The following is a 55,346-nucleotide window of genomic DNA, read 5'->3' as shown; positions in this document are numbered from 1 at the left end:
TGGAACCCAGCGAAGTAGGGATCTGGGGCCATTATCTGGACCATTCAGGTCAAGGAAACCCTCTGGCCTTAGCCAGTGAGCCTGCTGGCTACGCCTGCTGGCCACTGCTCAGAGGCTAGCTGTGCGGGAGGGGGAGCATCGGGCACCAGGGACCATACTGGCATCAGCAAAGTCGGGCAGTAGCTGTTCCAGCTTGAAGGACTGCCCTTCAAGGTCCAACCCAAACCCCGCCTATTCCGGGAAGCCTTCCCTGATCTCTGCAATCGCAAATAAGATCCACCCCCCCCACCCGCTTCATGCACTTTGAAGATGACACCCTATGCTGGGCAGTATTCACGGGCAGTCTCGGGCCCTAGGCTGGCCTGGACCTTCCGCACCCATGACTTCAGAGTCCACAGGTCACTAATGCTGGAAGGGTCTGGGGTTCTAGAGAGTCCCCAGTACTACCCAGCTGAATCCAGTGGCAAAGACCTCTTAAGCCCTACTGCACATGACCTCCCAGAGAAGATTTAGCAAATCCCTAGGTAAGGAAAGCACACAACTGCTCTTTGGTAGCTCCGTAACACACTCTCCCCTCCCCTCACCCTACACACACACACACACACACACACAATTGCGGAAGTGACCCATAAGAACAGATGTCAGAAACTAGCCCCTCCCGTGGTGAAGGTGAAGATTCTCTGAAGAATGCTCTGGGAACAGGAGGACCCAGTCCATAAGTTTCGGTTCCCCATCACCCACCCAGCAACCATGCGGTTTGACCTTTGACCAGAGCAGGCATCCAGGAGACGAGGCTTCTAGAAGCAGCTGCTAATATCTGCGCCCAAGGACTGGGCATATACAGTTTGAGAGACTGGAGTCATTTGCCATTCAGTCTGCTGTCAAAGCCTCTCCTCGCCACTCTTGCCTCTGGAGCCACTGTTCATTTGCAGTTCCCCTGGTCCCTTCCAGGTCCAGCCTGCTCTGTGCTGTTCAGCAGCTTGCTTCCCACCATATATACCCCCCCGAAATTGGCAGGAAAGGTCTCTCCTGTAGCTAGAGTCTTCTGAGTGTGAACTCACACAGATTTCTGTCTTTGAGGTCCTATGGGATTTTGTTATTTTACCCCACCCAACAGCTGGCATTCCAGAAGACAGCCTGATCTATAGTCAAAATACATGGCAAATATATTAAGTGTACAGCAAACCCCAGGTTACCCAGAAGGCTCGGGCGTGGGAGACTCTGGAGAACGGAATATTTTGTTACCTGAGGTCACATTGCTCCGAATCTCCTTTGTCTTTCTGCTTTTGGGTTTTTCCCCCCAGCTTTATGGAGATGTCTTGACATATAACATTGTGTAAGTGTGGGTGTACGAGGTGATTTGACTCACTTGTATGTTGCAAAATGATGATCACCATAGCGTTAGCTAATAAAACCTTCACCACGTCACTTAAGTGCTGTTTCTTTTTTAGGGGGAGGACACTAAAAATCGACTCTCTTAGCAACTTTCAAGTAATAATACAGTCTTACCAACTATACTCAGCACGCTGTACACTAGATCCCCAGAACTTACTCACCTTAGAACTGGAAGTTTGCACCCTTTGACCACCATCTTCCCAGTCTCATCCCCCCAGACCCGCTGACCACCACCATTCTACTCTATACCTCCAGTATTTGCCTTCTGCTGTCTGACTTACTTCACTTGGCACAATGCCCTCAAGGTCCATCCATGTTGTCGCTAATGGCAGGATTTCCTTCTTTCTCATGGCGAAACGATATGCCTGTGTATGTGCATGTGTATCACTCTTTCCTTATCCATTCATCCACTAATGGACACTTACGTAGCTTCCGTACCTTGCCTATTATGAATAATGCTGCCCCCCACCCACTCTTGATTTTTGAAATCTTGCTTACATGACTGTGCTCTTTTCTGCTTTAGGAAGACAAGACCAGTTAACCTACCCTTTGGTTTTTGAGGATTGCTAAGGGCTTCAAGATTCTTATATTTAACATTGGGAGTCACACAAAAGGCTTGATTGGAGAAAGTGTGAGAGAGCCCAGTATAGACTGAGATCAGGTTAACCCCTGGAATGTATTTTGTTTTTATTAAAGTCCACAAAGTGGAATGAGTGTCTCTTTTTTTTTTGTCAGTGGCCTCTTTCTCATCAAATAAGGGTATGGCAGGGGGAGGGACTCTGTTAAGGAAGAGTTCTAATTAGTAGTGTTCTAGTAAATGGAGTCTTTATTTTAAATTAAGCACTATGGAAGCTGTCTTCATCAGAATGGCCTAGGCTTGGGATTATGAATAAGTCAATCTATCTAAGCTATTATGCTGGCTTTCTTGGTTATGTATCTGCCCAGAATCTCATTATCTGCAACGTTCTCAGCCACCTGGGTATAATGGGTTGTGGCGGGGGGGTGGGGGGTGATTTTGAAGGAAGAATCACAAATTCCACCCAAACCTTTTAGCCACCCAGGCTCTGGTGGGGTGGACTGGACAGACCAAAAACACTATTCAGTGTTTTGGCTCTTTCTTTTGTTGGTTCCCACATTGGCTTCAGGAGTTATATATGTCTGGGAAACTGACACGGCAAAGTTCTGGCCTGTTCCCTGCCCTGATGCTAAGGGATAAATATAGATCTCAACCACTACAGAAATGTGGCCAGGATTCCAAGGGCTGTGTGCGTGAGGGGCAGCAACTGATGGGACCATTGTGACATGTGGGCTAGAAAAAGGCTTCTTTATATCCAAGACCCTTGTTGGGGAGGGGAGGAGTGAAGCAGGAATCTGGCTTCTAAAATCAGAATGCATAATCCACATTTCAAGGGGCTCATGGGTTGACACAAATAAGGAATATTGTAGGTGGCTTGGTGTGGGGGGGGCAGAGCAAAGGGAATCTTTCCTGACACCCTAGATCCTTTTGCATGAGATCAGTCTTATGAAAAAAGAAAAGTTATTCTTGGCCATGTCCCCTCACCCCTAACTCCCACCCACGCCCCACCTCCTGCACACACTGCTACTCAGCTCTCCGTTGAGAAGAACACGACTTAAGGTTTCCATTGGGCCCATAGTAGCTCGGGTGCTAGAGAAGGGCAGAGGGCGGGTAGAGAGACGTGAGGTGAGGGGGGCGGTGAGTCGCTCCTCCTCGTGACCCAGAATATCTCCCCCCTCCCTGTGATGATGAGCTTGCTTTTCCATAAGGGCTTTCCTTTGATTCAGGGAATGGGCCAACCAATGAGAGAGGGGCATGTTAGATTATTTTGGGGAAGGGCTCATGCCAAGAGGGTTCACTTTTACTAGGCGCCAAGTGTCCCCAGCAACCAGTGTCTCCTGTACCAGTGGGAACTCCAGAACTCTCACCCCCTTGCCTGCCTCTGCCTCGTCTTTGCCCACGGAACAACCATGAGAAGGCAGATCCGGTCCAGAAGGGCTCCGGCCTCTCCTTACGGTTATCGCTCCAGACTTGTGAGTCCCGGGGAGCAGAATGTTTTGCCATCCCTTTTGAGGGGGGTGGGCTGGGGGTGGCGTAGATCGTGGCTTACGGCTGCTTCTCCTCAGCATGGGCAGGAACAGCGGGGTTTAAGGAAGCCTATAATTTCAAGATGGAGCAGTGACTCCTGGCACCCCATTGTGCCCTAAACTGCTGCATTGAAGGAAGAAGTCCCTCTTCCTGGGGGAAGAAAAGACAAGGGAAGGGGGGACCTTCTAAAATTGGAGGGAGCGGGGGGGGCGTCTGGAATTTAAACAAATAGAACTTTTGGAGTTTGGGAGTAGAGGTTTTGGTCCGTTAGCAGGAAATTTTAGCCAGGAGAGAGAGGAAGGGGAAGAGGAAGCGAAACACACTGGCCACCCAGCTGCCTCAGTCCCCAGGGGTGGGAGCGTCTTAGGAACCCAGCTGCTCTTTTTCTAAAGCAGAAATTCCAAACTCTCTTGCTAAAATCAGAGAACCGTAGATAGAAGCCGGGAGTAATCTTAGACATCATCTCTCCAGAACCCCTCATTATGTAAAGGAGGCTGCTGGGGCTCCGAGCACGGGAGTGACTTGCAAGTTTCCTCACTTCTAATCTCGGGCTCTATTAGACTTGCGGTAGGCGACTCCCTAGCCCTCTGTCTCTCCCCCACCTGCCGCCAGCCCGCCTGCCACCCCACCCTGCCCAGCACACACACACACACACACACACACACACACACACACACACACGGGCACACGCACTCACACACGGGCACACACACGACTCTCTGCTGTCGCTGTTTATCTCCAGGGTGCACCACAGAGGTCTTTGAACCCACCGTATCCTTGCATTTATTTTGCTCGAAATCGTCAATATATGCCACACACAGTACTTTTTTTCCGGGGGGGAGGGTTGTGGTGAGTGTAATCTGAAATCTCCGCCAGAGAGGGCTGTGATCTGAGCCCCTGGAGGAAACAAAGCTTTAATCCACTTTTCTTTGGAAATGGCTGCTTATATAACCAAGGAGTCAACGGAGGAAAACACGAATCCTTCCAACCCGGTATCAACCTACAGAGGGCTTCCCTTCTCAGCCATACCACGTAGAATCTTTCTTTTCACATTTCCAGAGTCCCTCCCAGCTTTCGGAGCAGCCATAGCCTGTAGGGCACCTACAACTCTTCCTTCCTTGGCTTCTTCTCTATGTACTGTTGCTAAAGCGTTATGTATCCATTCGATTAGTTGTCAAGCACATCCGAGGGTCTGCTCTTTATAGGAAATGCTTGATTTTAAATGCACCGGGGGATCTTACCCTGTAGGGGGACTACTTGGTCAAATCTAAAAAGAAACTATTTAATGCAGTAGTTAATCGGATGCCGATTTCTATTTGAAATTAACCAACTATTCAAATGTTTACAGGGTGTTACTCAATGAAGGGCACAAATTTATCCTTTGGGTCACACTGTTTGTTTATATGTTTATATGTTTGTATATTTAGAGTGCTCAAAATGGAGCCACCCTTCAGACTCTCCCCTTTTAGGGCAACACCATGGCCTGGGCACACACCCACTACTATAGTCCAGCACGTTCACACATGCTGCCACAGGAGGGCACGGCCACTTCAGGCAGCGGGCAAACACAGACCCTCTCATTCCCAGAGTCCTGACAGGATTCTGTTAAATAGTTAGTTGCCCAAAAGTGCCTCCCTTGCGTAATGCGAGGTTCTCCTAACACAGGGAAGCAGAGGAGAGCAAAACGGATATTTGAGGTTCCTGAAACTCAGGCAGTGTGAGAGCCGTGGGGAAATTAGCTCGGAGAAGGTTAATTCTTCCCGGGAGGGTAAAGCTTTAATGACAAGCCATCTTTAATGGGATTATCATGAAAGCTCATATCTACAAATAAGATCAGGCCGAGGCCCAAGCCAGCTGTCTCCTCTGTGGAGCAGAAGTGGACAGCAGGCCCTCGCACAAGAGGGAGAGAAAAGGAAGCTGTCCAGAAAATATAAAGGGGACACTAAATCCCCCCGCAGTGAACCGTTCCACCTAAATTCTCTGAGATTCCCGGTTGCGGTGGATTCTTCCCAGGCCATGAGGACTACACACCAGTCCACAAGGCTGCTGGGGTTAGGGCGATGAACTCTGGGAGAGCAATTTCTCCAGAGTCTGGCTCAGGTTTTAAGCCCAGTAGTTATCATTGGCACTCGTTTAGTCCCCACTGGCTCCCGAGCCGTGGGCCCCACACGGGTGGAGGGACACCAAGGAGTCGGAAAAAATACCCACTCTGCCCCTTGGGTGCTCAGAATGTAGTTGGGGAGGTCAAATGCTTACACACATTCGCACACGAGGGAAAGAGATTTAAGAGCATTTATTAGTCCATTCAACTCTGAGTGGATGGGGGCTCTCCTCCTGAGCCTTGCACCATGAGCCCGCGTCAGAGTCAGAAATCCTTGATTATGAGCACCTACAATCCCTTGGGAACACAGACTCTGACCCCCCACTGGTGGCTTCAATCTGTTAGTAACGTCTAGGTGCTTGAGCTCAGGGTAGGAGGGGAGAAACGTCACTGCCCCAGGTAACGGGAAACACAGGTTCTGTCGACTTGATCACGAACTCTCTGTGTGGCTGCAGCTGCGTCCCGCCCCCTCTCTGGGCTTCCGATGGACAAGGGAATCTTCAGGGTCCCTGTTAGTTCTAATGTGGTGTGTGATAGAACGCTCTATAGAGGAACCGACTCGAGACGTTCAGGATTGCTTCTGATCCACAGCCGGATGGCATGGGGCAGACTGAAGGCTGAGAGCAGAGTCTTGTCATTCTGGGTCATTTTTACTGATTCTGAACAATCCAATTTTCTGAGCTCCGCCCCCCCGCCCCCCACTAATGGCAGCATTTTTAGCTGAGTGTCCTCTAAATGGCCTTTGAGGAATCAGGCAGCACGGAGCCCCTGGTCTCTATCATTTGACACATCCAACCCCAGCAGGTGCACAGGCCCCGCCACCCTTCAGATTTGGACAGCAGAGAGAAGGGAGGGTGGCCTCATTTTCTGCCTCTGCAGGGAGCCTTGGCAGACCCCCAAAGAGCAAAGATCCAACTCTCCTGCCTGTGGCCGGGAGGCATTCGAAATCCCGTTGGTGAAGTCTGGGTTTCTCTTTTTTTGGTTTAATTTTCTTAGAACCACTCAGAGAAGATTACAGTTTCGGATCTCAATGACTGCAATCAGTCAATCAACAGATATGTGCTGAGCACTCACGACGTGCCCAGATTCTCGCCTAGGGTATGGGGTTGGGGGGGAGCAGGGAGACAAGGGAAGTAGCAGTTGAGGTTCCAGACCTCAGGGAGTCTGTTCGACCAGCTGAAGGCAGGAAGAGGTGCCCGCTCACGCAGCAGTCAGAGAAGCAGCAAACAGACCCCTGGGTTTTGTTTCTGCTCCGGTGGGAGTCTAAGTTTTGAGGAGGGGTCCAGCCGCTGGCCTCGCCCTGCTGTCAGAGGCTACTTTCAGGTACAATGCGGGATGGTCAAGTTGAGCGCCCGCCAGCGTGTGGGACCGACAATAAAGCTGACCTGGCCTTAGAATTTGCCATGGTGGACTCAAGTGTCTAAAATGACTCCGTCCTTGGTGTCCAGCTCGGCTCCGCCCTGACAGGCCAAAGTGAGGCCAAGGCCCCAGGACAGAGGAGAGACAGAAGCAGAGCCCTGAGGGGAAGAGCCCAAGGGCCCGCAGCTGAGACTAGAACTTACACCTCTGTGGAAAGAATATTGGGTCAAAATGGGTCAGAGAAAGGATATTTCCTCCAAAAGAACAGAGAGAGGGAACAGGTGCTTCTCGTACCCACGGGTGTGTGTCTGGAGAGGCTTCTCCAAATACTGAATCGTCTTCCATTCCTTTTGACTGGTGGGATGCGCCCTGGGGAATTTTTTTTTTTTTTTTTTCAAAAAGGGGACTGTGTTTTGTCACCGTTCCAGGACGATCAGGATGAAGTGAACCAGAACTACTTAGCAGATGAAGAGGAAGAAGCTGAAGAAGAAGCTCGGGTGACGGTGGTACCCGATCTGGAGGAGGAGGAGGAAGAGGAGGAGGAGGAAGAAGAGGAGGAGGAGGAAGAGGAGGCGAAGGCGGAGGAAAAGGGTCCGGGTCAGCCAGCAGGCAATGCCTGGTGGCAGAGATGGCAGATCATGAACGAATACCTGTGGGATCCGGAGAAAAGGATGTCTCTGGCCCGAACAGGTCAGAGTTGGAGTAAGTCCCAGTTGTCCCAATGCCCCAGTCGGGTGTCCTTTGCTTTTGGCTTGGTGTCCAGGACCCCTTTACCATACACGTTGGATGGGCTTGTCTGCACACTTCTCTCAGATCTCATGTGAAGGGCTCGATGCCTAGGGAAATGCCTGCACTGGGGGCAGATCCCGTCGGAAGAAACCAAGTAGGTAAACACATCGGATGGTGGAGCTGAAAGCCGATGGGCTCAACTTCATTTGCGATGCAAAGGGTCCGTAAGAATGAGTGGGAAAAGCACAGATTTTGTTTGTTTGTTTAAGTCCCAGCCCCATCGCTTTCCATCTGTGTGACCTCGGGCTCATCCTTTACCCTCTCGGAGCCTTGGTTTTCCTCACCTGCCAAATGAGGGAAACAATCCCTACCTTGTCTCTCCCACAGGATCAGCCTGAGGCTCATTTTGGATGCTTCAGTTGTAAACTTGAAAGCATGGTTGCCTCTTGAACAGCACAGGTCTGAAGGGCACTGCTGCATGTGGGTGTTGCGTGTTTTCCCCACAAACACAGCGTAGTGCTCTAAATGTATTTCCTCTCGCACAAGGCCGCCTCTTCCATGGCTTACTTTACGGTAAGCGGACAGTACATCCCACATGGAATGTACCAAACACGCGTGAATTGGCACTTTCTGTCACCGGGAAGACTTCTGGTCAATGGTAGGCTGTTAGGAGTCACGTCGTGGGGAGTCTAGAGTTAGATACAGATTTCTGACCGCACGGGGGTCGGCGCCCCTCAACCCCACACTGTTCAAGGGTCAACGGTACTAGGCAGGAGACTGCTGCAGGGCTGTGGGACCGCAGTCCCTGCTAACTTGACCGCGGGTTGATAAAATCTCATCGTTGCACCCAGAAATGTCAGAAAAGGAAAGCCAGGAGGTGTGCCCTCGGACGCGCGCCCTCAGCCCCAGCTTGCGGATGTTTCAGGCTCCCGGGGCGGGGCACACAGAGGAATTCTGTTTAAAGAGGTCATTTCTGGAGATTACGGCAGAGGCCCCGTCGTGCCTGATCGATGGCAGAATGGCATCCCTTAGCCAGCGTTTCGGCTTCACGACCTCTCCAGCACCCCTCTCCCAGGGTCCTACTCACCTCTTGAACTATTCACGCTGAGCCTTCTCCTTAAGAGATTTAGCCTGTGATAAAATTCACACTTGCCACACTCTCCACACGGCTAGAAAAAGAGCAGCTGCCGGCTTGGCACTCAGTTAACCCACAGCAGAGCAAAATAGATGACTGTACGGGTGAAATCAGAGTCCCCCAGTGTCCCGGGTCTCGGTTGCTAAAGTTGACCATCATGCCTGCTAAAGGCCCTTTTGGCTGAGAATTCTCTCCCCCCCCCGCCCCACCCACCCCCAGTTTAGGTTTCTAATTCAGCTCCGTCAGGGTGAAAGGGCCAGCCCTCCTTCCTGGAATTAGGAATAGCAGGTGTGGGGCTCTGAGCAACACCCACCTCCCTTCACCCTTCCTTAGCTCCCAGCCCCACCCCTGCCGATCCCTCAAACCCTCAACTGGAACAAATGTACCATTCAAGGAACATTCCAACGTTCTGGAAGCTGCAGACAAATGCCGGACGCTCAGTGGGGCTCCAAAGCGGGCACAGCTGTTTCTCCCTTGCCTAAAGAAGACTGGGAACACAGGCCTTGTGAAATGCAAGCGCGCTTCTGGGAGAGGGAGCTGTACTTTAACCCCTAAACGGCCAGCCCCTGGAACTTTACCCGAGGAGCTGAGGCAAGTTGGTCCCATGGAGAATAATCCATGGGCCAAAAAGAGTGATGGGGGAGAAATGTTCAGGTGCCCAGGGAGGACATGGCAGTGGGGACACCCCTTGGTAGGCCAGATCTGGGCCTTTGATGGCAGGTGTGACGAGGGTCCAGCAACTCGGGCTCTGCTCTTGGGCGTTGCCTGGGCAGGCGGCGCATGGTGATGGTAATGCCTAGGCCACCAAGCACATGTTTTGCTGCCCTCTTGCTTGAAAACTAGGTGCCCACTTGAGCAGTTACTAACCCTATCTCAGCCTGCACATCAACATGACCAACATATTCGCCCAGCCTATGGTTATAGTCTGAGTCTTTCCTTTGGTAGCAGGGCAACTTCTATTTTGAGGAACTATCTGTTATTTTATTGGATACTGACAAGAACCAAATGAGGTAGTAATATTATTATCCCCATTTTACAGATGCAGAAACTGAGGCTTAGAGAGGGTAAGTAACTTATCTAAAGTCACACAGTTATGAAGCAGCAACACTGGGATTCAAGCCCAGGTCAGATGAACACTGGGGTTCACCCTCTTGCTGGAACACACCACATTGTCCTCATGAAGTATAGTAATGAGCAAGGCCCTGATGGGTACGGTCTCAGGACCTGATGGGATGTTCTGGTGGGAGGAATAAAGAATCTAGATCATGGGTCCTTACCCATGTCTATCCAAGATACCCAGGTCTAGCCAGGCTTGGGTAAGGCAATCAGAAGAGACACCTGCATTACCTAGAGGAGTAGCGCAGGGAAAACCTGGACATCCAGGAAAGAAAAAGCTGGAGGGATCAAGAGGTTCCGATGGGTATGGAGCTTGGTCTTCCTTGGTGGGGACGGGGGGTGGACATCTTTGTTAGCCCATTACAGACTTCAGGGCGTAGCTCAGGGGTGAGGCTCAGGGGACTCACCACTAGTGCCATTCCCCCCTCTGCAATTCCCAGCCACACATCCTAGACAAGGCGGAAGGCATCTCCAAGGGAGTGTACCTATCCCATTGCTTTCCTTTCATCCATGAGACTAGTCCGCCAGGATGGCTCCGGCCATTGCTCCCTTTCCGGGGCTGGGGGCGCGGGTTGAGGAAAGCGGGAGGAGGCACCAAGTACCACCGGTGCACCGGTGCTGCTGTTCCTTCTCCAGGGCTTCCAGCCGAATTGCTGTGTTCCGGCTCCAGTCCTGCCTCAGTTCACCTTAGAAAACATCAAGGTTCCATTTCCAGTGGGATGACTGCGGAGCTTTCTTCCCCCTTCCTCTGCTCCTACCCCCACCCCTTTCTGGTTCATTTTATTTGGTTCATGGTTCAATTTAAAAATTAATGTTTGGATTCAGTTTTGGGTACAGCAGAGTTAGGCGGTTTGTTCCGGTTTCTGGTTCGTGAGTCAGTTCCAATCTGTCGTTCCGACATCATGTCACTGCTGTGAGCAGAGCCAGACACTGTAGCCTGAGAGGGCCCCAAGGAGGACTTGAAAAGAACTTCTCAGCAGCCATCTCGTGCTCATTCACCTCACTCCGTGCTGCCTCATCCTGGGGCAAACCTAATCCCAAAACAGCCCGTGGACAAAGGACTCACACGGCCATGTTTCTGGTCCCACAGCAACACACACATGAATAATGACGATGGTGGGGACCAACCATGTTTGTAAAGAGCACTTGGTATCTGCCAGGCTCTGGGCTCTGCTATTCAAATGTATCGTCCCACGCCAAGAAGGAAGTCCTATCATTGACCTCCCAGGACAGAAGAGGAAATTGACGCCCAGAGAGGCGAGCAGGACGCTAGGAGAAGTGGGGTTTTAGATATTGTTAGGGCTGTAGATCAGTATACGAGGTGAGCGGCTAAACTTGTTTCCATTCTCCTTGTGAGGAATTAGGGGCACTGAGAGATTCTGGAACTTGCCCTAGCTCACAGGTAGAGCAAGCGTCGATGTGAAGCACGCTCTCTTCCCCCTTCCTTCCCCGTCGCGTGTTCTTTTGGAAAAGCAGAGCCACTTCAGCTTTTGCTGAAGATGAATAAGATTTGAAATAAGTAGGGTGAGGCCTCACTTTGCCTTGATTAGAGTAGAAGCAAGTCCGGCGGAAATTAATCAAAAGTTTGAATTATAGGCTATGTGAAAAGAAATGCTGTTTTCATCACTTGCAAATACATATAATCACTGGAGCCAAGCTGCTCGGACTCTTCAGGGCACCTGCTTTAATGAGGACTCCCAAGCAATTTGCCCTCTGCTGTACTTTCAACTCCACTCCCCCGTAATCTTGCTCATGGCCCTCATCGGCTCAACAAGCCCTTCCACCGGAGATGCTGTAAAGGTTTATGGCGATCAGACCTCCGACACAATTCTCACGAATTCCAGACTGGTGAGAGCTGAATAAGCAAGGACATACTGAATCTGGGGAAGGTGGAAAAAATAAACAGATAAATAAGAGACGTCACACCTGCTGGGGTTGGTTCTGGCTCATGTGTTCAAGCGAGGAGGCAGGAGGGCTTGTTGGCAAGCACTGACCACTCTCATCTCTGATCCTTCTGCAGGCCTGATTTTAGTCATTTACTTCTTCTTCTATGCCTCCCTGGCTGCTGTGGTCACTCTCTGCATGTACACGCTATTTCTGACCATCAGTCCTTACATGCCGACCTTCACCGAGAGGGTGAAGCCTCCTGGTGAGTGCCCAGATGCCCTGTGCTGTCAGAACTCGCTGGACAGAAATCTGCTTATATAGCATGTTCAGCCTCAATTAACTGGCTCTTCCCGGTAATGACTTGGGGATTCAATTATTAAGAGTAAAAGTAAAATGGTACTTGGCAAATTATGGTCCTTTTTATTTTGATTGCCTGGGCGGGGTGGTGGTGGTAATGGTTTCATGGGAATCAATACAAAAAAAGTATCCCAAGAACGGGTTAATATATCCAAGACCTGTTTTTGTTGCCAGGAGTTATGATTAGACCCTTCGCCCATAGCCTTAACTTCAACTTCAACGTTTCTGAACCTGACACTTGGCAGCATTATGTCATTAGCCTAAATGGCTTTCTCCAGGGTAAGTTCCTCTGAATGGGGGAAATCTCTGTGGAAAAGCGGTGGGGTGGGGTGGGGTGGGGTGGGGTGGGGGGATTCAATATTCACAATTCTCTGGAAGTCCCACTCTTACTAACCCCAGCCCATCCCGGTCTTTCCTTACCTGTCATCCCCCTCAACACCCATATGCACAATCAAGACTGTTCTGGTTTGTGATTGTATGTTGTCTTGAAAGCATAGAAGACAAGTCTCCAGCAAGATGTTAAGTTCATTGGGGGCAGAGAACTTGTTTTCTTTTCTTAAACATTCTAGGGCACCTAGTTATGTCCTGGGCACATCCAGATGGCTCAATAATGACCATTTATAAAAGATCATTTCAGGGGGTTTGGTAGGGGTGAGAAAAGAAGAGTGTTCTCCAGAACGGGAAGAGTCCTGCCTCCTATACTTTCTCAAGGTAAGAGAATTCCTTTCTTGGAGATGGGCCATCTTGAAGGAAGAGGGCAAGGGTCTTGATTTAATTAGCATCCCAGCAGGGAGCTAGAGGAAGAATCTCTGGGTGACAGTCACTCCAACATTTTGATAGCAAATGTTTGCAAGACGCCCATCTCTATAGTGTCATCAGATACACTTCCAGGGACCGACGAGTGGCTTTTTGAGAAGCCCTTCCATGGACTGAAAATGGAGGTAGCACTTTGGTTAAGGTCTGACACAGAGCATGAAGGCTCTAAAGCCCCAGTGGGTTGCACAAATTATTTGCGGAAAAAAGCCAGTTTGATTGCTTTGGTTGTCCCTGCCTGGCTGAAATGGAGGGATAGAGAGCAGTAGAATATGCACTGAATGAGAAGAACAATGTTTTATGTGACTGGAAGTGTTACATAAATGCATAAATCTTCTCATTTAACTTTAACCCTCCATAGAAGCGACTGGCGGGGCACCTGCGTGGCTCAGTCATCGGCCAAGTGTCCAACTCCTGATCTCTGGTCCGGTCTTGATCTTAGGATTGTGAGTTCAAGCCCCGTGTTGGGGCTACATAAAGAATCTACCATCTCCATTCTACAAATGGGGCAACTGAGGCTCAGAAAGGGGAAGTAATGTGATAAAAGTCTCCCAGCAGCCGAATCAGTGTTTAAACCCACATCCATGGTTGTGACACACTTGCCACTGGAAGTGTGATTCAGGACCCACAGCATCAGCATCCCCTGGGAGTTTGTTAGAAGGGCGGGCTCTCAGGTCCCACCCCAGACCTGTTGAATCAGGATCAGCGCTCGAACAAGATCCGCAGGTGATCTGTATAAACTGTAAAGCTTGAGAAATACTACTTCTCGTAATTCTTTGCTGCTGCCATATGACCTGGAGTTAGAATCTCAGCTTTGTATCACTCATGCTCAGTGTCATTTTGGGGAAGTCTGAGTTTCAGATTCCTCATCTGTAAAATGACGGAGGCTGGGTCCTTTCTGGGTCCATGTAGTTTTTTGAGCTCAAAACAAAACCCAAAATGTTTTGGGCATCAACGCCAGCACAGTATCTTCTCTTCTTTCAAACTGTTTGTGAGCTGTTGCAAGTGTGTTGTCAGACTCTGCTGAGGAAATCCCTCTGAAAAGCTAGTAGATAGAGAAATACCAATTCTGACCTGACGACAGAGATGGAGAACATTAGGGAAAGCATCGGGTTTTTAGTTCCTAAGTGTAGATAACATGCCCTATTTAAAAGGAACACATCTCTGAAATAGACATCTCAGAGTATCAATTTCATTCCCACGAGGACTGCTGCGATTTTGCAATAAGGGTCATGCCCATGTCACATTATTTTTAATGGAACTACCTCAAGAGAAACAATGAGCACGTGATTAGAGCTTCTATTTAGAAACTTAACATTTGAACATAGTTCTTGTTCTAAAAAAAAAAAAAGATTAAAAAGAAACCTTGAATCGAATGTAGCTTTGTCAAAGGAAAAATAAAGGCTTAACGGTAATTGGAATAGATTTAAAATTTCCAGTTGCTCCTTAACAATACTAAACCCAAGTCACAACCTGTCCAGATTACAACCCAGCAGTACATTTGGAGTTTTACCACCAGCAGATCATAGGTGCACAGTCTCCTCTGAAAAACTGAGCTACTGGGAACATGAGTGCATGGGGACTGGACCTAACAAGACAAACTGGACTCCATCATTTAAAGCCAAACTGGAAATAATGCAGTCATTTTCAAAGCCCAGTCCGTGGCATCTGGTAGTCCAAAGAATGAGCTCACAGACAGCCCCTTTCAGCTCTCTCTCCTTGATATGTATGCCTTGGACTCATGCTCCATTCCATCCGATGTAAAGGGACAAAAACCCTGAGTGCCTCGAGTCTTGGTAGACAAGATCTCACCCTCTCACTTTCTCGGGGGAGACCCTACAGCTTGTCACTGGTTTCTGTCTTTCAACCGAAGTTCTATTCTGTGGTGCTAACTTCTGACCGTAAGGGATGAGAAGCTGGTTTATCTCCTTTTTCTCCCTCTCTTCCTCCTCTTCCTCCCTCCTGTCCCACAACACACACTTCTCATTTTCTTGTATCTGAAAAGAAATAATGGAAAATGGAAGCTATACAGTGACCAGCACATGACCCAGAGACAGATATTCCAAAGTTCGTAGGGAAGGAGACACCATCAAAGTGGGCCGAGGGAACGAGCCTTCCAGGAGAGATGCTGGTGGGGGACCTTGGGCACCGACGCCCAAGGGTCCTTGGGTCGCAGAGCCTAGGCCAGGCTGAGTGGGCTCTCAGAGGAGCACCAGCAAGTTGCAGAAAGAATACTAGGGAGGAGGCCTCCTGAAAATGTGGCCCTCCCCCTGTAGCACCTGTCTAACATGCCCCCCGTTTGCCGTCCCCACACATGCTTTAGGTTACAATGACAGTCTTCAAGAGGAAATGAATGTAGATTGTCCCCCGGGGCAGTACTTCATCCAAGATGGCGATGAGGAGGAAGACAAGAAGGCCTGCCAATTTAAGCGCTCCTTCTTGAAGAACTGCTCTGGCTTGGAAGACCCTACTTTTGGCTACTCTACTGGACAGCCTTGCATCCTTCTAAAGATGAACCGGGTATATAGGCCCTTGATACTCCCGTGATAATAAGTAGAGGAACTGGGTAGGGGGGCTCCGGCCCCTCTGTTTCTCTTGGGCTCTGTCTTGGCACACTGCAAGTCTGGCCACTTGTACTGACAACGTCAGTAATACAAACAACTGGACAAACCTATCAAACAATAATCCCCTTTTCTCCCTGATTACTTCCTATTTCCACTCTTGTCTCCTGCCTCTAACCTGCCCTTTCATGCCCTCTGTCAGTAATGAGGTCCTGAGCTGTTTGGAACAGGGGACTGACATGATGGGGGAGGGACAATTCTTCTATCATAAGATAGAATTAGATGTGGTAGAGCCTTACCAGGCACATCGCTCTTAAAACCGGAAAGTTCTTTCCATCTTCAGGGTTCTCCTGCTGCAGTTACCTTTGTATGAGCATCAGGCACAAATACAAGGGGCAAGCTGAGCTGCACAACTCTGGAGATACTTTTGCATTTTTTGTCTTTTAAAAAAATTATTTTTTATTTGACAGAGAGAGTACAAGCAGGGGGAGCAGCAGTGGGAGAGGCAGAAGCAGGCTCCCCACTGAGCAGGGAGCCTGATGAGGGGCTCCATCCCAGGACCCTGAGATCATGACCTGAGCCAGAGGGAGAGGCTTAACCCACTGAGCCACCCAGGCGCCCCTGGTTGTTGGCTTTTGTAACATTCCTGAGAGGGCTAATGGGTTGTTTATGCCTAAGGAAAGGGTGGTTTAAGGGGGGTTTAGAAAAGCCCCATTTTTACTGTTCAATCCATTTTGGTTTTTGATGTTTAAAAACAACAGCAACAACATTCTGGTTTTCTTTTGATAGATTGTAGGCTTTCGTCCTGAGCTTGGGGATCCTGTGAAGGTGTCCTGCAAAGTTCAGGTAAAGTGCCTTTTTGAATAAGTACTGCTAGCCCATCTGTTTTATGCAAAAAGATGGTTCATCCCTCCTAAGGTTTTCACCGTGGATGACTGGCTGTGGGTTAGGGAAAGGGCTAGGCTTTTCATAACTATGCCTCCCTTTGGTAGCTTCTGGCCTCCCTCTTGCCAGAAAGCATTCAATTCATGTGTGTTTATGTGTGTCGTGCGGGTGTGTGGGTCTGCGCTGGTTTATACCTGCGAAAGCCGAAGAACGACCCTGCTAAAGGCCACAGCAAGGACTGACAGTGCGCCCCGTCATTAACTAGGATTCTGTTTACACTTTTGCTTTTAGCTCTAATTACTTGTTTCTTTGAACTAAACAAACAGCTTTTATTAGAGTCATTAGTCCCTGCTTTTCAAACAGAATTTCACTTTTTGCAGCAATGACCAGTGGCACTGAGTGTTGGGATAACAAATGACTAAAAGGAAGTATAAACAGAAGTCCATTAATATGCTAATTAACTGTCCTTTGAGGGACCATTAACTCCTATCTCCTCGGCACCAATTAGCTCCTTTGTAGGAAGAAGCCCTAGGTCTTGGGTTTGCTTCTCCAAGTGGAAGCAGTAGCTCCCTTCAGTTTCCCAGCATCTACTGCGCCCCCAGCCCCGGCCAGCCATCTGGCTCGCTCCTGTTTGTGAAGCTGGGTAATCCCATGCTCCGTGCTAGAAACACAGCTCCAAACTCCAGCCTCGATGGTGGTGGATCAGAAAGCCGCAAGAGGTAGCATTTACCCAGCACGCATTTATTGGTCACTTTCGCTCTACCGGGTACTTTGCTAGGTGCTGGGGGCGCCAAGATAACTATGGCTCTGTCTCTGAAGTCGGGGCTTCACGTATTCCAGCTGCTATGAAAGGGGCAATGGGGACACTGACGATGATGAGTGTTGAAAGGTCAGGCCACGGTTTGCCCCACCAACAAGGTAGGAAGGACATTCATTCTGTTCACATGGACACGAGTCTGTGTAAATACACACACACGCACGCGGCGTGACGACAAACTAGTGGCACTGATTCCCCAGACTACTCACAGACGTGAACTGCGTGGCTTTCTAGAAGAATATGTTAGTAAATCATAAAGACCGACTCGGTCTTAAACTAGCATGTTAATTGGCTCGAGTCCTATTTACAGCTCCCTAGAGCCATTCGTCTTTCTGCTTGCACAGAACCTTGCTGAGAACTGTCCTTTAAAAAGAAAACAAGAAACAGTAAGAGTCATTATACATTCTATAATAATTGGTCAAAATCCACATCCACTTGTGGAAATCAAGCAGGACAAGGTAATCACGAGGATAAATTAAGGGGAGCTTAGAGTATACTCCGAACGATCACACTATGTTGACAGAAGGAATCACATGACCCCAGTGAGTGATTTGCTGGTAGTGAGCTCTGTTTGTCCCTCATTAGTCCCCAGATCTCTGCTAAACAGGGCAAGTCTAATGCATAGGCAGAATGGTCAGTCCCCTACCTGATGTGATATGATGAGGGTAGACTGACTTCTTTCATCTTTCCAGCACTGGTTCCCTCTTGCTTGTCCTCCTGAGTTCACCTTCCATAAGTAAGCACTACGGAGAAGATGGTCAGACACACGAGTGTTGGTGGGCCAAACTGTAGGCCGTGTCCCTGGGCAGCAGATCCCAGCGCGCCTGGTCTCCCTTCCACGGAACTGAGCCCCCAGTGTGCAAGGTGTCATGGCGTGGGATCTACTCAGCATGTTCTAACTTCTGCCTGCCTCAGCGTCCAAGACTGGCTGCCAGGCCCACGATTATTATTTTTTTTTTTTTCGAGAGGGGCTGGCATGATAGACTCTCTTGCTAGAGCAGCACCAACTACTGGCCGTCCCCCAGAACCCTTCTATCTGGGTCTCCTAGGAGCCAGTACGGAACTATATTGAGCACGTTCGGTCTCCTCAGTCCAGGCTTTCCATTCCGTATTCTTTGAACTGAAATCTGAGGCACAGTCTCTCCCTGGAAATGTTCTGGCGATAGGTGTGGGGTAAGCTATGCCCCATTCTGCTTTCATGGGTCATCCTGGGACAGTTGGTTCTGGGTCACATCATGATTTCACCAGGGGCACACGCCCCTTGAGCTCAGGCTTCAGTTCCCTGGGGGACCCAGCATCCCACATATACCTGCTTTTACTTCCAGAGAGGTGATGAAAATGACATCCGATCCATCAATTACTACCCAGAGTCGGCTTCTTTTGACCTTCGCTACTACCCTTACTATGGCAAACTGACTCACGTAAGCCTGTATCCTTTTCAGTCTTTGCTGTCAGAAAAGGCTCAGAGACAGAGGCAGGGCTGCCCAGAATCTCTGAGAATTAGGGAGCAGCATATAGTAACAGTGGGGTGAATAGTGGCTGGCCAAGACCAGGAGCTCCCTCTCCCAATTCCTACTACAACCGCTCCTTTCCGTATCTGAAGGTATTTCACATATGGTCTGGTCTGACTCCTTCAGCTTACAGATGGAGAAATTCAAGTTCAGAGAGAGAAAGTGACTTGCCCAACACACAGAGCTAATTAGTGGCAGAGCCAGGAGCAGACAAATCCCTGTCACTGCACTCCACGACACCCAAAAGATCAAACCCGCCTGTTTGTCCCAGGTGAAGCCTTGGGGCAGGGGTGGTGGGTCACAGGGCCCGGCCTCACCTTTAGCAGAGACATTTCAAAGACGCTACATTCGTGGTCTGATAACCCAGAAAATCCTATCACACAGAGTTAGACCTGGTTTTCCCCAGAGGACAGTCAGACATCTGACAGGGACTTAGGGGAGAAAGGTGTCATTTCCCCCACGGAACCAGGGCAGAGAGAGAGCGTGTCAGTTGCTTTAGCCATTCGTGACTTGGCATTATGGGATTTGCTCAGTTCACTGGTGAGGGTTACCCCATTCTGCTCTGAGTATCTGCTCCCTTGCATCCTGTTACCCACCCCCACGGCCTCTGCCCCTCCCATTTAGGAGTCATTGTTCTGCCTGCAGGTTAACTACACCTCCCCGCTGGTGGCAATGCACTTCACAGATGTGGTGAAGAACCAAGCCGTGCCTGTCCAGTGCCAGCTGAAGGGCAAGGGCATCATAAATGATGTCATCAATGATCGTTTTGTGGGTAGGGTGATCTTTACTCTGAACATAGAAACCTAAGAACTTTGCGGGGCACTCCCACTAGTTCTGTTTCTGTTTTATTTCATGTAACCCCTGGTAGGACCTGAATTCTTTTTCTTTGCTCAGGACACAGCCAGATGGACACCTAAGACAGCAGATCATCTTTCCTTGCCTTTGACATATGTATAAAATGACACTGTGGGATTGATTTTTTAAAGGTAGTCTCTCCTGATAACAAATAGATGATTTTAATTTCCTTTCCCCCTACTTAAAACTAAAACCCATTCGTGCTGCTAGAGGTCTCACCATAGTGTAAACGTAGTATCTGATAAAATTCACAAGAGCCATGAAGGAGAATTTCTATAACGATTTTAAATTCATCGTGTTTTGTAAAATTTTGTTGTTTTTAGAGGTGAGATTCCTCCCAACCAGGCTGATAAGCTTTTTTTTGTTTCTGGTTGTGGTTGTTTTTTTTTTTTTTTTTTTTTTTAAATTTTTTCTTAACCTACCTGGCAAGTTCCTTCCCTGGGAATCACCAATCAGAACAACTCAGAATACACCTAGGGCTATCATACCTAGAGAACTCTATATCCAAGGGTGCTTGAGGAACTGGCTGTCTCATATGGGCAACTAAATAATACTGATTTGAAGACTAGGTTATCTTCAACTGGGACACAAAGCAGTGCTAACTGGATATCGTTCTGGAATACAAATGAACACCTTTCCTATGACTTTTGGGGGGAGGTGAGGTCCATAGCAACTGGGGCGAATACTTACCATGTGGATGTGATTGGCATTTGATTCCTTGCTCTGTGGTGTGATCATCCAAAGGCAAACATTCCTGCACACAGGTTTGTCTCCGATGCAGGCAAAGGAGAAAACGAGGAAGATCTCCACCCGCTAATTATTCTTGGGCCCTATGCCTGGCAGTGATATAAGGTCCTTTGAGACCATCCGGGAGGGGCATTGGTGAGCCCCAGCTACAGCTCTAGGGATTGAAATCACGGTCTGCCAACTGATACACAGTAAGACAGAAAGCTCCCCCCGGGCTTCCCCCAAACCCAAGGCCCATTTCTGGTGCTTCATGTGCCCAGAAAACGATGCGGGGCAGGTGTTCATCCAGGTTGTAGGTCAGCCAGGCTGCTTTGTCTTCTCCGGCCACTCGACCGTTCCACAGCTTCTTAACACCTCCACCAGGGGGAGGGCTGGCACAAGGAGAAAAAGTGAGCATTAGCCAATTGCATGGTGTCTCGGGGTCCAAAGAACGCTTCGGTGCCACCTAGAAAAGTGTCCAGAGTCTGAATCTCCTCCCAAAACGGGGAACTGGCAATCTGGTAGTGAAGACAAACAAGCAAAGAAGTAACTCTGAACGAGTGTGACGAGTTCGACGACTAGTATGTGGAAATGCTATGGGAACATGAGGAAAAGTACCTAACTTGAGCTGAAAAAGTAGCAGAGGAAATTTCACATGCGAAGTTATAATCACGAAAGACCACCGTGTGTTCGGGTAACTGGGAGCAGTTCGTGTGACTGGAGTGTAAGGGGCTCAGAGGAATGGCCGGGAGTGGCAGGGGATTGGGCTAGAGGGGTATACAGGTACTGAAAGAGGACTTCGAGTTTAATCCAGTAGGTGAAAAGGAGTCCTTCAAGTATGTTAAGCAGGGAAGCTCTGTGATCATATTTGCACTTTGGAAAGAGCACTTTGGCAGCTAGAGTGACGGGGGGTGGGTGTTGGAGAGGGCAAGACTGGGGAATGGGCACTGAGGGAGAAGGAGGAGTCAGGAATGCCTCCGAGGTTTTGAACTTGGCTAGAACCAGTGCGATGGTGACACTGTTGATCGAGATTGAGAATCCAAGAGAGAAGCAAGATTGGAGAGCAAGATATTCTCAACTTAAAGCTTGTGATTCCTATTGGTCAGACACCGATGTGGAGATGTCAACACAAGTGGGGTTGGGGAGAAGGAAATCTGAGAACAAAAACAGCATTTACTTAAGTGAATGTTCTTAAGAAATTCTAAGCTATTTAATTTCGGGAACTTGAGCCGTTATGTAAACACGCCCCCCGGATCTAGTCTCTCAGATAGTGTTTTTCTCTTTAGCTTGTGGCAGAAAGCTCTGCCGCTGCTCTTTGGAATCTCCTTCCCGTTTCCCAACTCTCGTCAACAGAGTAGAGGGGAGCCGACCTCTATTAACAAGATAAAAGATACTCAACAGCCTATCTGTGGAAAATACAAAAAGACAATGAAACTGTCTCCTCCCAACCCTTCCTTACCAAATTCCATTTCCAAAATTAATCTTTCAAAAGAAAGAGCAAAATACCTGAAGACGGTAACTTTAAAACCATTTCAAGATTTCCTCAAACAATCAAGCTCTCAAAATTCAGTAGGAAAAGATAATAGAACATTAGATCTGGAAAGGATACTAGAGTGTTTAGAGAAAACCTGCATTGCATCTGACTCCAGGTCCAGTGCTCTTTCTACTCTGAGCTGCTGCTTACCAGGAAGTACCATCTTTTTAAAAATCAATGGATGATACCCCAAACATTTTGAAACATATGTCAAATTTGAGTTAGAATAGTTAACATTTCACAGGAACTCAACTACTGGTGCTATATATACGTAAGACATTATCCTGTTAAATACGTTGACTATTACACAGACAAGGAATTATGAATCTTTTGTCCTACAGTATTTCTCATTCAGTGGAATCCATTGTATCCACAGTTTCCGAGCAGTATTGAATAGTACTAGGATGGCTTGGGTTGTCAGATGGGACATGTAAGAATAACTTTATCACACAGAACTGGAAATTATCACTAAACTGGGATTCTAACAGTTCAATAAACTTCCGGTGGATTAGTCTAAATCTTCCCCCATACCATTTCATACGGGGATTTGATTTGTATACCATCTGTTGCAATGCACTTGGTTTTACTTGATTGTCGATGAGAATTACTACTTCCAAATGCCTTGTGGTTTTGTCCATGCTAGAGTTATGATTTCTCACCCCTCTGAAATCATTACCCTAAAGTAACTTTTCTTAGGCATCTATTTGCTGAGAATCTTCATGTAGAAAACATTATTATTGTATTGAGGAATTGTTGACAATAATAAATTGAAATAAAAAAGAGGTGTATGGTTTCCTCTTTCTAGACGGTATCACTGATTTTCCCACAGGAATCTTGGGCAGCCATGTGGGTGGACAACTTGACAATTGACAGCCTATTAGTTTAAAACTTTTTTCTTCTTCTTCCTCCCACTTTTTTTTTTTTTTTTTTTTTTTTTTTTTTTTACTCTTGGGGTTTAACCACAGGAGGATGAAACTAAAAGTTTTTTCATTTCTGAGCATCTTTCCTTTTTGGTCTCTATGCTCTGGTTTCTCGGAAGACTGCTTTGTCAGAGCAAACTTCCTTTCTTCATCGAGTCCTGATATAAATTGTTCCATTTGTTTGTGTAGGAAAAGAACACCAAAAGGAACTCTGCAGTGGGGGAAAGGAACAAAAATCCAAAGAGAAGCTGCAGTTACTTGATGAAAGCCTAGCTAAGTGACTTTAGGGCACATCTGGTCACAAATGGTCTCCCAGAGCAAATCTCTAATGGTAATTGCAATTAAAGACAGAAATATTTCCACTCCCTTGTTTGGCTCAGAGACTAAGCTGCTGTAGGAATCCCTTCTTTCTTTGGAAGCTGCCCTGGCCCATGGTCTACAAGGCTTATATAGTTTGATTGGGGAGTGAAGTTTTTGATCCCAGTACATTACCCCTATCTAAGTTCTATGTTAGAGTCATTTTCCTTACTGATTTCCTCTTAAAATACTCAAGCATGATAAAATAATTTAGCCAAGTCATGCAGAGTGTGATTTACACTGTGATTTTATATAGGCAGAAAACAGAGGTTTGGATGTGTGTGGTGGCAGGAAGAGAGGATGGATGGAGGCAAAGAGCAAGGAAAAGGGAGTTGAAAGGCTAAATAGCCCTGCTTACTTCGCAAAGCTCTTTAGTTGCAGGCTAGAAGGGAAGAAAAGCTGATAGGAAGATGTAAAAAGCTTGAGAAGGATGTGATAGGCTCTCAGTCTGGCAGCTTAGTCTCCAGGATGTACTTCTGTGCAGGATCCTACATGGCCATAACATCAATCAGGGTTCCAACAATAAATAGCACACCTGACAAAATGGGATAATTGGAAGGGGGGTTATTTCCAAAGAGATTACTTATAAATGTGTAGATGCAGGGAACCACAGAAAATAGCACAATAACCCAGGCTAGTATAAGCTAAACTCTTACCTTCCCTAGAGCTCAAGGGACAGGCATAGGAAGTGGCTCCCCCAACCCAGAAGGGCTGAGTCATGTACAACTGACTGCCTTGAGAAGAGTGGTGACCTTATTGAAGGTCTAACCTCGCCCAAAGTGATTGTGTGGGGAGGTAATCCCACACCTATTTATGGTGATAGTTGAACTTTTAAACTAAAATCTTTTCAAAATTTTAACATTAAGATCTCTAAAGAACAGTCCTTCTGCTCTATCCTAGAATTTTGTTGACATCTTTCACTTGAAAGAGAGGGAGGGTGAAGAAAGAAAGAACCCACCTTGATTTTATTCTGCTTTATCTTTACCAAAAAACATGCTATAATTCAACTCTGTATTAAATGTCTGGCTTGCATAAGACATTTTCTTTCCGGAACAGAACGATACAACCTTCATAGTACAGTTAACTTGAGTCAGAAAAGTATTTGTCTTCCATTAAGGACAAACATATTCATAAATGAGGGGCATCTGGGTGGCTCAGTGGGTTAGAGTCTCTGCCTTCGGCTCAGGTCATGATCCCAGGGTCCTGGGATCAAGCCCCATGTCGGGCTCTCTGCTCAGCAGGGAGCCTGCTTCCTCCTCTCACTCTGCCTGCCTCTCTGCCTACTTGTGATTTCTGTCTGTCAAATAAATAAATAAAATCTTTAAAAAAAATTCATAAATGAGAATCAGGATAAGGGTGACATCTTTTCCCTCTCCAATCCTCCAGCTGATGATATTGTCTTGTATATAGGAATATATTCCCAAGGAATCTACTAAAAGACTATCTTACAGCTAATAAATAAATTCATCAACACTGCAAGATAAAAAGTCAATATACAAAAATCAGTTGTCTTTCTGTGCAATAGCAGTGAACAATTAAAAAAAGAAATTAACAAAACAGTTCCATTTACAATTGCATAAAAATAAAATACTTAGGAAAAGAGTAACAAACGAAATGCAAGACTTGTGCACTGAAAACTACATAGCATTGTTGAAATAAAAGAGCTAAATGGAAAGACACCCATGTTCATAGATTAGAAGATTAATATTGCTAAAATGGCAATACTTTCCAAATGATCTACATATTCAATGCAATCCTTTCAAAACCAACTTCCTTCCCCCCCCCAGAAATTGATATGCTAATCCAAAATTAATTTGGAAATGTAAGGGACCCAGGGAAAGCCAAAATAATTTTGAAAAAGAACAAATCTGGAAGACTCATACATCCCAATTTCAAAACTTACTCCAACTCTAGAGAAATTAAAACAGTGTGCTACTGTCATAAGGACAGACATATAGAACAATGGAATAGAACTGAGAGTCCAAAAATAAACCCATACATCTTGATTTTTGAGAGTCCAAAAATAAACCCATACAGTTGATTTTTGAAATTAGTGCTACATTCATTCAACAGTCAAAGAATAGTCTCTTCAACAAATGGCACTGGGACAGTCCACATGCCAAAATGTTAATTTGGACCCTCACCTCACATCATATGCAAAAATTAACCCTGAATCGATCAAAGACCTAAATGTAAGAGCTAAAATTATAAAACTCTTAGAAGAAATATAGACATCAATCTTTGTGACCTTGGATTAAACAATGGTTTCTTAAATACAAAAGTATGCAAAGAGTCTAAATAGATATTTCTCCCAAAAAGCTATACAAATGACTAATAAGCATTTGAAAAGATGTTAAACATTATTAGTCATTAGGGAAGTGCAAATCAAAACCACAGTAAGAGACTATTTCACATCCACTACAATAGCTATTAAAAGAAAGGACAATAACAAGTGTTGTTGAGGATATGGAGAAATTAAAACTCTCATAAACTGTTGGAATGAATGTAAAATGGTGAAGCACTTTGGAAAAAACAGTTCAACAGTTCTTCAAAAGGTTAAACATAGATTTTGCCATATGACCCAGAAATTCCACTCCTAGATACACACCAAAGATCACTGAAAACAAAAGTCCACCCAAAAGCTAGTATTAGAATTTTCATAGCAGCATTATTCATAATAACCAAAAAGTGGAAATAACTCAATGTCCATCAACTGAAGAATGAATAAACAAAGTGTGTCATATCCATATAATGGAATATTATTCAGTTATAAAAGCTCTGAACTACAGATTCATGCTATAGCACAGATGAACCTCAAAACATGATGCTAAGTGAAAGAAGCCAGAAAAAAAGGCCACATATATCATCCCATGTATATGACATGTCCAGAATAGGCAAATCCATAAGGACACAAAACAGATCAGTGGTTGCCAGGGAGGGGCTGGACGGGGGTGGAATAGAGTGATTGCCAATGGGAACGAGAATATCTATTATCTATCTATCTATCTATCTATCCATCCATCCATCTATCTATCCATCCACCTATCTATCCATCAAAAAGACAGAGGGACAGAAATTTATGGGTCATATGGCAACTTCTTGTTTAGCTTTTAGTGGAACTGCCAGGCTGTTTTCCAAGGCAGCTGCACCATTATACAGTCCCACCAGCAATATATGAGAGTTCCAATTTCTCCATATCCTTGTCTACACTTGTTACTATCCATTTTTTAAATTATAGTCATCCCACTGGGTGTACAGTGGCATCTCATTGTGGTTTTCATTTGCATTTTGCAAAAAATGTTGAACATTTTTTTCATGTGCTCATTGACCATTTGGATATTTTCTTTGGAGAGATATCTATTCAGATTCTGTGCTCATTTTTAGTTTGGTTGTCTTTTTTACTATTTTTGTTAGAGCTATTTATGGTCTGGATATGAGGCCCTTATCAAGTATAAGATTTACATAAATTTTCTCCCATTTTATGCGTTGTCTTTTCAAGTCTTGATAGAATCCTTTGAAGTAAAAAAGTTTTAATTTAGGTGAAGTACAGTTTATGTATTTTTTCTTTGGTTGCTTGTGCTTTTGGTCTCATATCTAAGAAACTCTTTCCTAACTCAAGGTAATGAAGTTTACTCCTGTGTTTTCTTCTAGGTGTTTTAGAGCTTCTGCTGGTACATTTAGATCTATGACCATTTTGAGTTATTGCATTTTTTAAAAGATTTTATTTATTTATTTGACAGAGAGAGCAAGAGAGCTCAAGCAGGAGCAGCAGAGGGAGAGGGAGAAGCAGGCTTCCCACTGAGTGGGGAGACATAGGGCTCAATCTCAGAACCCTGGGATCATGACTTGAGTTGAAGGCAGGTCACACAGGCGGGCGTTACCACTCTTTTAATTACTATAGCTTTGTAGCAAGTTGTGATTGGGAAGTAGGAATCTTCCAACTTTGTTCTTTTTATGCATCCTTTTTACTTCTATTTAAATTTTTGGATCTGCTTGTCAATTTCTGCAAGAAAGGTTCTATTTCAATGGTTGCTTTAGGGTTTATAGCAGGTTTCTCTCAGCATTATTGACATCTGGGGCCAGGTAATTGTTTTGGGGACTGTCCCATGCATTTTGCCCCATCCCTGGCCTCTGTCCTATAAATACCAGTTTTGGAAAGTAAACATGTCTCCAGACACTGTTGAATGTCCTCCAGGGCCCCAAATCACCCCTGACTGAGAACCACTGGTTTAGAGTTTACATCTTTAACATCACAACCTACCTTTAAGTCATATTATACCATTTCATGTATTGTATATGAGCCTTACCATAGTATACTTCCATTTTCCCCATCCAGACCTTTTGGCTACTATTATACGTTTTACTTATTCATATGTCATAAGTCCCATAACACATTGTTATCATTTTTATTTAAACAATTGTTTTACAAAGAGATTTAAATAACAAGAAAAATAATCGTATATATTTAATCATGTAGTTACCATTTCCAGGGCTCTTTATTCCTTCGTGTAGATCCAGGTTTCCAAGTAGCATCATTTTTTTTAAAGATTTTATTTATTTATTTGGCAGACAAAGATCACAAGTAGGCAGAGAGGCAGGCAGAGAGAGAGGAGGAAGCAGTTTCCCTGCTGAGCAGAGAGCCCGATGCGGGGCTCCATCCCAGGACCCTGGGATCATGACCTGAGCCAAAGGCAGAGGCTTTAACCCACTGAGCCACCCAGGTGCCCCCCAAGTAGCATCATTTTCATTCTGCTTGAAAAATGTCCTTTAACATGTTCAGTGGTGTGGAACTGCTGGTGAGGGTTTTTTCAGCTTTTGTGTGCCTAAAAGTCTTTTTTTTTTTTAATTTTAAAAAAAATCTTTATTTTTTTTAAAGATTTTATTTATTTATTTGACAGAGAGAGAGAGAGAGATCACAAGTAGCCAAAGAGGCCGGCAGAGAGAGAGAGGGAAGCAGGCTCCCCGTTGAGCAGAAAGCTTGATTCGGGGCTCGATCCCAGGACCCTGAGATCATGACCTGAGCTGAAGGCAGAGGCTTAACCCACTGAGCCACCCAGGCGCCCCGAAAGTCTTTATTTCTGCCTTTTTTTAAAAAAAAAAATATGTTGATGAGTATAGAATTCTTGATTGGGAGGGGCACCTGAGTGGCTCAGTTGGATAAGCATCCAGCTGTTCGTCTCAGTTCAGGTCTAATCTCAGTGTTGTGAGTTCAAGCCCCATGTTGGGCTCCACACTAGGCATGGAACCTACTTTAAAAAAAGAAAAAGAATTCTTTTTTTAAAAAAGATTTTATTTATTTATTTGACAGACAGAGATCACAAGTAGGCAGAGAAGCAGGCAGAGAGGGAGGAGGAAGCAGGCTCCCCGCTGAGCAGCGAGCCCGATGCTGATGCGGGGCTCGATCCTAGGAACACTGGGATCAGGATCTGAGCTGAAGGCAGAGGCTTAAAAGACTGAACCACCCAGGCATCCCTTCTAACCCTAACCCTGACCCTGTTTGTAAGATTTTCTCTTTATCACTACTTCTAGGCAATATGATATTATGTGCTTGACACAGTTTTCATGCTCCTTGTGATGGGAATTCATTGATCTTCTTGGATCCGTGGGCTTCCTAAAATTTGGAAATAACTCAGCCATAATTTGTTCTTCAAACATTCTTTCAGCTACCACTCCCACCTCATCCTCTCCTTCAGGGACTCTGAATACATATATGTATTAGGTTGCTTTATATTCTCCCATAATTCATTGATACACTGACCTTTGTTTCCATTCATTTTCTATATGCATTTCATTTCAACTATTTTCCTTTTTTTTTTTAAAGATTTTATTCACTTATTTGTCAGAGTGAGCACAGGCATACAGAGTGGCAGGCAGAGGCAGATGGAGAAGCAGGCTCCCACTGAGCAAGGAGCCCAATGTGGGACTCGATCCCAGGACGCTGGGATCATGACCTGAGCCGAAGGCAGTGGCTCAACCAACTGAGCCACCCAGGCGTCCCCATTTCAACTATTTTCTATTGTTTTATCTTCAAATACACTAATATTTTCCTCCACACCTGGTAATCTATCATTAATCAAAAATACAGTGCTTATTTCATCTCAGATACTATAGTTTTCATTTCCACAAGTTTGATTTGGATCCTTTTTATATTTCCCATGTCTCTACTTATTATGTTCAAACTTTCTGTACTATATTGGGGATGTTAAATACATTTATAATGACCCTTTTAACGATTTATTTATTATTTGAAAGAGAGAGTGTGGGGTGAGGGGCAGAGTGAGAGGGAGAGAGAGAATCTCAAGTAGACTCAATGCCGAGCACAGAGCCCCTCGTGGGACTTGATCTCATGATCCCGAGATCATGACCTGAGCTGAGACCAAGCATTGGATGTTCAACTGACTGAGCCACCCAGCTGTCCCAATGATTTTTTTAAAGATTAGATGGTTACAGATTTATGGGCAGAGGGTACCTGGCCTGGCCTTCTGATTAGGAAGCTGAAAGGGAAATGACTGAAAAATTGCAGGCAAAAGAGTCTGGGATGTGGATGAAAGTATGGCAATGCTCACAAAGTGTGAAGATCTTTGTATCACTTGTTAATGCTCACAGACAGTGTCTACCATAGAAGAGGTACTAAAAAACCAAGTAAACAAATGACTTGGTCAGTTGACATCAGCCCATCACTTTGGTGCTAGCATGTTGAGCACAGGAACAAGACGGCCTTAAGGGTAGAGGTGGAGACTAAAGATGGGCCCCAAAGCATGGATTCATACTTACCAAGACCGGTCTGGCTATTGCTACCTCTGAATCTCTAATCTATCAACAAATTAGGCCAAGAGGGAGCATCTGGTGTGGCATCACCACTTTATGTGTCCAACTGACCATTTGGTGACAAGTTGACTACAATGAGCCACTTCATTACTGGACATACCACCAGTTTGTTTTCATGGCAGTGGATGTATATTCCTGGTATGGGTTTGCCTTTCTGGATCACAAACTCCGAGTGAACACTGCTATCTCAGATCTTACAGAGTATTTGATCAATTAGCATGTCATATCACATAACATTGTATTAAGCCGGGAGATCCATTTTACAGCAAAGGAAATATAAGAATGGGCCTATGATGATGAGATCTACTGGTTCCATAACATATGACATCCCCCCAGAAAGCTGACAGCCTTACAAAGTAATGGAATTGCCTGCTGAGGAACAGTTGAAGCACCAACTCAAAGTAAATACTTTGTGAGGACAGAATGCTGTTCTCCAGAATGCATTAAATTCATCGAATCAAACATTTTTACATGGTGTGTATCTTCAATTGGGATACATGGGTTCAGGAGCCAAGAAGTGGAAACAGGAGTAGCCACATTTATCATCACTTCTAGTGACACATTTGGGGGACTTTATGTTTGCCATCCCTGCAATTCTGAACTTTCTAAGGTCAGAGGTGCTGGCCCTGAGGGGAGCTCACTCTAGCCCAGGATTTCTCAACCTTGCCCCTAATGACACTTGGGGCTAGATAAGTCTTTGTTTTCAGGGGCTGTCCTATACATTATAGAATATCTAACAGCATCCCTGGCTAGATGCCAGTAGCACACTCTTCCCAGCTGTGATGGACAAAAATGTCTCCAGATATTTCCAAATGTTCTCTGGGAGACTGAATTGCCCCAAGCTGAGAATCACTGCTCTATCCAATAGAGGAAAAAAAGGTTCACAATGAACTATAATTTGTGGCTGCCACCCAGGCATTTTGATCTCCTAGTGTCCACAGTCCAGCAGGCAAGAAGAGTCTTTTTAACTTGGTCATTTTAACTTGGTCAGTTGACCCTGACCATCAGGAGACAGGGCTACTATTGCACAATGGGAATAGGGAGGAATGATTGGAGGGTCAAGAAGTCTCTAAGCAGAAGCAGCTGCTAGGTTGGGTTACTACTCTGTCAGAGATCTGTCCAGCAAGGGGAAAAGACCAACTAGATACACACACTTCGTTACTGACATAGATAGTATAAGCAAGATCAGCTCAGTGTCAGCTCCCCACATCCCTAATCTCAGAGAATGACTCCTGAGCCATAGGGGTCAGGTAACAGACTGATAGAGCACTCTGTTGTGGAAGAACCAATTCTAAACTGCAGCTAAGAAATGTTAGAGCCTTTATCTTTATGCTAAGGAGGCCAAGGTAGACAGTCCATGCCTCATTGGAACCAGGGAGGTAGATAAGCACCTGATTTGTGGCATCCTCCTGCAAGATAGGGTTGAGCCTTACCCATGTGGCCTACACAGATACATGAAGGTTCCCAGCGTGCTATGGTTGATCCATTCCCCTACAGGTATGTATGTGGAACCCAGGTGATCCACTTGAATATTTCTAGGTACTACCTTTCCCGGTTATGACTCTAAATGGACAGGTACAGCGACCTTGAACTGAGAAGGACCTAGTGAGGTGACTGAGGCCACTCAAGGACTAAGGTCCGGGTCATACCTCTAGGTAAGCCACTGAGACAACAGAGGTAGTAACTGGGGATAAATGGATCTTAAAATGGAAGGTAGAGGATGGAGATATTGACTATCAATTGTGAACCCAAGACCAATGTCTACAGTGTTGCCTGTGTTTATAACACTGACCTCCCTCTTCTAAGTTTCCCCTTAGGAGGAAAGATCTTATAGAGTCTTGTAGAATCTGCCCCCCAAATATATAGAAAGAAGCAGTGGCACAGGTAGTATATTGTGGTAGACAAAAACATATACTACCTAGCTGCCTCTTTGAGGAAAAAGTTGCTGCTCAGCTCTGGGAAGGGCAGTCAGGGGACCCTAGGTAGCTGTCAGCGTTCTCAAAGTGTGCCTCAGCAGCCATCTTTCTTTGCCCAAGTTACACTCTTCCTGTGGCAGCCCACATGTAGGAACTGAGTGAGTTTGACACGGGGCCACACTGATTGGCAGTACTCATGCCAAAGCCCTTTGCTGGGTCACCGAAGTCTTTGTTTGGCCTATATCATATTCCAGCCTCTCCACTGGTCCAATGCTACTTCCTCTGCCTTTCGTGGGTGTTGATCCCTGACAAACATCTGACACCCTAACTCCATTTCAGCATCTGTTTCTGAAGAACCCAAACTGGAACACCAATGATGATGTGCAGATCCAGGTTTAGCGGAAACAATATATCTTGATATGTCAAAATATACTCTGCACTGATATTTTTGCAGCATAAAGTTGTTCATAATATTTCCTTAAAGCATTTTAATGTCTGTAGGGATCTGTAGTGATTTACCATCTCTCATTCTTTATATTGGTAATTTGTGTCTTTTCACTTCTTCTCCCCTAGTGAGTCTGCCTGGAGGTTTATCAGTTTCACTGATTTCCTTAAAGACCCGCTTTAGAGTTCGCTGATTTTCCTCTATTGTAATTTTACTGTTTTCTACCTCATTGATTTCTGTTCTGATTTTTAAAAATTATTTTGCATTTAATTAGTTCTTATATTTTTGGATTCTTTTTGGGGGGGTTCTTAAAGTGGAAACTCAGGTCATCGAACTGGACCTTTCCTCTATTCTAATGTAAACATTTAGTTCTATAAAATTTCAGGTATGTTTAGATTTAAACAATATATTTAAACATGTTTAAATTTTCCTCTAAGTAAGCTTAGGCTTTAGCTACACCTCAATCATTCTGATATATTGTGTTTTTATTCTAATTCCCTTCAAAATGCTTTCTAATTTCCCATTTAATTCCTTCTTTAACTCATGAAATATTTAGATGTAGTATTATTTAGTTTCCAATTATGTGGGGACTCATAGGTATCTTTCTGTTACTGATTTCTAATTTAATTTTCCATTGTGGTAAGATGACATGCATTATATTATCTAAATGATTTTATATGTACTGACTTGTTTTATAACTCAGAATATTGTCTATTTTGGCAAATGATCACCTGAAATATATATTCTGATGTTTGCAGGTATCGTGTTCTATAAATATCAATTAAGTCAAGTTGGTTAGTTATATTTTTTTAAAGATTTTTAAATTTATTTATTTGACACAGAGAGAGAGAGAGAGAGAGAGAGAGATCACAAGTAGGCAGAGAGGCAGGCAGAGAGAGAGGGGGAAGCAGGCTCCCTGCTGAGCAGAGAGCCCCATGTGGGGCTCGATCCCAGAACCCTGAGATCATGACCTGAGCCAAAGGCAGAGGCTTTAACCCACTGAGCCACCCAGGCACCCCTGTTAGTCATATTTTTTGCTTGATCATACTTCTCAAGGCTTCTTTGTGTTTGCTGCTCTGCTATCTACTTTGTTTGAAATTAAAGCCACTATTTCAGCTTCATTTTGGTTAGTGTTAGGAGGATGTATTTTTTTTTCTATTCTTATACTTAAGCTTATTTGTGTCTTTATATCTAAGGTGGGTTTACTGTAGACCACACACGTAGTAGGGTCTTGGGTTTTTTCTTATGCTGACAATCTCTATCATTTACTTGAGTTGTTCAGACTGTTTATTAATAACGTGATTATTGATATGAATTGTATTTAAATCTACCATCTTGCTATTTGTTTTCTGCTGGTCTTCTTGGTTCATTGTTTCCCTTCTTTTTTCTGCCTTCTATTTGAATTAATTGGGTTTTAAAAATGATTCCACTTTATCCCCTTTATTGATTTATTAGCTATATTGTTTGATTTATTTGTTTGGGGTGTTTTTTAGACATTGCTTTAGGGTTCATAGCAGGTATTTTTAACATATCACTGTCTACCTTGAAGTCATATTTTACCACTTCTCATATAGTATAGGAAATTTACAATATACTTCCATTTTCATCTTTGTGCTATCATCATATAGTTTTCTTCTATATAAACTACAAACATCACACTACATTGCTATTATTTGCCTTAGCCAATTAGCTTTTTTTGCAAACATGACTTTTAATAACTAAATAGTATTATATACTATTAAGAGTATGGATGTGTCAAAATGTATTTAACCAATTCCAAATTGTGCATTAAAGTTGTTACCTTTTTGGGTCGATATTATAAATTATATAGCAATAAACATTCTTGCATAAAAATCTCTTTGCATGTTTCTGATTATTTCTGTACGATAGTTTTTTATTGTGGTAAAAAGTGCACATAACATAAAATTTAACATCCTAATCATTTTGGGGGCCACTAGGGTGGCTCAGTCAGTTAAGCATCTGCCTTCAGCTCAGGTCACAATCCCAGGGTCCTGGGATAGAGCCCTGCATCAGGCTCTCTGCTCAGCAGGAAGCCTGCTTCTCCCTCTCCCTCTGCCTGCCACTCTGCCTGCTTGTGCTCTCACTCTCTCGCTCTCTGTCAAATAAATAAATAATCTTTGAAAAAAACCCCATACTAACCATTTTTAAGTGTATAGTTCAGCAATGTTCAGTATCTTCATATTGTTGTGAAACGGGTCTCCAGAATTTTTTCATCTTGCAAATATGAAACTTTATACCCATTAAACAACTCTTCCTTTTCTCCCTCCCCCAGTCCCTGGCAATAACCATTCTACTTTCTGTTTCTGTGAATTTAGATACTTCATATAAGTGAAATCATATAGCATTTTTCTTTTTTGGCTGGTTTATTTCACTTAGCAGAATGTCCTCAATGTTCATCCATATTGTGGTATGTGACAGAATTTCCTTTATTCATTTATTTGGATACCTTTTCTTGAGTGTGTCATTTGGGATGGCTTCTATTGCTACATATTCAAGTTTACTATTTTTTTCTTCTGCAATGTCTAATTTGTTGTCAATCTCATCCAGTATATTTTTATTTCAAATTGTACAGTTCTCATCTCAAGATCTGATTTTTGTATTTTATATTATCCATGTTTTTACTAAACTTTTTGGACATACAGAACATAGTTCTAACTGTTTTAATGTCCTTGTCTTCTAATTCCAACATCTGTGTTACCTTGGGGATGCTTTAAATTGCTTGATTTTTTTTAAAAGATTTTATTTATTTATTTGACAGACAGAGATCACAAGTAGGCAGAGAGGCAGGCAGAGAGAGAGGTGGAGGCAGGCTTCCTGCTGAGCAGAGAGCCCAATGCGGGGCTCGATCCCAGGACCCTGGGATCATGACCTGAGCTGAAGGCAGAGTCTTAACCCACTGAGCCACCCAGGCGCCCCCAAATGTTTGATTTTTTTTTCATTTCATTATGATTTATGTTTTCCTCCTTCTTTCATACCTAGTAATTTTTTGCTGGATGCCCAGGATTATAAATTTTAACTTATTGGGTATTTGTTGTTTTTGTAACTCACAAATATTACTGGGCATTTTTCTCAGACATAGTTAAGTTACATGGAAACAGTTGGATCCTTTAGGATCTGGCTTTTATGATACTTTAGGTGGATTGAGAGCAGTGTTCAGTCTGAGCCTAAATACCCTCCACTACTAAGATAAGACCTCAATACTCAGGACGCCTGGGTGGCTCAGTCGGTTAAGCGTCTGCCTTGAGCTCAGGTCACGATCTCAGGGTCCTGGAACTGAGTCCTGCATTGGGCTCCTTGCTCAGCGAGGAGCTGTTTCTGCCTCTGGCTGCTGCTCCCCCTGCTTTTGCTCTTTCTCTGACAAATAAATAAATAAAATCTTAAAAAAAAAAAAAAAGAACCTCAAGAGTCTAGCCAATGTCCCATGAATTATGAAGTTTTACCAGTCTGACTAAGGGATCAGGTACTATTTCTAGCTCTGTGTTCCAATCTTTTTGTGTGGTTAATTCCTTAGCCTTGGGTAGTTTCCTCAAATGTATGTGCACATTAGTACTGGGGGGACCTTCTGTAGGTCCGTGGAGTCCTCTCTATATACATCTCTCCTATCTAGTACTCTGTCTTCCAAACTCTAGTTGCCATAGTCTCTCCAGACTCTCCACTCCATCTCCTCAGTTTTTCAGGTTCCATCTGGGTTCCCTCTCCTTACACCATGGCCTGGAAACCCACTGCAGACCGTATGCTACACAAGCATGGGGTTCACCTCATTTATCAGGAGTCATTGTCCTTAATTACTTAATGGCCAATTACTTTAAACTTAAAACTGTTATTTCATATCTTTTGTCCATTTTTAAGTTTTTTTTCTGGTGGGAGAATAAATTATTCTCTATTATATCCCTATCATATCGTCTTGGCCAGTAGTGGAAATCTACCTCCTTTTTTTGTTAAATTTTACTTCAAAGTGTGTCAGTCGGGCTTCAAAATAGTAGAACTACCGTGTGTGTGTCTGTATGTGAGCTTGTAGGTATATGCATGTAATTTATAAGGGATTTGCTACAGAGATTTTCCCTTACATAATTGTAGGAATTGGTTAAGGAGTCTCTGTAAAGCTGTTATCTTTACATCTGATGCTGAAACTTGAGGTCTGCAGTGTAGGTAATCAGGACAGCAAGCTGGACATAATGTAAAGCAGCAGAGAACAAACCCAAAGTGGAACACACAAGCATGAGCTGGCACCCCCAAGGATAGGCTGAAACCTTTGTCAGTTCCTATTTCCTCTGACCTTGACGGAATGGGTATTCTGTAGAAGCCAAGACACTTCATCACAGAACTAAAAATTCACACAACCTGGCCCAGGAGTCAGAGGAGCCAAAGGAGGACACAGCAAAAAGTGGAACAGTTCCAAACCCAGCTCCCACTTTGTGTTAATAAGGTGAATCCACAAAAAAAAGCCACCATGCGTTTAAGCTATAAAGTGGCAACTGCTTCATTTTGTCCTCCAAATCTCCCAAAATAAACTCGCTTGTGTCCCACCCTAACCGGAAACATAAAGGAATGTGAGTTCTCCCAATGTTTATAGCAGCAACGTCCACAACAGTCAAAATATGGAAAGAGTCTAGATGTCCATTGACAGACGAATGGATAAAGAAGAAGTAGTGTATATCTACAATGGAGTATTACTCAGCCATCAAAAAGGATGAAATCTTGCCATTTGCAATGATATAGCTGGAACTAGAGGACTATTATGCTAAGCGAAATAAGTCAGTTAGAGAAAGACAAATACATGATTCCACTCATACATGGAATTTAAGAAACAAAACAGAGAATCATAGGGGTAGGGAAGGAAAAATAAAATAAGGCAAAATCAGAGAAGGAGACAAACCAGAAAAGACTCTTAACTGTAGGAAACAAACTGAGGGTTGCTTGAGGGGGGTGGGTAGGGGAAAGAGATAACTGGGTAATGGACATCAAGGAGGGCACTTGAAGTAATGAGCACTGGGCATTATATGCAACTGATGAATCACTAAACTCTACCCCTGAAACTAATAATACACTATATGTTAATTAAATTGAATTTTAAATAGTTGTTAAAAATTTTTATTTTATTCTTTTATCATTATGTTCAATTGGCCAGCATATAGTACATCATCAGTTTTTGATGTAGTGTTCAACAATTCATTAGTTGAATAAAAAAAATTTTTTAAGTAAAAAAAAAAGAGTTCTGGGAAATGTAACTGAAAAGCAAGGAAGGAAATCAGGAAGGAAAGAAGGGAGAGAGGGAAGGAGGAATCAGATACAGGGGAGGAAACAAAACAATGAAACAGAGGTCCACAGTTTGACCCAATTGAAGATTCAAAGTTTACTAAAAGAATTTATAAAACAGAAAGATAAAACTGTACGGATTTGCTTTTGCACCTCTACAACATAGCTTCTGAATTAACTTTAATATCTGCTGAAATGCATCAACTGGCAAACCTTGATGGCCTTAATCAATACTTGGGCTCAAATTATAGTGATAACCTGAGGATCCTTCTAAATTTGAACACAAGCCCTATAACCATAGGAAGTTACTATAACATAAAATAGAGAGCAGTTATGCCTCATCTGGATTATCAGGGCAATAGCTTTGGCTAAATTCCCTGTGATGGTAGCACCCACTGCCCTAAAATATCCCATAATAAGGACACAGACGCTCTAACCCAATGGATACTAAATTAAAATCAAATCTTTGGCACTTAGAAATTGGCTTTAAAAAATGAGACCACATGCAACTTCTCCCCTCCACATACCTGTTAAAAAAAGCTACCAAGGTCCAATGTAAACTTAAATAGGGCCTTCAATGATAGAAACCCATTATATAATACATATTATATAATTACATATTTAGAGAAAGAGTGATTGTTAACCACTCCTCCTCCATTTAACAATTCAGTTTGACCTGTTCTTAAACTTGGAAGGAACAAATGGTAACTCCCAGAAGATTATTGTAGCCTTGGTGCTGTGGCCCCATTCATTAAAGCTCCCATACTCAGAATTATTGAAATTACTATCTGATCAGCAACTGGTAAATATTTTTCCATAATAGATTTGGCTCATATGTTCTGTTTAGTGTCTATTCTACTGGTAGTTTCCTTTACCTGCTAATGGACATGATACACCTTTACCTGGTTATCTATGGAGTACCACAATAGCCTGGCCATCGCACACAATCTTTGCAGACATGATCTTAACAACATCTAGATTTTTCCAGGGGCACATGTATAGCATTACATTCATGACACCCTCCCAGGGGACATTCATTTGGAACACTTGGAATACTCACAAGGGAGCTCAGCAAAGTGGATGGGCCATCGCCTCACACATAGTGCAAGGCCCTGCCATCTCTGTAAATTCCTGAAAATTATTTGGTAAACCAAGGGCCCCTCCATTCCTAACACTGTCCAGAAATACCTACAGACTCTTTCGACGCCCACAGTATTAAAACAAACCTGGGCGCCTGGGTGGCTCAGTTGGTTAAGCATCTGCCTTTGGCTCAGGTCATGATCCCAGTTGGTTAAGCATCTGCCTTTGGCTCAGGTCATGATCCCAGGGTCCTGGGATTGAGTCCCGCAAGGGGAATCCCTGTTAAGCGGGGAGTCTGTGGCTCCCTCTGCCCCTCTCCCCCACTGCATTCAAGTGCATGAGCACACACACTCTCTCCCTCACTCTCTTGCATTGGCCCACATGCAAACATAAAAATTAATAAAATCTTAAAAAAAAAAACAAGCCCAACAGCTTTTAGGCCTTTTTGCATTCCATAGGCAACATATTCCTCATTTACAAATTTTCCTTCAAGTCCATTTCTGCAGTTATTTGTGAATCAGTCCACCTTGAATGGAACCCCTTCCAACAAGAGGCTCTAGATTCTGTCAAAATTGCATTACAACAGCCACTCTCATTAATGCCCCTCCACCAGACTTCCTTCATGGTAGAAGCTTTAGCCACCTTCTCTCATGCCCCCTGGAGTCTCTGGGCCACCCATACTGGCCATAAGTTACTGTCCTCTGCAGCCCTGTGCTGTATACTATAGGAGAGGCAATTGCTGGCCATAGTCTGGGCTTTCCCACAGGCCCTGAGCGCATGTTCCTCCATACCCAGCCGCTCACTATGCACTGGGTCATGGGAGAAGCACCCATGAGTTTGCCGTGACCACAAAGGCCTCCTTTGCTACAGGATAGAACCAAACTTAGGGGGCGCCTGGATGGCTCAGTCGGTTATGCGTCTGCTTTTGGCTCGGGTCATGATCTCAGGATCCTGGGATCAAGCCCCACATTGGACCCTACTCAGTGGGGAGTGTGCTTCTCCTTCTCACTTTCCTTCTGTACTCTCTCTTTCTCTCTCTCTCAAATAATAAATAAAATCTTAAAAAAAAAAACAAAACCTAGGCCCCCTGGCATATCCCATCTGCAGGAGGGGTGGCCTCCCCCGTCCTCAGTTCTTTTTCAGATGGCATGGTACTGGAAGAAACCACCCCTCTACTAGACCCCTTGGCTACTTGGGGAGCCCCTTGGGATCAGCTGAGTGAACAGTGGGAGTTTACATATTTTAAAGATGATAATGTCCATCACATGTGACAGAAGTTCACTGGAGGGCTATTGTTTTCATCCCTTAACCAGGACATTCCTAATAAAGGGTAAGACAAAAAAGTCAACACAGTTGCCCAAATTTCAAGCCTGCATCTCAAAACTATTTTTCCTGGCCAAGAATCAGCCCCATCTGCACCATTTTACGGACTCGTAGACTGTTGCCAGTGGTCTGGCTCTCTGGTCCAGCCAATGACAGGAATAATAATTCTTTACCTGGGGTTCTCCCCCTTGGGGTAAAGAACTTTTGCCTCACAGACACCCCACATAAAATCAGGGTCACACATGCCTGTACGTATACTGAAACCACGATAGAAGGCCTTACCAAGACACTCTTTATCCCCTTTGGAGTTTCAAACATCACTGATAGTGACCAAGGCACTCATTTTGTTTCTCAGAAATAAAATACTGGGCTCTTGAACAAGATATTCTGTGAAACTTTCACTTTCCTTACAGGCTACAAGCTTCAGGCCTCATAGAGTGCCATAATGGCTTATTTAAACAAGTTCCAATTCGATTAAATGAAGCATGGTACATTTTTGTCATCACTCAAATATCCAGGGTGAATTATAAATGAACAGCCTGACTCCATTTTTTGATGTTTTACTGCTGACAGCTTTTAAGCCTCAACCCGCACTCTCTCCCTGAGTTCCACATGTGGGCAAGTTAATAAGAAGGCCTAAGTTTTCCTTTGGTGGCGACAGGGTTTTCAGACCATACCCATGCAGGTTTCAAGCCCCCGCCCCGTGCAGGAACTGTCAGCCCAGCCCTAACTCTAACCACCATTAAAATCCCAAACCAGTCTCCTTTCCTTACTGTCTTAAGCCATTTGTGGAGGCCTAGCTGCTCTCTCCAGAGAGTCCCATTAGGTAAGTAGTAAACACGTTCATACCCTCTTTCTGATTGTCATCAGTCTTGACATCTGAGTCAAATTCTGGGTGGGAATTCACCTTGTTTCTGCATGATGTTCACAACATATGTCTGCCATGTACCTCTTCACGGTCTCAAGGTCTGACAACAACACCTCCTCATACCAGCATCCCAAGGATGAGGGCTTGTAGTAAGGTTTTCATTTTATTGCTCCTTTATCACAAAGGAGCATCTTTCACTGGAACCACCAGGAAATTTTCTGTGTCCCCCTGACCAGCACAGCGGAACATACCCACCCCTAAGCCAATCACTGACAAAGGGAAACAAGATGGCTGAGACCAATTATGAGACACTGCCCATATCTTAACACATCACTGTCTAAGCAACGTAGAGGCTGTGCTGGCAGGTGAGAGAGGATGGTTTGCAGTTTGTTATTAACCAGCAATATCTGCCACCGGAATGCTGATATAGTCCTTTTTCAGATATTTAATGTAGAATTTTTACAGATGGGCCGGTATGTTTTATACTATATTATTTTCTACACTATTTTTTTCTGATTGGCTGTTACATTTCATTGGCTTCACAAAAGGAACTGGGAAGCTATCCATCTTTTTCTATGATGTGGAATATACATCTTTAGCTTATCATAATATACCTTTAAGAGTCATCATACTTCTTCATATATAATGCAAGAATCTCAAAACAGGGAATTGCTTTTGGATATTAACCAAAAGTAGCATAGAAATGTTGGTACAATCTCTTTGCAGCTATACTTATAAATGAAATGGGTCAGTAGCATTCTTTTTGAGGTAATGTATTTTTCTCACTGGATACTATAGTATAATGGCTACACAAAATGATCTAGGGAGCTTTTCATATTTCTCTATGGTTGAAACGCCATATGTCATAATCATCTGATTTTAAAGGCTAAATAAGAATTAGCATGGAGGGGCGCCTGGGTGGCTCAGTGCGTTAAAGCCTCTGCCTTCAACTCAGGTCATGATCCCAGGGTCCTGGGATCCAGCCCCGCATTGGGCTCTCTGCTCAGCAGGGAGCCTGCTTCCTCCTCTCTCTCTGCCTGCCTCTCTGCCTCCTTGTGATCTTTGTCTGTCAAATAAATAAATAAAATCTTTTTTAAAAAAAGAATAGCATGGAATCATGTTTTGTGCTTTTAATAACTGACTATACTCAAACAATGCTTCTATAGGTTGGACTGCTCCAGGACTCGGTCCTCTGTTTTCTACTTATCTCTTTTCCTAGGGGATCTCAATCAAGTCCATTGTTGTTAAATCCCATCAACTCATTGTTTTTTTTCCCCCAAAATTTATATATCAATCCAATTTCTCCCCTCTGCTTCAGACCTGTATATCCCAGAAGGTCTGCTTGAAATCTCTACCCTAGTCACAAAGAGACATCACAAACCACATCTCTGAAAAAGTACTCCTGTTTTTTCCTTTCTTCCCCTGTTCTTCCCCGTCTTAGAAGTGGTACTATCAACCACCCACTTGCTCAAGCCTAAAAACTAGGGGTCATCCTTATCTCCTTTTTTTTTCTCAATCTTTACAACCCTCATACAGTCTAAAAATACTTGTCAATTTTACTTTTTTTAAATAGAGATTTTATTTATTTATTTGACAGAGAGAAAGAGAACCCAAACAGGGGGAGTGGCAGAGGGAGAGAGAGAAGCGGGCTTCCCGCTGAGCAGGGAGCCTGATGCGGGACTCAATCCCAGCACCCTGGGATCAGGACCTAACCTGAAGGCAGACGCCCAACTGACTGAACCACCCAGGCACCCAATTTTACTTTCAAAATATGTTCTCTCTCCCTGTGTCCATATCCACTAACACCACTTTAGACTAAGCCAAATCATGATCATTTCTTGCTTAATCCACTGCAATAACTTCCAAACTGTTGTCTCTGTTTATGTAATTTCATATAATGTCTATTCTATAATATCCAGAGTGAAACTTTTTAAACCTGACAACACTACCACAGGAAATACTACGACATTGCTCCTTCATACTTAGAATAAAATTCAATCTTCTTAATATTGCTTCCAAGGCCATTGCAAGATGGCCCTTTTGTTTATGTTTCTAACATCATCTTACTCCACTCCCTCCCTCACTTAGCAGGCTCTTGCCCACTTGGATCTTTTCTACTCCCTAAAGATTTGAAAATTTTCTCCACCAAGACTTCTGCCACTGGAATTCTGGGTCTCAGTTCAAATGTCCCCTTCTCATAGAGATCCTCCCTAAACTCCTTATTCACAAGGGACAATTTCAAACCCCTGTAGAGTCTCTAGCTCTCACATCAACTTATATATTAACTTGATAGCACATACCACAATTTACAATTATTTTGCTTATTTATTTACTTTTTTCATTTATTATTCCACCAGTGGGATATAAATAACAGGACGGCCGGGAACTTTTCCATATTTTTCACTTTTTGTCCAATGAGCTTACTATGTGTTTAATAACTATCTGTCAAAGGAAGAAAAATATATGGATCCGATGATGAAGAGAAAAGTCTAAATTGGAAATACAGAGCTGTGATTTGAAGTACTGTTTAAAGTTACTGGAGTGGATAAGCGCAACCAAAGAGGAGGGGTCTGAAGACAAAACTGGGAAAACACCAACTCTGGGGCTGTGGGCTTTAGAACAGGCAGTTTGAGGAAAGATAAGCCACAGAGCTGAGAGGAACGTCAGTAGAATTTGGTATCACAGAAACCAAGACAGTATGGCGTCAAGAAGGGAATGGTCAACAGAATTATACACTGCTGAAAAATCATGTGAAAGCTAACTTTTGGGGCGCCTGGGTGGCTCAGTTGGTTAAGCGTCTGCCTTCAGCTCAGGTCATGATCCCAGGGTCCTGGGATGGGACCCCGCCTCCGCTGCCTGCTGAGCAAGGAGTCTGCTTCTCCCACTCCCTCTGCTCCGCCCCACTGCTACGACCGCGCATGCGCAGGTGGTCTCTCTTACAAATAAATAAGAACTTTAAAAAAAAAAACTAACTTTCAAACTATCCACTTGTTTTGTGTTGAGGTAGGGACTGCTGGTGACCTTAACAGAGAATTTTCACTGAGGTTTTGGGAGGTAAGAACCAATATGCAGCAGGCTGAATGGTAAAAGGAGCATGATGAAGCGGACAGCGAGTAGACTATGTCTAATGGGACATAGTCAATTTCTCTAAGAGAGGAAGGGAAGGATATGGGGTAGATGGAGGAAATTATTCTAAGCATAGAGGGAACTTGAACAGGTTGACTTTATAGGAGAAAAAGATTCAGTAGCCCAGGGGATGCTGGGAAATATGGGGGGCGGGGATGAGATGTATTGAAGCGGCTGAGGAAATGGAACAGGAGGGACTAGGGTCTGGGGTAGGAAGATAAGGTTTAGCAAGGCAAGCTGAGGGACTTCACGGCTCAGTCACTTGATTTTCTCAAGGACAGGAACTCCAAGGTCACCTGCTTAGAACCAAGAGGGCAGAGGACGGACAGCTTGGGACTATAGAAAGTTTGAGATGGAACCTGAGAGTTATGGGAGAGGGCGCTAAACCAAAAAGCGCCCCCCCGCACCCCCTGCCCGCACTCACCCGATCCCAGGTCAGAAATTCATTCCGCGCGCCTCTGGGTGCTGTCCAAGCTCTTGGGAACGACAGGCGTCCTCTGGGCTCTCGGCAATTTCCAGCACAGTCGCCCTCCCGAGGCGCCCTGTAGGAGGCGCTTGCCAAGGAAAGGGGGGCAGAGCCCAGTGCCGCAGCCCTCCTGCCAGACAAGCAGGGGGCTCTCTCCCGAGAGGGGCGGTTCCCAACAGGCCTTGCGGTCGTGACTCAGAGCCCAGATCTCTGACGCGCTAGTTCGTCGCCCCGACCGAGGGCGGTGTGGTGAGCCGGCTTCACGCTTCGTCGGGAGGACGAGTGGGTGAGAGAGGAAGCCCACGGAAGGGGAGGCCAGGACCGGGCAAGGACTGAAGGAGGACCGAGGCGGGCGGGGGTGCGGAGTGCGGGGCAGACCCGTAGGCCGCCGTGGTTTCCCAGCGGCGGGAGCGGCCGGGTTCGCCGACTAGGCCGCAGCGGCCATGGCCGTAGATTTCGGGGACCCCCGGAGCGGGTTCCGCCACAACGAGGTGGTGGTGTTCATCAACGAGGAGGTGCTCAGCAACGGCGGCGGTCCCGACTTCTACCTGACCTTCTGCTCGAGGCCCTGGAACGAGGTAGAGGACGAGCTACTGTCCATCGTGGCGGACCCTCAGGTGCCGCGCGCCGTCAAGCGGGCTTACTCGTGGAGCGCGCTGGCCTTGAGCGTGCGCGCGGCCGCGAGGCAGCAGGAGCAGCAGGCGCACCGCGTCCGGCGGCTGCAGGAGCAGCTGGAGGAGCGCGAGACCACCACTTGGGCTCTGGCCAACCAGCTGCAGCGGCTACGCCAGGAGCGCGAGCAGGTGGTGTCGCAGTTGCGCCGCATGCAGCACGACCTGCAGCATGTGCTGAATGAGCGCGAGGCGCTGCGTGGCCAGCTGCTCCAGGCCCAGAGGCAGCCCCAGCAGGTCGGGTCTCGAGTGCAGCGGCTGGCGACGGAGGTGTGGCCCCTGAATGCAGAGGAGCGGAACGAGGTGCTGGCCGCCACCCGTTCGCAGCGTGAGCGGGATGCGGAGACCCAGAGAGAGGAGGCCCACATGACCTTCGCGACAACAGGTGTGCTTTACGCGCCAGGATCGCCGCCGCCACCGCCGAGTCCCTGGGCCCAGGTTGTTCAACCCTCTCTGCCAATGCCGTTCCCCATGCCATTCCAGGTGGCGTTCCCCTACCCACCACCTCCCCAACCCAGAGTAGTCGCAGAAGCAGCAGCAGGAGCAGCGTTCACACCCCAGATGCCTGCTGCAGCCATCTACCCACCTGGCACGTGGCCTCCGTTCAGGCCTCTGGAGGAGATAGCCATGTGGTGGGACCAGAGACGCCAAAGCCAAGAGGAAGGTGCTGCCAGGCTCCACTTTGGCTTAAACCCCGCAGGGCGCAGCTGGAGCCAGGGAGACCTGATGAAGCAACAGCCTCAGGGACAGATGCCCAAGCAACCAAATGGTAAGAAAGGCTTTGAATGCCAGCAAAAGGAGAAACCTGCCTTGGACTTGGGGAGGAGGGATTGGGGCTGCCTGTGGTGTAGAGCATGATTCATTTTTCTGGACACTTGGCTAGTGATAAATGCAAGAAAATCTAGATACTAACTTTGACCCCAAACTAGCTCCTCCCCAAACCTGGGCATGCAGAAAAGAATGGGGACAGACTCCAAAGAGAAACCAATTTTGGCAGGCCCCTTTCTGATGAAAAACTCACTCTTCTATGTACATCTTCTGTTTACATCTCTTCTATTTATATATTTACAGAAAAATTTAAAATGCCCCAAATTTTCAGTATCCTACCATCCAGCAATGACCATTTTTAGCACATTGATATAGCTGTTTCCACAGGTGGCTCTCTTTCCCTAGTTGCGTATTATACGTGTATTTGTGTCTGTGTTTAATGTGTATTGCTTTAAAGAAAGATGAGACTTTAGTGAATAGTTAATGAGTCGTTTAAGGGAAAATTTTTCCGATTGTGTTTGAGTTCACAGGTGGTGGACTCTGGATGGCGGCTACCAATTGGTTGACCCCCTGGCAAGGCTGACATGATGAAACGTTTTTTTCTCGTTTCTGTGTTCTCATTAACTTCCTCTCTCCCACAGTAGCAGGTCTTTGGCTAAGAATAATCATGCTTTTAGAACACACGCCCATTACATTCTAGGAACACCATTTCTCCTGCAGAACGCGATTGCTGGGCTGTAAACTGCAGCAGTGTTCCTATTTGTTTCTTGATTTATTTTTACAAAATTCATAGCCGAGGACCTGTTCTTTGTGTCTCTAAGCTCCAGGAACTTTGTGTGAAGCTGAAGAAACTCCAGCTCCCAGTGTGCGAATGAATCCTCCCAAAATACCCTCTGGCTCTCAGCGGGCTTCACCTCAGTGAGACCTCAACTGGCTGGAGCTAGTAGAAGTGTGAAGAAATCAGGGAAAAGGAGACATTCTGGCACACATCTTGAAACGGGGGAAGCAGACAGATTTTGTTAGAATTTGACCCTTCTCTTATGGAAAAGGGATTGGCAGCAGATTTCAAAAGGTGGATGGGAAGGGAGTATTAAATGTTAGAGGTTATAGCAAGCTTGTTGAATTTTGTTTATTAATTCATTGAACAAATAGTTACGGATTGCCCCATAAGGGTTAGGTACTACAGTGATATTTTATTCTCTGGTGCATACATTATAGCTCAATTGGATGAGTCTGGTTAGATGACAGAAGAGCCTTATTTGGGATACAGTGTACACTGGGGTTGTTTTTTTGTTTGTTTGTTTTGTTTTGTTGCCTAGCATGCAATATGGCTTTTGGGTAGACCCAACTGAAATGACACCAAGATCCATTTCTGTGATTCTGGAGGCAATGTCAAAGGCACTTTCATGGAAGGACTTGAATGACTAAACTGCTTAGCACATCAGTCCCCACAGAGACAAAGAGGCCGTGGCAAAGACTGGCGGAAGCAGCCTCACCAAAGGATAGGCGGGACTTTTCTGAGACTCCTGCTGATTTCCTCCCTTGAAAAGCACTGCTAGTTTTCCGGTTGTCTGAAAGACCACTGGGCTCTCTTGAAGAAGGAGAGTGTTGGCTACACACTGGGTCCCTCAGCTTGGGGCCACCATCTTCCCGAGCTCCTTTCCAGTCAAGATGGATGAAAAACAAAATGGATTCCAAGGGCGGACATCGTGCTGTGAATGGTGCTCCTCTTGGAAGACTGATTGGATTAAAAAAGAACTGGACTGGGGCAAGCACTTTTGGGAATGCCCGGGACCCCTTCTCTTCCATTTGGTGTGTTCCCTGCAGGCTCTCTGCTCCCCCGAGGCGGGTAGAGCCCAGTGGGTGGGAAGTTAGATGGTCTCCTGTCTGACCTGAAGGTGTTCTTGAGATTCCCCCATGAAGTCCCAGCTCACCAAGCTCGGCCTCTGTCAGAGGCTTCCTGGTTGTGATAATAAAGAGTGTGCACTTGCCCTCTGGGTCTTCTGTGTGGTGTGCATCTCGGGGCAGGTTTGCTCCGGGACGGCAGTTTAAACCCACATCTTCCTACCGTCCCACCAAAGCGAAGGAAATTTTGATCTTATTCACTGTTAGAGGACCTCTCCTCTTCCAGTGAGTTACCCAAGGCTGGGAGGGGGGAGCTTCTATGGGACCTTCAATCTATCATGAATGTCCCTGTTCCCCTCACTGTCCGAGTCCACATGGTCCCTTGAAGGTGGGCATCTCCGCTGCTCTTGAGCCCGTGGGGCACTAGAGGTGAAGTGGGGAGGGGGCTTCTGTCTAGGCTGGGAGCCCGAATGCCTGGTGTCCAGCCTCCCTATATGCACTGAGAAGCCATTTACCTGAGGCCCCGTCTCCCAGAGGTCCCAGCAGAAATTTCCGTCCTGCATTTCTGCCCTGCAATGCACAGTCCCCTCCCTCCTATGCATAATCCCATGAAGGGGCTCAGGATTCTGGAAAACATCCAGGTTTAGATAGCCTGTTAATTAGGTAAATGTTCCCTGAGGCAAAGGGGGGGTGTGTGGAACCTGGCTGCTTGCTTGGTTTAGGGACAGGGATGGGGCAGAGAACTGACCCTACCCCACCAGCTTTCTCTCTCTCCTCAGTCCTGGTAACTGAGAGGACTTGCTTACTAGAGGGCAGCACTGGGGAGGGAGAGGACCATCAGGGACATCAACCTAAAGCTAGGTTTTCTGGGCTTTCTAGGTTTTCTAGGGGCTGGTTTTGTGATACTCCTGTGTGTGCTGATAGCTCCCCAGAATTTGGGGAGGATGGGGCACAGATGTGACTTGGGAATGTTATAGGATATTTTTATCTGGTGGTTCTCAGCATGTTTTCTGGATCAGCAGCATCAGGATGACCCGGGAACTTGTTACAAATGCAGAAGTCCAGGGAGTGGAGCCGAAACAGCAGAAACAGGTGTTTCTGATGCCCGCTGAAGTTCAAGGACCTTTGTTTGTAATCCATACTGTAACGTGAACAAATCACCCAAGATTTCATTATGGTTGGTACATTTAGGGCTTCACAACTCACTCTGATGTCCACTGGAATGTCTCTAGGTCTGCCTGAAGGCAGACTCATCCTTGGGCATAGCTTTTCCACAGCCCAGTGTGATTACCCAATATTGCAAGGCTGACTTTTTTCATAAAAACCTTCATAAATCTTTGGCCAGAATTACTGAGGCTGGCTCTCAATGATCCCTTCATTCTGGTCTTGGCACATGCGTGTAAAACCACTAAGTTTGGTTTAAAGAAAGAGCCTGGGCTTTGGGACCAGAGACACCTTGGTTCATGTATACCCGTTCTGCCATTCTCTAGCTGTGTGACCTTGAACAAACTACTGAATTTCTCGGATCCCCCAAAAGTGTTGTCTCCCTTCTCCTACCCTTATCGTTCTGCTCTCTGATGATGGGGTAACGGGTATAACAGATACCCACCAAGTACCTCCTCGTACCACTGAGTGCCTACCATGTGTCACTTCATGGCCATTATCCCACTGTGACTGTCACAGCTCTGTGACATATAATAGATCCCTCTACTAATAGTTCTTCAAGGAGCATATTGTATTCCCATTTTACAGATATGGCAACTCAGTAACTTACCCTAAATCATTCAGCTGGGAGTTGGTGAAGCCTCAGTTCTCACTCCAATCTGCCTGGCACCAAATTCCATGTTCTTTCTACTGTAATAATTCAGTGCCTCAAAATTCTACCCTTTCCAGTCAACAGCAGTTAACAGGGTCTGTCAATGCTTGGACTGACAGAATTAACTACAATGAAAGGACTCGAAGTCACAAAGGTAGTCTGGTGGGGAAGGAAGTGGGCGGAGACGGCAAGAGTCCAGCTTTGGTGGCCAGGAGTGTTGGTGAAAGAAAAGAAGGTACTGGAAGAAAAGGAGTGTGGACATACTTCCTAGAGGCGTCAGCCTGGTGGAACCTGCAGAGACAGAAGTCCGGAAGATGGAGCAGCATGCAGTGGGGACTTGTCCCCAGCGCCACCTGCACAGAGCCCCTGGCCAGCTACACTTCTACACCCATTCACCTCCGCTGCAGAAGGAATGGCTCCAATCCCACCCTTTCTGGTGGGGGCGTCTGCAGGCAGCATGTAGAAAAGTGCAGAGATGGGGAGAAGCAGCTCTCGGATACCACAGGAGGCAACGACAGCCTCGTGAGAAACATGCCTCTGCATTGCCCTGGAGGGTGACAGAGCTGTGCACGGAGCGCAGTTAAAGGCCAGGTGCCCGGACTCAGGAACAGGATAAAATAAATGCATTTTTCTTTGAATTAAATATGCTTTAAGGGGCACCTTGGTGGCTCAGTCGGTGAAGCTTAAGTCCCTAAGCGTCTGCCTTCAGCTCAGCTCACGTCATCCTGAGATCCTGGGATCGAGCCCCACATCGGGCTCCCTGCTTAGTGGGGAGTTGGCTTCTCTCTCTCCATCTCCCTCTCCCCCTGCTTGTGCACTCTCGCTCTCTCAAACAAATAAAATCTTAAAAAAAAAATAATAAACGTGCTACAAATGAGGGGAAAGTCCTGGTAGGAGTGGAGGCTTTGTCCTCTCATCTAACTTTCATCTCTCTCACATGAGCTGGCCCTCGGCTCAGAGCAGAATGCCAGAGAGCACCATGGAGATCCCAGACCCACCACCCTCTCGGGGAATTATCTTCCTGAGGCCCTTTTCTGATTATCAAAGCAAACTCGGCTGACCCAAAAAGAAGCCTGAAAAGCTGTTAAAACTGCCCACAATCCCCAAACCTGGAGGTGACTGCTGGTTATACTTCAATGTCTTTGTTTTATAGCCACACAGGCATATATACGTCTGCACATACAGATCTACTGAACAGGATAGAGTACATGCTTTTTTCTGGAGCCTCCTTAGCTGCAGAAGTAGTGGTTCCAATCCGGACCCCTCTTGTGGGGGACTCTGCACCCAGTGCGGGGGAAGGTGAAAGAAAAGGGAGAAGCACGTCTTGGGGGCTAGGGGGAGTAGTGATAGATACAGATAGATAGAGATTTATTTACCAAATCAGAATCGTGGCACATCTTTCTTTCCAACATTTGTTTTTCACTTAACAGTTAAGACCTGAGCTGTCTCATATTCATGTTGAGAATGTGATTTCAAATGACCGTGTAACATTCTGTCACGTCAACGTTTCAATTGACTTAACTAGTTCTTCTATCTGACTGGGCATTTAGATTATTTTCAAATTTTTATTTTCACATTCAACATCGTATCAGTATGCACAGTCTTCTGAACCACGGCCAAGAGTGAATGTCACCGTTAAAAATATCCTAACTGGGGGACGCCTGGGTGGCTCAGTTGGTTAGGCGGCTGCCTTCGGCTCCCATCATGGTCCCGGCGTCCTGGGATCGAGTCCCGCATCGGGCTCCTTGCTCGGCGGGGAGCCTGCTTCTCCCTCTGCCTCTGCCTGCCTCTCTGTCTGCCTGTGCTCGCTCGCTCTCTCTCCCTCTGTCCCTGACAAATAAATAAATAAAATCTTTATTAAAAAAAATATCCTAACTGGTGTGAAAGATCTCTTGTTTTGATTTCTATTTCTTTACCTACCTGGACAATGGAACCTTTTTTTCAAGTTACTTATTCAGTTTTTGTTTCTTCTATCATGATTTAGCTATTCACATTCTTATTCAAGTTCACTTGTGGAATATTCCTCTTATCTTGTTTTGTGTTTGATAGTAAGGATAGTAACCCAATCCTTTGTCATACTTACGATCGAGAGTATTTTCTCTTGTTTGTAGTTTCTCTTTAAATTTGTGCCAGGTGGTATTTCAATGATCAGAAATATTACGTTTTTATATATTGAGATCTTTTCCATTGGCATGTCTTCTTTTTCCTTTATTCTCAAGAAGGTCTTCTTTATTTTGAGGTAAGATCTACAGCCATCTATATTTGATTCTATATCTTTTATAGTTTTCAAAAAATTAAGTCTTTAATCAACCTTGAATTTATTTTGGTACGTATTGTGAGGTAGGTGTTTAAGTGTAATTAACCTTGTGTCTCAGCTTCAATGTATACTCCTTCCCCACTGATCTGAAAAGAATACCTTTATCAAAAACACACACACAGAGTTTGTATGTTGCCTGTTAAAACTGCTGGTCTTGGGGCACCGGGTGGCTCAGTGGGTTAAAGCCTCTGCCTTCAGCTCAGGCCATGATCTCAGGGTCCTGGGATTGAGCCCCGCATCAGGCTCTCTGCTCGGCAGGGAGCCTGCTTCCTCCTCTCTCTCTGCCTGCCTCTCTGCCTACTTGTGATCTCTGTCCGTCAAATAAATAAATAAAATCTTTTGACAAAATAAAATAAATAAAACTGCTGGTCTATTCTTATTCCCATCTAACATTTGATTCTGGCTTTATAACACATTAATAAATGCAGTGCAAGTTATCACTCATCTTTTTCTAAACTTTCCAGGGAGTCATCACCTGTGTATTTTCTCAGTTGAAACGTCGTAATTTAACTCTCTGCTCCTTTGAGTCCCGGATGTACTCCCCTCATTTGGATTCTGAGAGACTTACCCTGTAACTTCGTAATTCACTCCTCTTTTTAAAAACCTAGTTTGAATGAATTTCCATTCCAAAGGTTTTCTCTCAGCCCTAATCTTTACTTCCTGTGTCTGTGATCTTGTCTAAACCTTCAACATCTATCATCTTTAGAAAGACCTTGCTCTGCATCATTAAAAAAAGCCCATGTTTATTGCCTTACTATGTATTTGGGGGCACTGTGCTATTTAGCTCTCTTTAAAGCCCGACAAGATTGGGGCACCTGGGTGGCTCAGTCAGTTAAGTGACCTGCGGTCCTGGGATGGAGGGGATGGAGCCCCATGGCGAGCTCTCTCCTCAGCAGGGGGCCTGCTTCTCCCTCTCCCTCTGGCTGTTGCTCTACCTGCTTGTGCTCTCTCTGTCAATTCAATAACTAAAATCTTAAAAAAAAAACCCTAAAAGATGGGTAACAATATCATCTCTATTTTACAGATGGAAAAACCTTGGCATAGAGGTTAAGTCCAAGGTCATACCGCCACTCTGTGTTAAGAGCCAGGATTCAAATTCTGTTCTCGCACACCTACAATGCTCTACCATATAGCATTTAAAAGAAAGTGAAGGCTAAATATTGTTTCCTTTAAAAGTGAAAATTATAGGGGCGCCTAGGTGACTCAGTCATTGGGCGTCTGCCTTCGGCTCAGGTCATGATCCCGGGATTGTGGGATCGAGTCCCCCATCAGGCTCCCTGGCTCAGCATGGAGCCTGCTTCTGCTTCTTCCTCTCCCATTCCCCCTGCTTGTGTTCCCTCTCTTGCTTGCTCTCTCTCTCTCCCCCTGTCAAGTAAATAAATAAAATCTTAAAAAAAGAAAGTGAAAATTATAGCAACCGGAGACGGACTTCTGGTTTTGGAACTGAAAATGATACAAGAACCAGCAGGTCATGCCAAAGGGAGGCTGCTATGGCAGAGGACTGATGGGCTTCGACTACTTGGGTCTGAATCCCAGATGCGTTCAATGGACGAAAGGTAGAGGGTAGAATCCATGTCCAGCACTCTTTCCCTGACACGTATCAAGTCTCCTCTTCATCTTCATCTGCATCTGTTCATTTTTATACCTTTATACCTTTTATACCTTTGGCACCAATGGGGTCCTCGCAACCAGTTTATTTTTTTATTTTTTTGAGATTTTCATTTATTTATTTGAGAGAGAGAGCATGAAAGAGAGAGAGAGAGAGCACAAACAGGGGGAGGGGCAGAGAGAGAGGGAGCAGCAGACTCCCCGCTGAGCAGGGAGCCCGATGCAGGGCTCCATCCCAGGACTCTGGGATCATGACCTGAGCCAAAGACAGATGCTTAACAGGCTGAGCCACCCAGGTGCCCCTCACAACCAGTTTAATTGTCATATTTATCTTACAACGGATTGCATCTTAGAATTGATGAAATAAAATATTAAGTGCATAATAAATGTGTAGCTAGGACACAAGATGTCCACTCATACACTCAAGCACTATTTATTCCGTGTGAACTATGTGCCAGGCCCCATTCTCGGGACTGGGACAGAGTAGTAAACATGGCAAAAATTCCAGCTCTCGGAAGTTTCCCTTGTAGGGGTAGCAGCCATCCATGAAACATAGATTCACAAGCAAAATGTGTGGTTTGCAGATGGTGATAGGAGATGAGCGGTAAATGAAGCAGAGGAAGGGGAGCGAAAAGCGGAGGCGGGAGGGGGGTGCTATTTTTACGGTGGTCAGGGAATGCTGCACTGACTGGGGGACATTTGAAAAGAGAACTGAGTGGGATGGCAGGGTGAGCCTTGAGGGGAGCTAGGAGAAGATCTTTCCAGGTTAAGGCAGAGCAGGTGTGGGGGGCCTTGAGCACCCTTAGGGACTTTGAGGAAAAGCCCGAGGGCCGGTCTGGCTGGAGCTGCGTGAGTACAGAAGAGCAGTGGATGAGCTGAGAAAGGGGGGCACTGCAGAGGGGGCTGGAAACTTGAAGTATGTGGGTACAGATTTCCTGAAATCCTCTCGAAAAGGCTCTACATCTGAGAGCAGGAACCGCATATGGGAGCTCAGAACCACCTAGAAAGGACTGCTGGGTATCATGGCTACAGGGCACTTGAAGCTGGGGGACAGCTTGGGGGAGGGATGGCATTAATTTAGGCAAAGTGAGGAGAGAGACAGTTCCATTTAGTCTCTTAAACACACTAATGCACAGTCAAAATGATTCACAGTGCAGAACAGTTTGAGAGCAGAATGATGATACGTGATCGGAATAAACTAGACGAGGCTCCTCTGGAAGAAAGTGACATTCAGGGCTTCCCATTACTAAGGAGGCATAGCACAAACGGGCCTTGGCTTGATCTTTCAAAAGCCCTGTGGCCACAGCATCCGTCCGCCCCGTGAGTGGGCTGGACAAAACTCGTTATTTTTAAGAATATTGAAGAACATTTCTAGGATGACCACACACAGGATAGAAGAGTACAGGAGCCAGATTTCTCTAACCATTTAATATAAGGCATATGGTTGTCGTGTTGTTGTTTTAAATCTATTGTTCTTTAGAAACCAGAATGCACAGTGGTTAAGAGCATGGTCTTTGAAGGCAGACAGAGCTGAGCTCAAACGTCAGGTTCGTCACTGACTTCCTGTGCGACTTTGGTTAAGTAGCCAAGCTTGTCACCTCATCTGTGAACTGGGAACCACACTGCACCACCTCAGAGAGTGGCTGCGAGAATTAAATGCAATAACGTGTGTCAAGTGCACGGCTCTGTAACGGCTAACAGCCACTACAGCTTTTTCCTACTAAAAATGCATCGTGTTCCAAGAGGCCTCCTGTATCTTAGGCAGATCTCTTGAAACAAAGGGACTCAAGTTTACGCCACCACCAAAATACACACAGAGAGTAAAAGCAA

General features: G+C 45.4%; 2 protein-coding genes across 7 annotated transcripts; both read left to right on the top strand.

Moving 5' to 3' along the window:
• The first annotated feature begins 3,080 nt into the window (after window positions 1–3,080).
• On the top strand, window positions 3,081–36,715 carry ATP1B4 (ATPase Na+/K+ transporting family member beta 4). 6 transcript variants are annotated; one of them, XM_047716227.1, is made up of 8 exons: window positions 3,081–3,444; window positions 7,388–7,661; window positions 11,960–12,088; window positions 12,358–12,462; window positions 15,320–15,516; window positions 16,347–16,403; window positions 18,585–18,688; window positions 32,161–32,230. In XM_047716227.1, the coding sequence occupies exons 1-8, from the start codon at window positions 3,382–3,384 to the stop codon at window positions 32,213–32,215; spliced, it is 984 nt and encodes a 327-aa protein (XP_047572183.1). In that variant the 5' UTR covers window positions 3,081–3,381; the 3' UTR covers window positions 32,216–32,230. The 6 variants fall into 6 exon arrangements, with proteins under 6 accessions (XP_047572183.1, XP_047572184.1, XP_047572185.1 ...); XM_047716228.1 differs by lacking the exon at window positions 32,161–32,230 and adding an exon at window positions 36,673–36,715 and having other exon boundaries at window positions 3,082–3,444; XM_047716229.1 differs by lacking the exon at window positions 32,161–32,230 and adding an exon at window positions 31,572–31,611 and having other exon boundaries at window positions 3,083–3,444.
• A 7,547-nt stretch (window positions 36,716–44,262) lies between these two features.
• Window positions 44,263–48,010, top strand: LOC125092003 (testis-expressed protein 13D-like). Its single transcript, XM_047716222.1, has 2 exons — window positions 44,263–45,931; window positions 46,752–48,010. Exons 1-2 carry the CDS (start codon window positions 44,935–44,937, stop codon window positions 46,850–46,852), a joined length of 1,098 nt encoding a protein of 365 aa, XP_047572178.1. The 5' UTR covers window positions 44,263–44,934; the 3' UTR covers window positions 46,853–48,010.
• Window positions 48,011–55,346: the final 7,336 nt, after the last annotated feature.

This window comes from Lutra lutra, chromosome X (genome assembly GCF_902655055.1).
Source record: "Lutra lutra chromosome X, mLutLut1.2, whole genome shotgun sequence".
Lineage (NCBI taxonomy): Eukaryota > Metazoa > Chordata > Mammalia > Carnivora > Mustelidae > Lutra > Lutra lutra.
The sequence above is the reverse complement of the archived record's forward strand: the minus strand, read 5'-3'. Positions and strand labels throughout refer to the sequence as shown.

Excerpts from the sequence above, each read along its gene's own strand:
- ATP1B4 (XM_047716223.1), top strand. The coding sequence starts at position 3,382 with ATGAGAAGGCAGATCCGGTCCAGAAGGGCTCCGGCCTCTCCTTACGGT. Across the intron at positions 3,445-7,387 it reads ACGGTTATCGCTCCAGACTT|GACGATCAGGATGAAGTGAA; the intron begins GTGAGTCCCGGG and ends TCACCGTTCCAG. Across the intron at positions 12,463-15,319 it reads CCTAAATGGCTTTCTCCAGG|GTTACAATGACAGTCTTCAA; the intron begins GTAAGTTCCTCT and ends CACATGCTTTAG.
- LOC125092003 (XM_047716222.1), top strand. The coding sequence starts at position 44,935 with ATGGCCGTAGATTTCGGGGACCCCCGGAGCGGGTTCCGCCACAACGAG. Across the intron at positions 45,932-46,751 it reads GATGCCCAAGCAACCAAATG|CTCCAGGAACTTTGTGTGAA; the intron begins GTAAGAAAGGCT and ends TGTGTCTCTAAG.